We start from the raw sequence: 60,948 nt of genomic DNA, 5'->3' as shown, positions 1-60,948 counted from the left end.
ATTGTGTAAATACCTCTGCATCAATGACAATTACTACATTTTATGTATTTGTTGCTAGTGACTTGCGGACTTACGGCCATGGTAGTAAGGTATATAGATAGAATTGAAAGTAGGTTTGATGTCCATTGGACCTACTTTGGTTTGATGGGTTCAATCACTGGTTGATCTGCTTTAAGATGTGTCCGCACCACTTTAAAATTTATGTGTGTCTACTTCAATTTTTGTGTGTACATATCTTAAAACGGATCGGACAATCTTGGAGTTCATTGGATCCAAAAACAAATCGGATGGATATCGGACCTATTCCATTCTCATATAAATAAGCAATATAAATTCATGTTTCCTATAGCTCTTAAAATTGGAGTTCATAGATACTCAGCGAGTTAGCGAGTTAACAGAGAAAGATGTATAGCTAAATCATAGAGGTACTATCACTTTTAGAATTTTAAAATATTTCATTTTCAAAAAGAATTTAAAGTTTCAATTATTATATATGTTAAAATTTAATTGAATTTTATTTTATGTTTAAATTATATAATTCAACTCTCTTCATAAAATACTAAATATATACTTAGATTTAACACCTATCATATATTATAATATTATACTTTTCACGTTTCAATTTTCTAATTAAAAATTTAAAATCATTTAATTCCGCTCTAGCTAGCAAGTTCGACCCAGTGGCACATCTGGTCAAGTGCAGTAGATTGTTATCAGATTCATATCAACACACTCCGAATTCTTAATGGATAAATGATTTAGTTCGCATAACAAAATTAATCTTAAGTTAGTGTTCGGCGTATCTCTTAAGAGCTCCTTAGAGCTCTTTAAAGGACTAAGGAGTCTTAAATTTATCAAATACTTATTTCTTAATTTGCAAAGCTTAAAATTATTTTCTTAAACCACCTTTTGCCCACTTTTTTTTAACTTATCCTAATTTTTAGACCACTATTCTACATGGCTTAAGTAATTAAGTTTCTTAAGAAAGCTAAAGACTCACTTTTTTGAATTTCTCTTATCAAACCTTAGTGGATCTTAAAATTTAAAATTATTTGGATTGGTGATCCAAAGAACAAGTGAATTTTCTCGGAGAGTAAGTACCAAGAGGCATCTTACAGTATAACGCTCGCACATTAAGTTCGTTGGTTCACCAACTGTACTGTACCTTTGATTCTGATGCTTAACTGTTACAGAGAACTAAAATAGAAAATCAAAATATTTTGAGCTATTTCTCATTAATTACCATCAAACTGTACTGTACCACCTTGATATGACAGTCTTTCAAAAAAGAAAAAACAATGAAAATGCACTAACATATTTTACACCAAACACTGTAGCCAACTTCAAACTTCACAAAGAAAAATATTTAAGAAAAAATAAGACGGTGAAACTCTATAAATGATATATGCACTATATATAGCCTTGCTCATAAAATGCAGCTCCAATAAATGGAATCAATCAATTAAAGGTGCTAGAAGAATCCGTCCTAAGATTGTCAACATCTACAAAAACTACAGTTGTGTTGTCTTTGGTGCACTCTTTCTCAGCTTCCTTTACTAAAGACTTGGCTATTGTCTCGGCATAATTTCCCTGGCCTCTCATTCTCTCCTTAATCTGTGGACAATTGAGGTATAGGCATGGACAATTAGAAGAGTATCGCAATTCTCAATGTTCTTCTTTTCATAGTATCTCCTTGAACACAAATGTTTCTGATGTAATTTACTATATTAGAAATGTATAAAAATAATACATATATACCTCGAGAGCAGTCTTGACTACCTGATTTGGCCCAAGCACATCCCACAGACCATCACTACATTGTTTAAAATAGAATAAAACTCAACACAAGTCAATGGGTGAATAGTTGCAGCATTTTAGCTTCAACAATTTTTCAAACCACATTAAGATTACGACAAATCTAAATTACGGCCACGTACTTCCTCAAGAGCAAAGACTACAAATGTTCTCGGCCTCATCTGAACTGGCATGCATGGGTTTCAGATTTTCATATTGTACAGTGATTTTAACTGTCGAAGTGAGGCTTAACCAAAGCTATTTGAAGGGCTGAATTGATTTCAACCATCATAATATACCCCTTACATGTACTTACATTTTCACAAATACAACCAATTAAAGCACTTCACACAATAAAACTGCACATAATTTACATTAGCAAATTAAATTAGCATGGTTGGGAGGTTATATTCAAATTAAATGTCTACAATTGCCCCTACCTCTGAGGGGTCCTCCTTTACACTGATCACTAAGCATGAGATTAACTAAAATGAAGCCCAGTAAACTTCCATTTGGACATCCAAACCTCCATAATTAACGAGCATTAATTTGAGTTGTATCATGTTTTGATTCAACTGTTGGGTGTTTCTTGATATCACCCAATAAATGCCATTTTTAGGCGAAAACATGGAGAATAATTAAATCCCCAACAAAACTTGGCTCTTAGTCACTAAGATGAAGATTTTGTGTTTTTATTACCGTGGCAAATATGATTTGCAAAAAGAGACCTTTATTATTTGAAATCCACATAAATTACCTAGCAACTGCAGCAAAGGTTGTTGATTCTTTGGTTACATGGAGTGCTTTGCTCACAAACGGCTCCGAGATAAAGTGTTTATCTTTTGCTTTAAGAAAACTGGCTCCCAGCACTGCACAAGTTTAACCCTGCATAAAATAAAATAAAATTAAATTAAATTAAGATATAATTTGAGAGGAGCTCATGGATACTGACTAACAAAAGAAGTACAATAGATACACCCTACAAAACAAGACTAGTGCGTTAACAGTTTCTTCTTAATTTGCTCAAATAATCCTCCATCCTGACGGTTTTACTCAGTAGATTGAGGAGCGAGGATTGATGTAGGTCATCATTAAATTAAATCAGCAAAGGCCTTGAGGTTTTGTGGGGACAAACATCATCCAAAAATATAAGAAGCACAACTTTGGTGGGGGCACAATTAGTAGACTCTTTTTTTTTTTTTTGAAGGTTAATTAATAGACTTTTCCAATCTGATGTCAACTTATGAAAATAAAATACCAAATATTGCTGGGTATATAACTTCCAAATTGGCATATAATGTACACCATAAGGTAGGCTGCAACTTGCTTCATTTAAGTGAAGCTGGTGTAGATGGTGTTATATGTTAAAATATTGCATAAGATCTGTAAAATGGTGATATAAAATTGGCCTATCTAAGATATGGGAAAATTTTGGGCAACAATTTCGTTGAAGATCATATCAGGTTGCATCGCAATATGCCTTCATTACATTATGAAATGCAAACATACCATGAATACGTGATTGGCCATCTTTTAAAGGATTTCCTGTTTGGGATATGCGGTTCCTCTCTCCTACACTATCCACCCTATGTACCTCTGTCATGACTATTTGGTTCCCATTGAGGCTACAATTATCACATTAGTTATGTAAAAACTCAGTTACTACCACACAATAATAATTTCCTGACAGTAGAAAATGGTACAGGAACATACTACCTAACACATTCCGAATCGCCAAGATTTGCACATTGGGCAAAGAGATCCCCGTTTGAACCTAACCAAATCAATAGTAATGTTGCAGTACAACCCTGAAAACAAGGAAATTTAGAAAACAATAGAGATTATATATTATTCGGCATTATCTCTTGGAAATACAGAATTATCAATACTAAGCAAGTCTTGTTCATCAGAGCTGAAGTGTAAGAATCTCAAGACATCATGCGACCAAATACACTAGGATCTTTCAAACTTTAACACTTATGGTAGTAACAACAGACACTTGATTTTTTGTTTATTTAATAGATCAATCAGACTAAAAGAACTCACACCCAGAACCATTTAATTGAAAAATAAACTCACCTAGAACCACTAGATCAATACCATACCAGTACTAGACCACTGGCAGACTTGCACTGCCAGTGGTATAAACTTCAATCTAATTAAAAATAAAAATGGGCTAAGCAGAGATCACCAGGCAAAAACCTCATCCTCGTGGTGTTTCATGTGATCTTCTGTCAAAGCAAAGGCTTGCCGAAGAATACTAGTAGCGTCACAGCTTGAGAGAACATTTTCCTTCTCTCGAGATTGAGATAGGAGCTTAACAACATTTTCAGGAAGAATCCCATATTTAAAATAGAGTAAGAAGAAGAGGAATGAGGAGAATCACAGTTGCTGGAGGTATAAATAGTTAAATACAACATAAACCAATACAAAAAAAAAGGAAATTTCTTTGCTAAAAGTTACTTGTTGGTTAACATATTTTTGTTTGATGCATTGCAATTCACTATACAATTGGAGTTCAACACTGGCACATCCACCAATGGGTAAGCAAGGACTAATACCAGGCAGTAGTCAGTTGTATTTTAAGAAAATATTAATTAAAAAACATGAGCAAATAAATAATATTGAATAAACTTTACTTTGATGCAATCTTGGCAGCTCCACTTCCTCCAACTCCATCAAAAACCCCGACAAGTCTAAATTGCACATAAATATAAACCAAGAATTGTGAAATGTCGGCCTCAGATTGCTTGCTAATTACTTCTTGTTAACTAAGTACTTTCTCTGAAAGCTTTTATTGATAGAAAAATGTTTGTAATTATTTTGGACTCAGCACGACTTCACCCATTCGTTATTAAAACTGATAAGGGTTTATTAATTCAAAAGCAAGACCTTCTCAACACCAGGAAGGGGTACTGGGAAAGACTGACATCCTCCGTATCAAGCGGCTTCCCACCTCGGTGCCGGGCCAATGGATCTTGCTATGAGAATCTCTCTCAGAAGCAATAGATCTCAATCGAAATCGAAAGATCGATAATTGAAACAGAATGGAGGAAGATAGGGAAATATGGAAACGCAACTGATAACAAAAAAAAGAACTCAAATTTGTCCAATCCGTAGTTACATTAGCCTTTTATAGGCGATTACAACGCAACTGAAGTTATTAAAATTGGTTGAGTAAATTGCTGTAAACACTCTCAGCACGACACATCAGCAAGCTCAGCCTTTATGGCATCTGACGTGTCATAATGACCTCTCTAGGCGGACCTGGGATTTCATTTGAACTATTGGGCGTTGGGCCCACTGGCAGTCTCTTCCTGCCCGAGTTCTCTGACCACCCTGCCCTTTAATTCATCGCCTTCTATTTTCTCCTGGGTTCCAACTGTTGCCCCCAAATCAGCGACATTTCGTTGCAGATCTGATGCCATACCAATTCCAGGACTTGGAAGATTAAATATCAAATTCAGAGGTTTGCCCCCAACTCTTCCACTCGGGGTGTTTGCTAGGTCGTTTTTTTTTATGTTGACCTGAGAAATATCACAACATTCAAGGATTGCAAGTGTTAAAATATATATTAAAATTGCAAACTAGGTCGTTAGGTGCCATACAGCACTTGACATACAGTACACACTAGCACCTAAATTTAAGATTGAACTAGCACTTAACATACAGCACGTACTAGCAACTAATAAGCAAAGAGTGGACAATTTATACTGGTATGGCATGAGGAAAAAGAGAAACTCATGACCAGTAATTCAAACTGTAGAAAGAATACCATATCATAAAACACCAGGAAGAAGAGTTATATTCTTTCTTTTTTTTTTCATTTCTTAAACGTTATTTTTCTAATTTATTTTTCTTTTCTTTTTTAATCAGGAGAATCTGCAAAAGACATCCAGTATTTCAAGATTTGTAAAATTAACAAGGGTAAAATTGTCAATATTTACTAAATGTCTGTTTCTTGACATGTCTTGACAAGATCAAGCTAATTTGCAAACCTCTTAATGCTGAGTACCAGTTATGAATATATCAGGAGGGTAATTTGGATGTTCTATCAAAATACTGTGCTTTTGAAAAAGATTCTAAAATTACTCAAACAACTTGACAGAAGCATCGGCGCATGTTCTTACCAAGACCTTTGAGTTACCAAAAGTTATGACATCTCCACTAGAGAGTGCATTTGCAGAGCCATGGTTCCTCGACCCCACATCTGGATGGTGAATTGCTTTGGAGTTCAGATATGTTCCATTTAGACTGCCTAAGTCAGTGATTTCCCATTTCTGAGTCTGAAAAAGCAACCATCAAGCATGTTATTAGTTCTTTTGTTTTTTTGGCTGTGTGTTATTAAAGGAGCCAACATAACTGGCTAAATAGAAATTACTAAAAAGTAACAGATATGAAAAACAGACATAAAGCTTTTGTTTAGTTAAGTTACAGTATCTGTACTGGTATCCTGACCTGACATAAAAAGTTTAAGTTATTTGTTCGAAGTTGTTTGCTTCTCTTACATACAATCAATTTACTCCTTTCCATACTAAAACCAAAAGAAACAACACAGAGATTACCTCCTTGTTAAATATCACAACTGCTTGTTTTCCAGAAACCTCTGAATCATTTAATATGAAACCAGCTGGTGGGGCCCGCCCAATGGTGAGAATCGCAGGAGAAAAGGCAGATGTAATTGACATGCAGAGCCCGCTCGAGGGACCAGATATCACCTTCAAAGTCAAAGTGCTAATATCTACACAACCAGATGAACAATTAGAAACAAGAAAAATCAAAGAAAATGTGAGCGTGAAGAATTCATTTCGGAAAACTGCATATTCATCAGTGAACACTTCTTGTATCAAACAGACCCCCTAAGATATATATGGTTACGCAAAATGCTTGTGTGTAAAGGCAGTATGGATCAATGGCACCCACTTCTTTTGTTCTTCAAGACGTTATTGAAAACCTTCTTGCCAGCATCTCCTGGAGTCCACTCTGGCTCTGTCTCCATCAAAGAACTCTGCTCATGGTTATCTTCAGTCACTTGGTTGCCTTCTTTAATTGCCTCTGCCATTACGGGATTCAAATCTCTCTCTCTCCCTCTCTCTCTCTACAGAGTAAAAGTTTATTGATTCTTGAAATTAAAAAAAGAGAGGAATTAAGGGGCCTGTGTCATGTAGAACTGAATAAGAGGCAGATACGAGATATATAATTGGTTTCAAAATGACAGAGGAGTGATGGACAGATAAGTGGAACTCAAATCTCTCTCAACAGAGTAATCTTTATTGATTCTTGAAATTGGGAAAGGAGAGGGATTAGGGGCTTAGACGCTTAGTCCATTGAACTGAATAAGAGACAGGAAATTAAGGGATATATAAATGACGGGCAGAAGGCAGTTGATTACAAACATATATAGGTTGAGCCCCGTTTTGCCTACAATGTGCAATGAGAAAAAGTTTAGCACCTACGAAGGATTTGACTGACACACACTAGCAGATTCCTGGCTAGTTTTAAATATATATACATATATAATATAAACTAATATACTAAGTTGAACAACACATATACATCATGAACCAAGAGGGTATCTGCTCCAACCATGAATGATAAGGATTACAGAGTAATTACAACATGATCAAGATCATATTAACTCAACCAATGAACTCGGAAAAACAATTTTGATCAACTGAAAACCTGAAACAAAATTACAATTTGATTCTCATTAATTTTATTTGGGTTCATTGTTTCATTTATGTTTTGCTCAATTTCAAATTGCACCTCCACCCCACCCCCACCCCAAATTTTGTTTGAGCACGCACACATGCAAGTCTGAGAGGAAGTGCAAAGAGTTGGGAGGTTTACGTGGAAACTTGGCATCCTTGAAAGGAGGTTTACGTGCAAAACCACTCCTGTGCTGTTTTACGTGTTTTGAATCAGGAGTGCACCAGCTGGTGACATCAGTTCTCTTGAGTGTGTTCCCAACTTCATGCACATCATTTTCATAGTCAAGTAAAGTGCTCTCTTCTGTCTCAAGAGAACAAAAATAATAATAAGCAAAAAACAAAACAGTTTTATAAATATAAAAATAAAAAAATCTCAACACCGGTACATATGTTTACCCAGGTAAATTAAGCCTTACTTGAGATACTAAATCCATGTGCATCACATCAAGAAAAGTTAGATTAAGAAACAAAAATCTAAACTCGTGAATATGAACTCTAGCAGTAAGCAAGTAGTATAATGCAAGCATAAGATATATAACATCACAAAAACTCACAAGAATTCTAGGTTTGTGTAGCTGAAATGAATTCAATTAATTCTTCATCACCTGGCCAATAATCCTCAGGTTTCAATTAAATGGCCACTTTGCCCTCAATATAGCTCCTATTTTTACACAGTGCTGAGCAAACTAGTGTTCTTGCTGACTCACGTGTACAAAGCGCAGAGAGGGGAAGTGTGTATGTGTGAACTTCGGAAGGCTCTCTAAGCTAAATTTTACACTGTTAATTGTGTAGCTCGTACTCCATTTATAAGAGTCGTCAGTGTTCCAAATAGCGCTCTATAGCGACGCAATAGCAGCGCTATAGCGTTTTCAGAATTTAAACGTTAAGTTATAATATTATAAAGTCCACTATTTCAGCTACGACCACTATAACGGTAATAGAAGTCCGCTATAGCGTGTAGCACAAATAGCGCACACTATGGTACATAGAATTTTTTTTTAAAGGCTAAAACTGAAAATTTATTTTTGAAGGATCTTTTTTTTTTCAAGGCCCATATTGCTTCTGTTTTTAATTAAAAATATATATATAATTTATGTCATGATGCTTGGATTATTCTAAATAAAAAAATAGATATTTTATGTCATAATTCTTATGTTATTTGAATGGAAAAAGACAGTCTATGATATTATTAGGAATATTTTGAATAACAATTTGAATTTTTTATTGGTTTAATATGAATATTTTAATTCCTTAATCAATTTTGTGTTACTTATTTCTCTATGAGACTTATACATTGTTGATAATTAGTAGAAATATAAAATATAATTATTGAGACAAAAAAACGTGTAGGATAGTTATGTTATTCGCGATAGTTTTTTTTTGGTATTTTCGTAATGACACAATAATCGCTATTTAGAACCTTGAGTGTCGTTACTCATTTTTATGATCAAATTATACAAAAAAAAAAAAGCAAAGGGTTAAATAGTGTTTATCGCGTCATAGCGGAACAGCTAAAAGAACAATGTTATGTCCATATTGCACCACTATAGCGCGCTATAGCACCATAGCTTTTATGATCCGAAAACACTATAGCGGCATTATAGCACGCTATTTAGAACGATGAAAAAAAGGTTATAAAAATATTTACAAACCGAATCGACTGACTACATCGAGGCACAAACGATAATGATAGATTATAGATGATTTTAGATAGATATTATTAAATTGAAATTTTTTATCTTTTATTTCATACTAAAAACTTGTTTAAAATATCTATGCATAAAAGACAATTAGTGCGTACATTTTATGTACTAGTACTAATGACTTACAGGCATACGGCATCGAGGCAAAAAGATAATGAATAACAATATATGATTTCAATCTTTTATTTTATACTAAAAAACACTTGTGTGATATCTCTGCATCAATGACAATTACTGCTGTTTATGCATTTGTTGCTAATGACTTACAGGCTTACCGGCTTACGGTCATGGTGGTAAGGTATATACCGGCTTACAGCTATGGTGGTAAGGTATGAATTGAGGAAGAGGGGGCTGTCCGATGGCCATCGGATCACTTTTGTGTTCGATGGGTTCTCTCACCGTCAGATCTGCTTTAGGATTCGTGTGTACAGATTTTAAAACAGACGTGAAATTGCGGGCGCGAATCCTAAAGTAGATTCGACGGTGAAGGGAACACATCGAACACAAAAGTGGTCCGATGAGCGTCGGACGCCCCCCTCTCCCATGAATTGAAATCTGTTGCAATCCCTGGTTCGTGAACACTCTGAAATTCTAAATCTGGCCGTTCAATTTTTCCTATGCACATATCTCAAAACAGCTGAATTTTATGTGCACGCATCTCGAAACAGTTTAACGACTGGATTCGAAAAGGCAGATATTTCAATAACACTGTTCACAGATGAGAATTTCAGCAGATTCGTTTCCGGTAAGGTATATAGATAAGCAATATAAATCAATGTATCCTACCTATTAGGATAGGTTTAGAACTCGGAAACGGGGAGTGTCCGATGGGATCCAACTCAGATCGGCCCAATGTCTGCTCGGAACCATTCGATTTGCTACCCATTACAGATCAAAGGTACAGTACATTCGATTCCAACTGTATAGCACTCACACGTTAAGTCGTTAAGTTCGTTGGTTCACCAACTGTAGTACCGAACCTTTGATTCTAATGCTTATCCTCAAAATTAAGCCATATAAGTAACAGAGAAATAAAATAGAAAATCAAAATATATATAGATGGGGTCAAAACTTTGATCACCTTGCAACCGCAAATTTTGAGCTATTTCTCATTAATTACCATCAAACTGTCTCACTGACAATGAAAATGCGCTAACATAATTTACACCAAACACTAGCCAACTTCAAACTTCACAAAGAAAAATATTTAAGAAAAAAGAAGATGGTGAAACTCTACAAACGATATATGCACATAAAATGCAGCTCCAATGGAATCAATCAATTAATTGGGTGCTAGATACGTCCTCAGATTGTCAAAATCTATGAAAACTACAGTTGTGTTGTCTTTGGTGCGCTTTTTCTCAGCTTCCTTGACTAAAGACTTGGCTATTGTCTCGGCATAATTTTCCTGGCCTTTCATTCTCTCCTTGATCTGTAGACAATTGAGGTATAGGCATGGACAATTAGAAGAGTATCGCAATTCTCAATGTTCTTCTCATAGTATCCTTGAACAATTGTCTGACAAATGTTTCTGATGTAATTTGCTAAATTAGAAATGTATAAAATAATAATTATGTACCTCGAGAACAGTCTTGACTGCCTGATTTGGCCCAAGGACATCCCACAGACCATCACTGCATTGTTTAAAATAAATTAAAACTCAACACAGAGTCACTGGGGGAATAGTTGCAGCATTTTAGTTTCAACAATTTCACAAACCATGTTAAGATTAAGACAACTCTAAATTATGGCCAGGTACTTCCTAAAGAGCAAAGACTACAAATGTTCTCAGCCTCATCTGAACTGGTATGCATGGGTTTCAGATATTCATATTTTCCAGTGGTTTTAACTGTTGAACTGAGGATTAACCAAAGCTATTTGAGGGTCTGAATTGATTCTTCAAACATCAAAATATATCCCTGACATACTTACATTTTCACAAATACAACCAATAAAAGCACTTCACTATATAAAACTGAACATAATTTACATTAGCACATTATATTGGCATGGTTGGGAGGTTACTTATATCGATTAAATGTCTACAGTTGGCCCCTCCTCTGAGGGGTCCTCCTTTTCACTGACCACCAAGCATGAGATTAACTAAAATTAAGCCCAGTAAACTTTCATTCGGACATCCAAACCTCCATAATTAACAAGCAGTAATTTGAGCTGTATCATGCTTTGATTCGACAGTTGGGTGTTTCTTGATACCACCCAATACATGCCAGTTTTAGGTGCAAACATGGAGAATAATTCTTGTTATCCACAATTATCCCCCAACAAAACTTGGCTCTTGGTCACAAAGACGGAGATTTTTGTGTTTTATTACAGGATTAAGTATGATTTGCAAAACTTGACTATTATTGTTGAAAAATCCACATAATTACCTAGCAACTACAGCAAAGGCTGTGGATTCTTTGGTTACATGGAGTGCTTCACTCACAAACGGCTCTGAGATAAAGCGTGGATCTTGTGCTTTAAGAAAACTGTCTCCTAGCATCCTGCACAAGTTCAACCCTGCATAAAATTAAAATATAATTTGAGAGAAGCACATGGATACTGACTAATAAAAGAAGTACAATAGATACACCCTACAAAACAAGACTAGTGCGTTAACAGTTTCTCCATAATTTGCTCAAACAATCCTCCATCCTCAGGGTTTTACACTTTAAATTGAGGAGAAAGGATTGATTTAGGTCATCATTAAATTAAATCTGAGAAGACTTTGAGGTTTTGAGGGGACAAAGTATACAAGGAAAAATCGGAATCTGAATCGGAAATCGGATGAATCGGCCAAATCAGATCGGAAACTTGGATATTTTTGCCAGACGTTTATTTTGTCATAAAAAATAGAAATAAAATTGAAACAAAAATAATTTAAGTCAAAACTAATATTAAGACCACTTGTTAAGCCCTAGAAAAAGAAAAATAGGAAAAGAAAAAAGAAAAAAAAGAGAGAGAAAAAGAAAACAGTTAAAGCAAAAAAAATTAAAAAAATGGAAATTCCGATTAACACATGAAATGGAGAGGAAGAAAGATGGGGAAAAAAATTATAATCGAGGCTCTGCCATTTAATCAGACAAGTGGAGCCCACGCCAAGCAGCCCATCATTTCCGATTGAAGGGTCCATGGTTCAAGTAGGGTGTTCAAATGGTTCGGTTTTCAATCAAATCGAAAAATTTCGGTTTAAATGGTTCAGTTTTTTCAGTTCAAATGAATCGGTTCGGTTAAATTTTAGAATTATTTTGGTTTAAATGGATCGGTTCTGTTTAGACTTTTCAAAACCGACTAAACCGAACCAACCGAATTATATTGTTCAAGTATGGTTTATATTATGTTTGGTTCAATCATTGCTTCCCATCTTTTATTTTAGTTTTAAATATTTTGAAATATCTACATATTTTGTATGGAATTGAACAATTTGTGTATGAACATGTGTAATTTTCATTAATAATAGCATTAATAGATTTATTTCGGTTTAAACCGAATAAACCGAAATTTACTTCGGTTTGTTCAGTTCGGTTCTTAATCGGTTTGGTTCGGTTCTAATTTTGAAAACTGAAAAAAAAATTGGTTTGGTAATTTTAGTTTGGTTTTAACTGAATTGACCGTTTGAACACCCCTGAACGTTCAAGAGTCTATGTGCGCCATGTTCATTTCCGATTATACTCTTTCTTCATCCTCAGGAAATAACTCCAAAATCAGAAGAAAAATAAATTGGAGAATTAAGATCCAACGGAAGAATTGGTCTAGACTCAGACAACTCAGCCGATTCAACACTGTTCAACCCGGTTTTTCCCCTAAAACTCACTCTTTACGTAAATCGGTCCAAAATCGGCTCGGTCTGGTCCGATTCCGGTCTGACTCGGCTGATTCTGGTCCGACTCGGCCGAGTTTTCCTTCTATGGGACAAATATAATCCAATAATATAAGAAGCACAACTTCAAAGTGGACACTATAGTAGAACAACATTTTTTAATCTGATGTCAACCTGTGTAAGTAAAGTGCCAATTCATTGCCTGGTATATTAGCTTCCAAACTGGCATATAATGTACACAATAAGGTAGGCTGCACCTTACTACATTAAAGTGAAGTTGGTGTAGATGATGTTATGTTAAAATATTGCATAAGATAGGTAAAATGGTAATATAAAATTGGCCTGTCTAAGATATGGGCAAATTTTGGGCAACAATTTCATGGAGATCATATCAGGATGCATCACAATATACCTTCATTACATTATCAAAAGTAAACATACCATTAATACGTGATTCGCCATCTTTTAAAGGATTTCCTGTTTGGGCTATGCGGCTCCTCTCTCCTACGCTATCCACCTTATGTACCTCCGTCATGACTATTTGGTTCCCATTGATGCTGCGATTATCACATTATGTATGAAAAAACTCAATTACTACCACCCAATAATTTTCTGACAGTAGAAAAAGGTACAGGAACATACTACATAACACATTCCGAATCGCCAAGATTTGCACATTGGGCAAAGAAATCCCCATTTGAACCTGACCAAATCAAAAGTGCTGTTGCAGTACAACCCTGAAAACAAGGTAATTTACAAAATAATAGAGATTAAATATTATTCAACAATAATCTCTTGGAAATACAGAAATATCAATAGTAAGCAAATGTTGTTCATTGGAGCTAAAATGTAAGAATCTTAGGACATCATGGGACCAAATAGACTAGGATCTTTGGCACTTTAACAGTTATGGTGGTACCAACAGACTTAATTTTGTATTTATTTAATAGATCAATCAGACTAGAAGAGAAAGAACAAACTCACACTCAGAACCATTTGATTGAAAATAAACTCGTACCAGTGCTAGACTACTGGCAGATTTGCCCTGCCAGTGTTATAAACTTCAATCTAATTAAAAATAAAAATGAGATAAGCAGAGATGACGAGGCAAAAACCTCATACTCATGATGTTTCATTTGAGCCTCTGTCAAAGCAAAAGCTTGCCGAAGAATACCAGAAGCATCACAGCTTGAGAGAACCTTTTCCTTCTCTCCAGATTGAGATAGGATCTTAACAACATTTTCAGGAAAAGTCCTAAATTTAAAAATAGAGGAAGAAGAAGAAGGAGAATCACAGTTGTTAGAGGCACAAATACAACATAAACCAATACAAAAAAAGGAAGGTTCTTAGCTAAAAGTTACTTATTACCTTTTAGAAAAAATATTAATTACAAAAATGAGTAAATAAATAATATTGAATAAATTTTACTTGGATGCAGTCTCGGCAGCTCCACTTCCTCCATGCCCATCAAAAACCCCAACAAGTCCAAACTGCACATATAATATATATAAACAAAGAAATGAGAAATGTCGGCCTAAGATTGCTTGCTGGTTACTTCTTGTTAACTAACTACTTGCTCTGAAAGCTTATGTTGATAGAGAAAAGCTTGTAATTATTTTGGACTCTGCACCCATTCATTAACTATATATAACTTTATTAAAACTGATAAAGGTTTATTAATTCAAAAGCAAGACCTTCTCAAAACCAGGAAGAGGGTACTGGGAAAGACTGACATCCTCCATAGGAAGCATCTTCCCACCTCGGCGCCAGGCCATTGGATCTGATGCTATGCCAATGCCAGGACTTGGAAGATTAAGTAACATCTCATTCAAAGCTTTGCCCCCAATTCTTCCACTTGGCCAGTTTTTGTTTTGTTCAATGTTAACCTGAGAAATATCACAACAGTCAAGATTGCAAGTGTTAAAATATATATCAATATTGCAAACTAGGTCATTAGCTGCCACAAAATTGGGCCATAACAGCCAGTATTTCAAGATTTGTCAAATTAACAGGGCAAAATTGTCAATATTAACTAAATGTTTGTTTCTTGACATATCTTGACAAGATCAAGTTAATTTGCAAACCTCTTAATGCTGAGTATCAGTTACAAATATATCAGGAGGGTAATTTGGATGTCCAATCAAAATACTGCTCTTTGAAAAAAGATTCTACAATTACTCGAACAACTCAACAGAAGCATCGGCACAGTCCTTACCGACACATTTGAAGCGGTACCAAAAGTTATGACATCTCCACTGGAGAGTGCATTTGCAGAGCCATGGTTCCTCGACCCCACATCTGGGTGGTGAATCGCTATGGAGTTCAGAGACGTACCATTTAGACTGCCTAAATCAGTGATTTCCCATTCCTGAGTCTGAAAAGCAACCATCAAGCATGTTATTAGTAGTTGTTCTAGGGTAGAATGCAAGTGAAATAAGGAAAATTTTGAATTTCAGATCAGTTTTAGTTTTGAGCTTTTCTTTTTCCTTTACCATCGAGAACAACAACGTTCACGTAAACAGGGAGAACATAAATTGAGGATTACTATAGAAATTTGAGATTTGTTATTGTTTTTTGTCTGTGGGTAATTGCAAGAGCCAATCTAACTGACTAAGCAGAAATAACTAAGTAACAGATATGCAAAACAGACATAAAAAGCGCTTCTGTTCAGTTAGGTTACAGTAACTGTACTGGTATCCTGACCTGACCTAAAAAGGTTAAGTAATTTGTTTGAAGTTGTTTGCTTCTCTTACATACAATAACTCCTTACCATACTTAAACCAAAAGAAAAAATGCAGAGCTTACCTCCTTGTTAAATTTCACAACTGCATGTTTTCCAGAAACCTCTGAATCATTTAATATGAATCTGCTTGGTGGGACCCGGCCAATGGTGAGAATCGCAGGAGAGGAGACAGATGTGATGGACATGCAGAGCCCACTCGAGGGACCAGATGTCACCTTCAAAGTCAAAGTGCTAATCTCTGCACAGCCAGATGAACAATTAAAAACAAGAAAAATCAAAGAATATGTAAGCGTAACTGCGTAACCAAAAATTCATTTAGGAAACTGCATATTCATCAGTGAACGCTTCTTTTATCAAACAGACCCCCTAAAATACATGGTCAGGCTACTATATTCAATGAACTGTCGGGCTACTATATTTCTTCCTCAATTATTTGGCATCTTTTAAAAGCATACGAGTACTTCTAACTTTCACATCTCTGTGCCATTCTACTTTGGGGGTATCTGCTGATATCCAACCATGAATGGTAAAGATTACAGTAATAACAACATGACCAAGATCATATAAACTCGACCAATGAACTCTTGGGCTACTTTCGTTATTCCTCATTTATTTGGCATTTTACAAGAATGCAAATATTTCTAACACTTCTCTATATCATTGTACACTGGGGTCATCTGCTACTACCCAACTACGAAAAATAAAGATTATGTCGATCAAAACATGACGAGCATCATATTTGCTCAACCAAAATAAGAATATCTTAAAAAAATTAAGAGGAAAAAACAATTTTGGTCAACTGAAAACTATTAATGAAAATTACAATTTGATTATCATTGATTTATTTTGAGTTCATTGTTTAATTTATGTTTTGCTTAAACTTAAAATGCACCTCTCCCCACACACCCCAACCCCCATTTTTGTTAGAGCACGCACACTGCAAGTCTGAAAGGAAGTGCAAAGAGTTGGGAGGCTTACGTGGAAACTTGGCATCCTTGAAAGGAAGGGGAAAAACGCTCCCATGCTGTTTTAGGTGTTTTGAATCAGGAGTGCTCCAGCTGGTGACAGAAGTTCTCTTGAGTGTGTTCCCAACTTCATGCACATCCCTCTCTTCTGTCTCAAGAGAACAAATAAATAATAAGCAAAAAATAAAACAGTTGTATAAATACAACAACAACAACCAAGCCTTTAGTCCCAAACAAGTTGGGGTAGGCTAGAAATGAAACCCGTAGTAAGAAAAATAATAATAGTAGTAGTAGTAGTAGTAGTAGTAGTAGTAGTAGTAGTAGTAGTAGTAACAATACTAATACTAACTATATTATGCCTAAACTATAGATCATAGGGGTCAAAATCCTAAGCTCTACGTCCTTGACCCCGAATCCTAAGGCCTATAATACTACCCCTAAACAATATTTCCTAGGTCATGGTTCTGGTCCACGCCTTCATGTATGAAGCCAACTCCTTGGATACATTCCATTCCTTAAAGTCCCTTTTCACCACTTCGTCCCATGTCAATCGTGGTCAAAACAGTTGTATAAATATATATTAAGAAAAAAAAAATTAAAAATTCTCAACACCGGTACATATGTTTAACCAGGTAAATTAAGCCTTAGTTGAGATACTAAATCCATGTGCATCTCATGAAGAAAAGTTAGATTAAGAAACAAACTCTAAACTCGTGAATATGAACTCTACCAGCAAGCAAGTAGTAGCAAAATATGAGCATAAGATATATAACATCACAAAAGCTCGCAAGAATCCTAGGTTTGTGTAGCTGAAATGAGATACAACAAATATTCAATTATTTATCACTTGGCCAATTATCCTCATGTTTCAATTAAATTGCCTACTTTGCCCTCAAGATAGCCCCTATTTTTACACAGTGCTGAGAAAACTAGTGTTCTTGCTGATTCACGTATGCAAAGTGCAGAGAAGGGAAGGTGTGCATTTGTGAGCTTCAGAAATACTAAAATAGAATTTACCTGAAATATAAACAGGTACCTTGAATAATGGCAGGTTCAAGGGAATTCCTGCCGACAAAGCAGTGATTTCTAATTGAAGATCCATTCTCATCTATTTGTATTACTTGTCTCTGTTCACCTATGCTTCTAGCCAGACAATTGCTCTGGCTTGAAAAACCATCTAAGGTCTCAGAAATAAGAGGCCTGGTAATGTCATGTGTCTAGAAGAGAAAAAAAAAAGCATATAAATTAGAAATGCCGTGCAACTTGGAGAAATTGAATTGATGATTTTCTTTTCTCTTGCAAAAAAAAATAAAAATACATTTTTAAATTACCAGTAGCCACTAATAATTATAATTTGAGGTGCATTTAGGTGTTGGAAAATAAGAATTAATGTGCACAAAAACACATGATGAGATGGTGATCTGTTAGAGACCTAAACCAGTAGGGAGTTTGGTCCTACATTACCAAAGTGGTACTATTTGCATCACAAACCAAACCACAGTGCATAACTACAAAATTCTGTGCCTATTTTTTCAAGATTGAAAGCAATAGTGCACAACTGATATCCAATGATCTGCAACATGGCATGTTCCTTCCACCCTCCCGAGCTGATGGTAGTATATAAGCAACAATGATAGGAAAATTAGAACTGTCGTGGTCAACAGACTAGACTTGGATATTGGAATCAATAACAAGAAGAAACCATGGTTTAGCTGATCGGACTTCCAAAAAATACAAGCTTCATCTAAAGGGGCATTGCATTTCCTAATTCATAATTTGTGAGCCACAGAGACCCCTACAATATTGCAATTTGGAAGTCCGATTAACTAACCACCCATTTCAACAAAAAAAAGAGAATAAATTCCCTTTAACTCAGCTCAAGAAAAGAATAGCTCAGTTCCTTCCCATTCGGTTCAGATACAGGACCTGTGCCTTTTCCTTGAACACCATCTTTCCAACTCGGTGATGTGAAAGAAACAAAGATCAAGGGGCATGTCCAGTTTCTGCACGGAATAAGAGATGATCGGAGCTGGAAACCAAGATGCATTATGGATTGTATTGTACCTCGATGGACCTGGAGAATCGTCCGAAGAATCGCCAGGGCCTACAAAAGAAGATGAATAACAGCAAAAGGAGAAAGAGTAGGAGGAGTAGGAAGAAGAGAGAGCCAGCCATGAGAGGCGCCATGGATAACAATACATCACGAGAATTTTCGAGGAGAGAGAAAGGATGCCAAGGGGACGACAGTGGAATCTCAGGCGATGCGCTTTCAAATCGACGCATCGCCTCTTTCTCTATCTATCTCTTCTTTGTTTAAGTTCAGGTGCTTCGCGTTCTTTCTCTCTCTTCTCCGTTTTCTTCTCTCGCGGCTTCCGGCTCACCGTCCCTTTTACATGTTTTTCAGTTCTCTTTTGGTGTTGTTTTGTCTTTGGTTTGGTTTGATTTCCCTTTTCTTCCCGTGTTCATTTCCTCTTTCTTCTCGATGCAACTCCTCTGAAATTTTACCCTACAATACAATCAAATCATTCTACGTGTCCATGAAATAAATTTTATTTGACAGCTCCTTAATAATTGTCAATTGATATATCACACTAACATTAGACTTCAGTTATATGTATATTGGCATAATGAACGTTTCCTTGTATTAATAAGGAGTCTTGCTATACTAACAATGTCATTTAAGTCTATATAACACTAACTCAAAAACCTATCGAATCGACTTTAAATGGTGAATCCAAACCGTTCCAACTGATCTAATTCATCAGTTGTGCGTTTACATGTAAATTTATAAATTTTCAAATTTATTTAGTATCAAGTCAAACGGTCAAATGAGTGAATTTTAAGTTAATTTTAATACATTCATTTTTCAACATTTTTATCACTTGATTTGATACTAAAATAACTTGAAAATATAAAAAAAAAAAAAAAAAAAAAAAATACATGTAAACGCATTACTCATAAAGTAAATCGGTTTGAACGGTTTGGATTAATCGTTTGAAGTCTATTCAATCAATTTTGAAGTTAGTGTCAAATGACACCAATATCATACTAGCCGGGCTCATTAATAATAATGAATTCCTAATATATATATAGACTATATATTACAAAAATAATTTTCTGCATGGTTTGTCCATATTATATTGAAAATTAGATGTATAGTTTAATGAAATAAAATAAATAGAGGCCATCATGTATTGTTTGTTGTTCATATATTTTAAGAGTACATACAAATGCGGAAATTATTAGAACTAATCTTTTGTCACAAAAAAAAAAATCAGAATCAAATTAATATAAACGTTTTTTTACTCGATTTTTCTTTTCAAATGAGATACATGAAAAAATATTTTTGAGTTTTTTTTCAAGTTGTTTTTTTAAAGTAAAGCCTACGAACATTATTTAAATATTTGATGCAACTACTTTTATCGATTGTATATAGAGGTTTAAATGTGTGATACTATATGATCGACATCAGAGATTTAAACGCTTGAACATAGTAGTTTAAATGATAACATCATAGGTTTAAATGGTTGTAAATTGAGGTTTTAAAGTTGAAAAATTTTAAATGCTCATGGACTTTACTTGAAAAAATGAGGTTTTGGCAAGGACTATTGGCTCACAACATGGGCTACCTGACGGGGTGATCGAATTGGAGATGCTTGGGATTTGACACAACCAAATGTCTCCATCGCAACGCTAACTCGGGACAGGTTCAATGCGACATGGGCGGCGGGGTGTGGACACTGTGGAGGGAGAGGAATAGAATCCAATCAGACCAAACAGGTAAAAATAGTTTTAAATGATACAATTCTTAATGTTTCTTTTTGGCTTAGAGTCGGTTGAGCGGGGATTGGGGTGACATGGAGGGTCCTATTGCGCCCTAATGGCGGCAATTGCGGCGAGCTGGCCTTCTACGCGTGGCTTACCTTCCATTTCCTTTTCAAATTTGTGTACTATTTGTGCTTTCGCATTTGGGGTCGCCACTTGGTAACCACAACTTTTGTAAATTATCTTTTTTATATATATCAATTCAAATGTTGACGGCACTTGGCCGTCAACCCTAAAAAAACTTACTTTAAAAATAACTCACAAGTATTTTTTTCATGGATCTCATTTGAAAGAGAAAATCAAGTAGAAAACGCTCATACTTTTAGATTCGTAAAATTCATCACGGATTGTCAAAAAATGAACAAGAATGATCAGAAAAAACTTTAAAAAGAGTGGAGAAAAATAATCTCTTTTTTTTGTTGTTCTAGCAATAATATTTTTTGTCTATTTGACTAATTTGCAAAAACATACAATTATTGAATTTTACGATTTCTTCTATTTTTGAAAGATATGCAGGTTTCAGTCAAATGAAATTGCAATATGGACTGAAGAAATCATGAAGACACTTATCAAGAATACAAATTGTAAAATCATAAACTTGGTAAAGTAAGTTTGAGGCTGTTTAAACTGAGAACAAACGTTGGTAATGTTTGTAAAACATTTTCAGCCTGTCAGAAGCGCTGAAGTAACAGCTTGATCAAACTCAGAAGGATCATAAAACGTTGGTAACGTTTATAAAACGTTAAAACGTTTTAAGAATGTCAAAAATGCTGAAGTACAGCTATATCAAATTCAAATTTAATCACAAACGTTGGTAACGTTTGTTAATCGTTACAAAGATTTAATTAAATCAGCGTTGTAACGTTTGACAAAAGTTGTAACGTTTTAATTAAATCTAAGCTTCAGAAATTTCTGTTTTTGATCAAGATTTTACAGTAACAAACATTGCATAACGTTTTACAATCGTTGGTAACGTTTTACTAAGCTGTCAGAAAATTGAAACCCTAAATCGCATTTTGAACTAAAACATTGATAACGTTTTATGTCAATTAGCTCATTTTTGAGTTGTCTATATAAATAGGGCTTTGGGCTTCTTTCCCAAAGGATCTCAGCTGATCCTAAACTTCTAAAACGTAATTTTCTGAGAGTTTTGCTTACTCCATTGTTGTGAGAGCTTAAAACTTCAAAATCCCTCAAACAACCTCGAACCCACTTCACTAATCTTGAGTTATATTAGGTTAGACTGATCTTTTGAGTGTTTCTCTTGAGTAGCTTAAACTTTGAGACTTCGTTCTCATCTCTAATTGGCCGATTGACTTCCCACTTAGTTTGTAAGGGCTCAACGGTTCACAAGTTATAATCATTTCGTATTGGGTAATAGAAAGGCGCACGTAGAAGAGGTTGCGAAACCCTGGAGACGTAGGCCTTTGTTTTGCCTAACTCCGTTAACATTTCGCGTGTCAAATTTCTCTAAACTCATCTATTTACTTTCAATCGCATTTATTTTCAGTTTTTGTAGTGAATAACAGTGCATTTAGTATAACATTTTTGACTTAAGGACAAAAGTAGTTAGGAGTTAAAACTATACAGATTTAGAATTGAGTTGCTTATAATAAAGGTTTAAATGCTTGCAAGTAGCATTTTAAAATGTTATAAATAAAACTTTAATAACTTGAATATGAGTACTGGAAATGAAAGTTAGACAAAATTAGAATGTTTTTTTCTGTTAAATTAGTTGGGGGACACGCTCAGGTATGATGGTTTGGGGGACGAGAACATTTCTCTAAAATAAATAGTAAAAAGTTTGCAAAGTATATTAAATTTGATCTCTAAGCACATTTTAATATGAATATTATATTGAGCGGTTCAAATCGATTGTTTGAACTTTAAAAACGGAGAAAGAGATATGAAGTATGGCTGGAGTACAAAATTAATGGTGTATTTTAACTCTACTCCCTAGAAAAATGCATAAATATTTTATTTTTTATACAATACGAGAACAATAAAAATATTTACCAGTAATACAAGACTAGTTTTTGGGTTCAATTAAAAAAAATAAAAAGATTGTCACAACAGTCATAGAATAAATCTAAGAGTGGGGCTATGGTAGTACTAACATGTATAGCATATGTTGGTATGTAATGTGAATCTATATATCAAGCAAAGTTAGGATGTGATGTACTAATCAAGAGAGTTTGATGAGTACAACTTTAAAAGTATATCGGATCGATTTCAAACGTCGAATCCAAGCTTGAAATCCATGTACTTCATTAGTGATGTACATATAAAATTTTGAAAGTTTCGAGTTTATTTGCTACAAGGTCAATCGGTCAAAGAAATGATAAAAAATGAATATATGAAACAACATATAAATTAACTTATAAAATGTTCATTTCTTTGACCGCTTAACCTTGTAGCAAATAAACTCAAAACTTTCAAAAAATTGCATGTACATGCATCACTCATGAAGTACATAAATTTCAATGGTTTGAATTTGACATTTGAGATTGATCCGATATATTTTTGAAGTTGTGCTCACCAAACTCTTTTAGTGAGTACATCACACCTTAGCTTTGCTCCTATATATATTCATTATCAAAAGTCTAAACATTATATTTGAACCGTTCAACATTATTTCATATTAATATTTATTTGTGAATTAAATTTTAGATTTTTTTCTAATTTTTTTACTATTTTTTTATACAAGTAGAAAGATCTAAAGTTTCTAAACTATTAAAAAATAGTGATTTTCTACCTATCTAAAAGATAGTAAATTTTTTTCTAAAAACAAACTAAAAATGTAATCTGCAAGTATATTTTCACATAGAGTTCAATCAAATTGTATAGAATTTGAAAATGAAGTTATATAGATTAATCAATATGCGCAATACATATTGCTATAGCCTCACTCTATATTTAATATTAAATTTATTTTTGTTAAGAAAAACAAGGCCAGTACTATGACAGCAAATTTAGTCAACTTAAAATTTATAGCAAACTTTTTCATAATTAAATAGCAAACTATATATAAATTCCAATATAAATAACAATTCAAGTTTTAAACTCTGTGATGCAGAAAAAAAGGAGTTTTGAAAAAAAAAAAAAAAAAAAAAAGCAATATGCTAAGCAAAATCTATGGCTACTGAGTCAGAATCATGAAGAAATCTTTACCGTTCAATTTTTTTTTTTTGAAAGAAGTGGGCCAAGCCACCGATTTCCATTGCAAGAAACCATTACAAAGTTCAGTGGTACCAGTGGTACCAAATACAAATGATAAGCAAAAATAACAAAACCAAGTATGCCATTACAGAACATAGAGAACCCTATTACAACCTGCAGAACACACTCATAAAACTAAGGAATTAAGCATAACGACTCCTGAAAAACCATCATATCTCCAATGGACCAACATAAGCATAATGACCCCTGCAAGCTAAGAATCTCAAAACAGTTCATCAAAACAAGCATAAACCATACAAACCTAACAAACAAGTATATAACACCACAAAATAGAAATTTAGCGGAAAAGACCCTAAAAAAATTAGGTCACTGCTAGTGATAAGTTGCTACCCCTAACTTCTGCACTATTTGAGTATCCTTCTTCATCACTTGAATTGATCTCTACTCCAAGCATAGGGGTTGAAACCTGTGTATCCCCCATGGAAATGACCAAAGTACACCCGCTCAGGTCCTTCAAATCACAAGGTAGAATTAGATTCAAGTTACCTGTCAGATCTGTTTTTTGATTTAAAGCCCAAAATCTAGCAATAGTTAAAATTTTGGCCCCCAATATTTGGACATCCTGTACCTTACCCTCTTTAAAGATAATCCTATTCCTATCCAACCAAATATTCCATAAAACTGATCCTCTAATAATTTCGATTAAATCTGGTTCCTTTAAAGGAATACAGTAGTCCATTTCCCACAAAGCACCTATAGTAGCATAATCAAAAGTAAAATTATTATACTTAGCAATCCAATTCCAAATTGATCTTGCATAGGTGCAATTCACAAACAAATGATCCACACTTTCCATGTGTGAACAGTACACACATTTGGTATCACCTGTCCAGCCCTGTTTACTTAATCGATCTTTAGTTAAAATGCGTTTTTGCCGAACTAACCATAAGAAAATCTTAATTTTTAATGGGATTCTAGCCTTCCAAATACTATTATAAGTATTGACAGGAACTCCACCAAATTCTAAGAATTTATAGAGGGAATTAACAGTAAAGTTACCATGAGGAGTCCATCTCCAAGATATTTGGTCAACAGTATTGGTTAGTCTAACAAGTGATAAACGATTGACCAATGCTATCCATTCCGTAAGGTAAATTTCAGTTAACTGTCTAGCTAATTGGATATTTAATCTACTGTTATGAAAAACATCAACTACCAGAATATTCTTATCATAAGCAATGTCATAAAGATTAGGAAAGTCGACACACAACAATGTATCCCCACACCAAGTATCTAACCAGAACCTGACCAATTCTCCATTACCAATCTGCCATACTGAACTTACTTGGATACAATTTCTAAGTTTCAAAATATCAGCCCAGAAAGCAGATTTCACTCTTCTATCCCCTGTATAAGAATATTTCTCAATAATGAGCTGTTTCCATGTACCTGTTACTTTGGTGTCATAAAATCTAAACAACCATTTAGCCAATAAGGAGATATTCATATGTTGGAGATCTAATACTCCAAGCCCTCCTTGATTCTTACTTTTACAAACCCTGTCCCAAGCAATTGGGGAAGATTTTTTCCTAACTGTATTTCCCCCAAACCACAAAAATTTACGTCTTAATCTATCGATTTTATACCTGATTTTACTTGGCATTTTATAAAGAGAAAGCCAATATAATGGGATAGATGAAATAACTGAATTTAACAAAGTAACTTTCCCTCCCATAGACATCAATCTACCTTTCCAAGTTTGTAATCGTTTTTCTATTTTTTCGATTAATGGCAACCATTCAGCCTCACATAATTTTCTCCAATGTAAAGGTACACCTAAGTACATAATAGGTAATTGCATTACTTTGCATCCTAATAGGCTAGAAAGTTCTTGACCTACATCATCACTAATATTTAAAGGAACCATCTCACTCTTGTCAAAATTAATTTTCATACCCGAAAGGTTTTCAAAGCATAACAATAGCCACCTAAGTACAATAATCATTTTCCTATCAGCTTTCAAAAAAAGCAAAGTATCATCCGCAAAATGTAAGTTTAGGATATTTCCACAAGTTGCAAAATTGCCTACTCCTTGTATCAACCCTGCTCGTTGTGCTCTCAAAAGTATTTTATTTAAAACATCAGCTATAAGGTTAAATAATAAAGGAGATAAAGGATCCCCTTGACGTAACCCTCTCTTACAATGAAAATAAGTACCTAATTCCCCATTTAAATTAATGCAAGATCGTCCACTATGTAAGAACAAGGAAATCCAAGAAATAAACCTATCACCAAAACCTCTCAAATGTAAAACCTCCAACAAGAAATCCCAATGAACTCGATCATAGGCCTTTTCAAAATCCAATTTAAATAACACACATTTTTCCTTTTGCAATCTAACTTTATGTAAAACCTCATTAGCCACTACAATATTATCCATTATCAATCTACCTTTAATAAATGCTGTTTGAGATGCATCAATCAGATCATCCATACACAAAGAAAGTCTATCCGTTAAACATTTTGTAATAATTTTCATGCTACAATTCATTAAACTAATTGGTCTAAAGTTCCTAACATCATTTGCATTATCCTTTTTTGGTATTAAACAAATAGAAGCCAAATTAATTTTTTCTAAATCCAATTGATTATTATAAAAAGCTACAACCAATTGCATAAAATCATGTTTGATATCTTCCCAAAAAGTTTGATAGAATAAGAAAGAAAAACCATCAGGGCCTGGTGCCTTAGATGGGTTGCATGAAAACACTGTTTTAGTAATCTCATCAAGTGTAAAAGGTGCTTCTAAACCCTGTTGTTGTTCTAAAGTCAATTTTTCTGTGTCAGCCCACAATGGCTGAATTGTAACTTTCCTCTCTGTAGTTGTCCCTAATAAATCCTTATAAAAATCTGTGATGTGATTTCTAATTAAGTGAATGTCCTGCACTAACACACCATCAATCCTAAGTGCGAAAATAGAATTTTTCTTTTTTCTAATAGATGCTTGAATATGGAAAAACTTAGTATTAGCATCTCCTTCTAGAAACCATTTAGTCTTAGCCCTACTTTGCCAATAAATTTCCTCATCCCTAAATATTTGCTTCAACTCTAATTGGCATTCCTGCCACTGTTGTTGATCTACCATATCCAAAGAGTCTAAATCAGCTAGAAGTTCATATCTATCCATTTTATGTAACAATTGGGATTTATTTTTTCGTTGGGCAGCCCTAAGGTTATTATTCCAGCCACGTAATTTCTGACGCATAAACTGAAGTTTTAAACGCCAACTATTAGCTAAATCATGAGTTAATGTATAAGAATTCCACCATTTACTAAGTAAATCAACAAAGCCTTCTTGCTGTAACCAATCCTTTTCAAAACGAATATTTTTATTCCCAACAAACGAAACAGCTTGAGTACTAACTATGATAGGATTATGATCAGACTGAATCCTAGGTAACGAATAGGCTCCTGAATTTTGAAAATGAGAATTCCAGCTCATAGAACAGAAAAACCTATCTAAAAGAGCTTTAGAATTAGAAAAAACAGATCTTGCCCATGTAAAACTTCTATCATTCAAACCTAGTTCCATTAATTCAAGGTCAGCAATGCAGTTATTAAACCTGTTACTCAACACATAATTATATGTCTTCCCCACTTTTTCACTCCGTCTCCTAATTAGATTGAAATCCCCACAAATCATTACAGCATCAGGTCCTAAAGTACAAATCTCTCTAATTTCATTTAAAAAATGCCCCCTTAAATGAGAAACAGTAGGTCCATAGACAACAGAAAAAATCCACTCAAAAGAATCAGTTTTATTTTTTAAAAGTACTGAGATAGAAAAATCTTTTATCCAGATCGACTGAACTTCAAATATATCATCATTAACCCCTAATAATATGCCACCTGAGCTACCTACCGATGGTTTATAATGCCAATTATTAATTTTTGTACTTAAATTACTAAAAAAACGAGTGGGATATCCTTCTAATTTAGTCTCTTGAATCCCAACGATATCTATTTTATTTTGAATTAATATATCTTTTAAAATACTCTTAGTTAACGGATTACCAAGTCCTCTAATATTCCAACTTAAAATTCTACTCATTTGGCAAACTAGATAAACCCTCAGAATTTTCTAACATAACTCTAGAGCTAATATCAACTGCTGCATCTCCTACAACCTGTTTTTGCGCTAATAAATCAGACATAACTGTTGCAAACCGTTCTTTCTGAAACCCTCGTAGATAGTTAACAACAATTAATTTAGCATCATAACAATCCCCCAATTTAAATCCCGCAATCTCATAAAGCTGAATCAGCTCATCATCTGTAAACTCCACAAATGGAAAGTCATCTAAAAAACTAAAAGTACCTGGTCCAGCTGAAGGTTGTCGACCCCCTCTACCTCGGCGACCGCCTCTACCACGGCCTCTGCGGTTGACAGCCTGCTGAACGTATCCACCGCGCAGACGTGTACTATGGCGGGTCTCCTCTGGAATAGCCATCTGTACTACAGAGACATCTGGAATTGGTCCCACGTTCTGAGGTGCTGTATCTGCTGGGGCCTCAGTCACTGCTTTAGAATTCACCAGAACTAGATCAAGTGAAGATTCACGTGACTTTTGGTCCGAACATTTCCCATCATCAGTCCACTTATCCCATTTTTTCTCAGAGATTATTGGATTTTTACCCTGCTCATCGACAGTAGCCAAACAAACAAAACGGTTAGCACTGATTTGACCCTTATCCTTCTGAGATCCATCATCAAGTGAATGTGTAGAAACTCGACGAGGAGACAAAGACTTGCTCCTCTCAGGCGGCTCTGGTAGAGAACTAGAACCCTGAGCTTTTGCCTTCTCAACTTCTTGCCAATACAGCTTGCCTTGAGCCCCTTCAGTTGTGGGAATCAAAGGAGGCTCAATCGAAATGGTCAATGGATAAAACCTATTTCTGCCAAACTCATCCTGAAAAGACATCTCTCGAGAAGTACTAATCAGCTTCTTATTTGGCACGCCTAAACACATCCTAACTGTCCCTAAATCATCTTTCGCCCTTGGATCAACATCAATAACTATACCTCCTAACTCATCTGCTAGTCTTTTGAATTCATAATCTGTTCGAAGACGAGGTGGAATCCCATCAATAAGAATCCACACTGGAATCGGATCCATACCCCCGTCATGAAGATAGGGATCATATGGCTCCACCACAAAACTAACATCTCCCAGCCAGATTTCGCCCTTAGACAGAACCATTGCTCGCCATTCAAGATCAGGGGGTTCCACCAGCAACCTCTTACTTGGCATGGTTTTCACAACCCACGGAATAGTCACCTCATCAAAAATCCGAGCGAGTTGCGACTTGACATAGGGAGCACCAAAACCAAAAGTGTCATGAAATAGCAAACATCTCATCAGTTTTTCCTGTAATCGCTGATTCTCCCTATTAGGAAAGACACGAATAAGCGGGGCAGGAACGGGATCTGCCATTTGAGGAGGAACAACAGGTGAGATATGGGAAGGAAGAGAAAGAATAGAGCGACAATTGGCCGATCGATGACCTAACCGACCACAGGTGAAGCAAACCACAGCGTTACGGCAGTCTTTCGCCCAGTGACCTCTATCGCCGCAGCGGTAGCAAGAAATAGATCTAGGTTTTATGAAAGAAGAAGGGCGTCGAGGAGGGTTAAAACGCCTGAAACCTCTATGTTGCTGTTCTTGAACTGTAGCCCGCTGTGTCTCGGGTCGCTGAGAGGAAGACGAATGGGTAACATTAGACAAATTGGATTTGAGAACGTCGACATGAGATCTGAACAACTCAGTGGACGCCTTAGGAATCGGATTTGTTGAAACCCCCATCTGTGTCGAAACCCCACCTTCGCCACTGAGAACTAAAGAGGAGGATAGGGTAGGCGGCATAAGAGATCCTCCTGCAATATCATCGCCTCTAATAGATGGAGGAAGACCAGACCCACTGGCAGTGAGCGGAGGGGGCCCCAGCGGCAGTGCAGGATGCGCTGGAACAGAAAAAGGTGAAGAACAGCTCAGCATCTGCGGATTGGCTATAGCTGGAGGGAAGAGCCCCGAAGCACCCTGACTCAGCTGTAAGAGATGTTGCGTGCACTGCAACATTCGTTGTACCGAGCCCGCAAAAACTCCCAATGCTTCTGTGAAATCTAAATTCGCCATATGGGCCGAATAGAAGAGAATAGAGAAGGCTAGAAAGAAACGGGAAAAGGAAATCTTGATTTCTCGGTGGGTGTCTTGAATCGCAGCCCAAGAGAGAAAAGAACTCTAAATTTCTCCGCCCACAATCTATGCTTGTCTACGTACAGTACTGTATGTTGCCTTAGGTATTGTGAAGTACAAATTAGCTTCAAAAATTTAGTTCAAAAATTTTGCAATCTCATTTCTATTCCTATTCCTATCCGTCTGCCGAACACGCCCTTAGACTGAATTTTTTTTCCACGTAAACAACAATTTTTAGTTCAAACTTTTTCTGTTTCTGTTCCTAGTCCCATTCCATCGATTCCGCCGAACAGAGCCTTAGCTAAAGAGAAAAATAAAGTAACATCTCGACATCTCGTAGGACTACGAGTAATCCTGTGGCCTCACAATAATCCAAAGGGTCAGAAACTGTCCATTTTGGACTGGCACGAGTCACGCTGTTAGCGGATGGAAGCAGTATGATCCCATTGTGATATAGACGCAATATCAACAATTATTACTTAATAATTTTTAAATCTCTTTTAAACTCCTTAGAATTTAATTCGTCCGAATTACATATTTCTCGTGAAGTTTAACTTTTATTCGAATTTCTAAACTTAATCCCCACTAGGGCTGGGCAAAAAAGCTCGAACTCGTAACTCGCTCATTTACAGCTCGTTTAACTCGGCTCATTTACAGCTCAGCTCAGCTCATTTACAACTCGAGTTGGCCAACTCGTTTAATAAATGAGCCGAGTTCGAGTTGGCCCCAACTCGCTCATTTATAACTTGAGTTGCAAATTATTGGTCACAATAAATTCCAAAATAATCAAACCCGAATCTCTAGACTGTTATTTGTGCTTTGAGATTCGTGCAAAATATGTTTGAACTTGTGTTGTAATACTTTCACGGGTTAAACGAGTTATAAACGAGTTGTGAGCCAACTCGAGTTTTTAACGAGCTGAGTTTGAACTTGTGTTGTAATACTATCACTGGTTAAACGAGTTATAAACGAGTTGTGAGCCAACTCGAGTTGATAACTAGCCGAGTTCGAGTTGGCTCTACAACTCGTTATTACCATCTCAACTCGAGTTGGCTCGCTCGTTTATTAAACGAGCCGAGTTTGAGTTGGGGGTAACTCGCTCAAACTCGGCTCATTTACAGCCCTAATCCCCACTTGTTCTAATTTCTAAACTTAAGCCCCTCATTTCCCTCCTTAATCTTCAAAGGAGCTATTTTTCTTAATATGGTTCTACCAAATATCACTTCCTGAAGCCTATTTCAAATTTAATCCCATGTCCATGTTGATTGTCAAACACCCTTAACATGAAGAGCAAGATGGTTTATCCATATTTTATTATTTGAGATTTGAGAATTTTTTTTAATCATCCAATTTCTCAATAAAACATCATAATATTCAATATCTTCACTGAAATTAACATTTTATCTAATGTCCTCTTTTATTTTATTTATTTAATATTTCATTTAAGTATCTTAAAAATTAAATTCACAAATATATTATTCATTTCAAACTATTGTCTCTCTCCTTTGTTGTATTTAGCAGAAAAATGAGTAAAGCCACAAAATATAAACTAAACTTGCAGCTCTAAAAATAATTAAATTTTTTTTTACTTTTGCGCTCATCATTTCACAAAAAGATTGAGAAACTTCCTTCTCAGTTCTCTCTTATCGCGCGTGTCAAAAGTAACAATACAAAAAAAGTAAAGCGATAATTACTGAGAATATTGCAAAGAAGAGATGAGAGATTAAAATAAAGATTATAATTGTTAATTTAATTTTTAAAACAACTAAATAAAATATTAAATAATAAAAATAAATATTGGATAAAATGTTACCTTTTTTGTTGAAAAAATTAGCTATTTTTTGAAATTTACATGGACACATTGAAAATTCTCCTTTATTATTTCTCACCCGTTGCATGATTTACCTTATAAAATTCGCTACAAAAATTGGTCTAAACTCCAAACGAACCAAACTACAGTCGGCTGATTTAACCGTCTGTTTCTCATCCAAACGGATCTCAATAAAATCCAACGGTTGAGACACATCTCACAGGAAGATAGATGGCTTCCCTGACTGAGTTATTTGCTCAGAAATCATAACGCATTTCATTGGCATCTCATTACAGCGGATTCGGAACGGATAACCCGGCTCCGTTTCCAGCCCTACCTGTGACGCATTTTTCTTGATTTATTGCGAAATTTTCTCTTGTTTGAAGGTATTGCCGATTTTTTTAAAAATATCCATTAAAAAAATTAATTTAATAAAAATAACTAGATCTGAACTGAAATTTTAAAAATACCCAAATTGCGGATTTTTTTCACGACCCAGAATTTTTATTCCGTGCTGCAGAAAAAATTCGCGCCCCGAAAAAGAAAATTTTTTTTTTTTTTTATTTCTTTATTCCGGACGCAGATATTTTCCGCGGCCCGGAATTTTTTTTTTTTTTTTAGAGAAAGAAAATATCGTTTTTTTGGCCCAACTTTGCACCTCTGGTTAACATATCAAAACACCTTCAAAAATCATGAAAATTTACCGACATGTATTCTTGACTTCATAGAATAACACTGTGAAGTTTCATACAAAATATCAAAACAGATCGTGAGATATTGGCTCTCAAAAATTGCCCGAACTGCTGAAGGAGTGCTTCTGAGCCCAACTTTGCACCTCTGATTAACATATCAAAACACCTTCAAAAATCATAAAAATTTACCGACATGCATTCTTGACTTCATAAAACAAGACTGTGAAGTTTCATACAAAATCTCAAAACAGATCGTGAGATATCGGCTCTCAAAAATTGCCCGAACTGTTGAAGGAGTGCTTCATAATTTTTTAAGGTGTTTTGATATGTTAATCAGAGCTACAAATTTGGGCTCAAAAGCACTCCTTTAGAGATAATTCAGTTTTGTAATGTTTGAGTTTTAATTTGTTATGTTCAGTTTTATTATCTTCTTAGTATATGTTTTATTATGTTTGAGTTTTCAGTTTTGTTATGTTTCATTATTTTACGATCTGTTTTGAGATTTTGTATGAAACTTCACAGTTTTGTTTTATGAAGTCAAGAATGCATGTCGGTAAATTTTCATGATTTTTGAAGGTGTTTTGATATGTTAATCAGAGGTGCAAAGTTGGGCTCAGAAGTACTCCTTCAGCAGTTCGGGCAATTTTTGAGAGCCGATATCTCACGATCTGTTTTGAGATTTGTATGAAACTTCACAGTGTTATTCTATGAAGTCAAGAATGCATGTCGGTAAATTTTCATGATTTTTGAAGGTGTTTTGATATGTTAACCAGAGGTGCAAAGTTGGGCAAAAAAATCGATATTTTCTTTCTCCAAAGTCTAAAAAAACAAAAAAAAAACAAAATTCGGGCCGCGGAAAATATCCGCGCCCGGAGTAAAAAAATAAAAAAAAAATTTTGGGGCGCGAATTTTTTCCGCGGCCCGGAATAAAAATTCTGGGTCGCGGAAAAAAACCGCGATTTGAATATTTTTAAAATTTCAGTTCAGATCTGGTTATTTTTATTAATTTAATTTTTTTAATGGGTATTTTTAAAAAAATCGGAAGGTATTGTATGCAATTATGACCCATCGAAAAATTATTTTTTGAGTCGTCGGAGTTCACATGGACGCCGCACTGGAGAATTAAAGAAACAACATAAAATAAAGATCGGAATGGATTCTTCGGCTGTTTCTTAGAAGGATACATACATGGGTTTTCTGTAGACCTGTATGTAGAGCGAACATTACTCTCATAATAACCCGTTACACATAAAGATACGTGGAAATAAACACGGAATTGTTGTTGTTGATATCAGAAATGAATACACTAGAATTAATTTATCATAGTAAATTGAATTTATTTAATTTCCTATTACTTGATTTACAATAAAATAATTTTTAGAAAATCACAAAAATTTACATAGATACATCTTGTATGAAAATGAAGAAGGTCAATGAATTGGAATGCCATCTCAACTGTTTAGATATCAAAATTCGAGGTTGACACGTTGTGACATTTTATAGCACTAAAAACAGGTGGCACTTGAATCCTCATTTTATTATACAAAATCATGGAATTTAATATACCTAAATTAAAATTAGTATCATTGTCAATTAAATTCACAGTTTTTATTTCATACTGCCAGGTGGCATGTTCGTCTTAAAATATTTAATTGATAAAGTTTAAAAATAAATTATGAGTATCGCTAACATGATTTTCAGTTCATCTCATTGTATTTTACATTCAATCCTGTCTAACAAGTTCAATAATCCATCTCAACATGACATTAGTTATCCTTTATTTCAATATATTCTTCTTTACAACTTAGAAAGATTTGTTGATGATTCTAACTAAATTTCAAATTTATATTACTAACATGTTATTTATATAGTTGGATTTGTATCTAGTAATTCAGATTCAATATTCATCTAAATCCACTAACTTTTTGTTTTACTGTTTCAAATTGGATTTCCATAAATCTGTTAGTCTTCGCTGAATTCATTTTAATCCAGGTCGTCCCATTTCTGTGTTTGAATTTACAAATAATTAGTACTGTTGCTCAATTAGAATTTTTTTAGACCCGTTTCACATAAAACACATTTGACACAAAATCAATGGTAATTTTTTGGTTCAAGAAGAACTAATATGTCTTATTGGAAAATTTGTAATTTTTAACATGTCATAATTTAATGCAATAAAAGACAAAATCTTTGTTGTAATCAAAACAAATATAGTGACTAGTATTAAGAAAATTAAACTCTTCTCCTTTATTTCGTGAAGATAAATATATATGAAAGTGATGCAATTTGCTATTGTTTCCGATTTTAGAGAGTCCCATCACGTGCTTTGAGCAAAATTTAGTAACCTTCTTTTTTTAATTTTACGGGTTAATTTTTCATTATAAAAAATATTAAAGTCATTTCTTCATTTAAAGGTTACAGTCTTATAGATGACAGAATATTAACCTTAAAATTCAACATTATATTCCTTTCTTGTGTCTTTGAAGCAAAGGATACGGTGTTATATATTTATCAAAATCTAGTTAATTAATCCAGATATCAAACTGTAGTTGATCCGGACTCGGTCTTTATTGTGTCAAATGGACTCTGGCTGGAATTTCCCCCCAGGTACCTGAGGTACAATTTAAAAGAATGAACGGTTCAGATTAATTCAGCTGGGCCAAACTCAATCCGGATTCAGGTGAGACTTTAGGGGGTATGCGTTAAGATTCGTGCTACATGAAAAGAACGGTCCAGATTTATAGGCTGCACCTCAGGTACCTGGGGTGATACGGATTCCTCTTAAAATGTCATAATTCAGCTGCTGCTGGTTAGATATTGAAATCTGAATACTTGGGGGCTTATATGAAAAAATGTCGACCCTCCTCACTCAGACCTTATCATATCATTTTATCCGAGGGTGCACAGGGACGCGAAGTCCGGCCGAGGAAATATTACCTTTGCTACTCTGCGTTTGAGAACGACTTCAAGACGGCTCCTAACACCTCCGATCCCTCTCTCACTATACGCCTCCCTCCATCAAGCACTGAAGCACCCATTTGAAGTTTGTATATGACAGCGCTGGAAGAATGGCGGCCTCCTCTTCTCTAATGGCTGCGCCTCCCAATTTTTGCTGCCCCAGGCGGCCTGGCGTTACCCCATTGCGGTATGAATCTCTCTTATAGATACAGCTGGGAACAAGCATTTCAAATGTGAGAACTGTTGCTCCTTTTCCATCTCCGTGCTATTAAAGTTTGGTGGGTTTTTGCTTGAGTTTTTTTACCATGGCTATATCTGGATGGTACTTCCAGGGAGCATTTGTTTTTGGCTGGAATAGTAATTTAAATCCGATTTCATGATAGAGGCTAAGCTTTGCTGTAGCAGCATTGGAGTAAAGAATTAACTGATTTTGGCTGGAATAGTAATTTAAATACAAGTTCATGATAGGGGCTAAGCTCTGCTCTAGCAGCATTGGAGTAAAGAATTAACTGACTTTGTTGGCATCTCAATATTAATTTAGGGATGACTTGGTGCCAGAGTTGTGATCTTGAGAGAATTTTTATTTCCTCTTGTTTGTATTCCGTTTTGTTTCATTGAAGTTTGAAATTTGACAATTGCCTAGATGACTGTGATGGGTAGGGCTATGCAAATAAGTCTAATTGGCTACCCTTGCGCTTGTTTGGTAGAGTATTGTTTATCTCAGTTTTTCCAAATTTGTAATTCAGCTTGATTTCAAAGAAATTCACCGTAGGCAACATTTCTGTTTATAGAACAGAAAATTATTTTGGAACTTTCTAAATTAGTTTTTTTTTTTATCTGCTGCTTATTGTTTTCATATCTTTAATTAAATAACTTTACTTTTTTCATTTTTTTCTGCCTTTTGAAACTAATAGCCCGATCTAAAGTTTCTATTATATCAAACGGATACACCTTATTGGGCCTATTCTATCCTCCCCCCCCCCCCCCCCCCCCCCCCCCCCCCAATCAAAACCCAAGCAAAGCGTAAATGAGATGAACTATCAAGAGTCTCAGTGTAAAGAGTTTTAGAAGACGTAAAGCACAAGCATGACAGACCCCCAGCCTATTAAAACTCCGGCAACTCTATTCTATTTTGCCTAGTGCAATTCTGTGGCACTAAATTTTCCTTTTTTTGATGTAATTCAGGTCGTATAATTTAAAGGAAACAAGAAAATATAGAGCTTCCTCTAAAAGATATTTTCAAAGGGTTGACCAAAAGGCTTCTCTCTCAATTATCTACCAGACAGCTCAATTCAGATGCAAAGCTGTAAGTCTGATGCTGCATTAAATATTAACATGTTCACCTCTTATATTCTTTGTAAAAATGGGGGGAAAAGGATAATGGCTTCTTATTTGTAACTTCCCTTCTTTAATAAAGCTGTAACCAAAATGTCCAAACTGATCCCACATAATCTCACTGTGCTCACTAATCCTAACTACTCTGGTATTTCATATTAAAAAATCTTCAACTTCATTTTGATGTCAAGTGTAATTTTAATGTTAAAATTGTTATTTGTTTTTTCTTGGCTTTCAATCTAATTGATTTTAGATATATTCAAGGCTTACATATTCTAATATCTGGATGAAAAACCCTAATATTGATACCAGATGATAGATCTTTATTTTGAAAAACATCTCAGGCTACAATGGAAATCACTCTAGCAAATGAAACTCTTCTCACTGGGGAAGAGGCTGTCATAACCGCTGCCGCAGCTGAGGCAGTTGCCCTTGCCAGGGCAGCACTGGAGGCCGCCAAAGAAGCTGTTCAACTCAGCGAGATAACTGATTTCTCCATCAAACCAGCACCCCAAACCCTTGCATTGGAATCCGTGCTACCACTTACCGAGAAATCCTTCCAAAACCCATTTGATGAAAGCACGGTCCAGATTGAAGAAAAACTAACAAGCTTAGACGACAATGTAGAGGTGACAGTGAGATCTATACGGCAGGATGAGAGGAGAGCCAGGAGGCAGAGGGCGGCCGAGAAAATGACAGGGACAGTTATCCCAGTAGGGTCAGGGGCTCGCAAGAAAAAGAGCAAGCGTTCCGGTGTAAAGGGTTCCAAGGATGATCCTTTGAAGTTGTATAAGAGGATAGCTGGGGCCTATAAACCGCTTACAATGGCTGAAGAGAAATTGCTCTCAGAAGGAGTGCAGGTAGTGCTTGCTTCAGTGGATCCTTTCCACTATTTTTTTATTAGACATCATGCGTGTTGTGCAGGCAGCTAAAATTTGTCTTCTGCTGCTACTTATTTCATTTACAGTTTGTGCCAAGGGGATGTGTATGGATCTGTTTAATATTTTTATTAATTGCGTGTTGAGCAAGGGGGCAGGAGATGGATTGAAAAAAAAAAAAAAATACTTATACAAGTGTTACGAACAATAAGAACTGACCCACATACTGCTATTCTGCCAGTACTGGTTTGATCCACATATTCTACTATTGTGTCTGTACTGATTTATTTTTGTGGTCGAAAATGCCCTGGTCCTGCTCTCATAACCTAACAGTTCCAATTAAAACAAGTCACGATCTACAAATTCATTCACATATAGGACCTCTTGAGACTTGAAGAAGTTCAGAAAGAGTTGAGAGAGCAGAATGGAGAGGACCCAAGCTTTGCTATGTGGGCTGAGGCAGCTCATATTGACCAACGCACGCTGCAGCGGCGACTGGAATATGGCACCCGCTGCAAAGAGAAGATGATCCGCTGCAACACCCGCCTTGTCGTATCCATTGCCAAGAACTATATGGGTGCCGGCCTTGCATTCGAGGATCTTGTTCAGGTTTGTGTCATACAAAATTATTATACTTATACTAGCTTTTTCTTCACCTGTCTATGACCCTTTTTTTACAAAATGGTATATCTGTATGTGGTGGGTCTTAATCAGTAGTATATTTCTGTTGTTTTTCTTGTGTATTATGCTTATTTTGTTGCCATCTTTCTTTTTCAGTTGGCTTGTGGGGGGTGGGGGGGTGGGATGATTTGATTGCTTCATCTCATAACAAGGGGTTTTCTTAATGATTTTCTGTGATGATTTGATTGCTTCATCTCATAACAAGGGGTTTTCTTAATGATTTTCCATGATGATTTGATTGCTTCATCGTATAACATTTCTGTTATCGAGCAAATGCTTGAATGCTTGACCAAAGAAATCTAGTATTGTAGTCTCAATGTGTTTTAAATTTTTCTTCTGTCAAATTGCTCATTTCAGGAAGGGTGTCGGGGCTTGGTAAAAGGTGTGGAAAAGTTTGACGCCTCTAAGGGATTCAAGTTCTCAACTTATGCACATTGGTGGATCAAACAAGCTATCCGAAAGTCTCTTACGGATTCATCACGGCTTATCCACTTGCCTGTATGTTCTTCCTGTACATTTATAAACCACAAATTATCATGCATACGGTGAAATGTTTTAGTAAATTCAATAGGGCTATTCAAGATATGGGAAGGGTATTTAGGGCTTAAAAATGGAGGAAATTCAATACACTAAAATTCATTATACTTTCAGATTTTGCTTAGACATAGGGCTGCTATGTTGTTTTATATGTCACTTTTGTGAATGGTTTCTTGGCCATGTTCGTAAGTTGTCCAAGTTCAAGTCAACCAGGTTTGCTATGTCAGTTTGTTTCTATATATCAGTCCAAGCACAGTTCACTGTTTTTATTATCTATTGAGGCTTAACATTTTTATTAGCAAGAAATTAATAAAACAATATTCATATCCCAATCAAAGTAATAATTTCCCATGCTCTTAAAAGTTCCTTATTTTGGTTCATTTGCTTTGTTAGCTTTCCTTGGTTAATGCGAGCTATCGAGTGAAGGACGCGATGAAGGAACTGAAAATAAGTGGAAGGAAGATGAAGGAACAACGTACAGAGGAGATTGCAAGTGTTGCTGGAGTTTCAAAGCAGATGGTTAAGAAAGTATTGATGATCCCTAAGACTCCCCAATCTTTCGAGTCAAAGATCGGTGCTGACAAAAATATGAAACTTTCGGTATTTTTTTTTTCTTAATTATATATACTTGGGGTAGTTTTATTGATACTACTGCAAACCATAAACATTTATCCCTGCTAAAGAAATGTCCAGCAAATTCAAATTATGTGCATCCATCATTCTCTTGGAAATATTACGAACTTTATTTCTTACTGTTCTATCTAGACAAATGAGAGATCAAGTAGGTTAATTTGGCTGTTTCAAATGTAGAACCTAATGTTTTTAAGCATTTGACAGGACGTAATCCAATGCCGGGAGCAGGATAGTCTTGAGTTTATCATCAACAGGGAGTTCAACATATCGGGTATTAACATGGTTCTAGACACGCTATCTGCAAGAGAGAAGACGGTGGTGAGGGGGCGTTTTGGTTTAGACAACGGTCGTGCCAAGACCCTACAAGAAATTGGGGATATTATAGGCATCAGTCGGGAACGGGTGCGGCAGATAGAATTGTGTGCCTTACGAAAGCTTAAGGGCAAGAAGCGAATGGACATGCTACTAGAGTACACTAAGCATTTTGGATCCTGATCTAGAATATTTCTTCATATTTTATACCACAATAATTGTAAATTTATAACTTTTTTACATGCAAATAGTGGATTTTAATTTCATTTTTTCCTAGAAAGTAGAACCCAATTTGCCACTTTGGGACTTTTTCTCTGTTGCCTGCTGTATGTGATGTCCCACAAAGAATGCACAAAAGCAAAATCTTCCGATTGGAAACACCGAGGAAAAATAAATAGTAAAATGTTAGGCACTGTTATCAGTGAAATTTTTATTAATAGGAAATTAATTAATTAAATATCAATAATAGAGAACAAATTTGAGTTTTTTTGAGATACAGGGAAAACGTGATAGTTTGTAACGTTCTCTAGACGTTATGGACTATTACAGTGCCAGTTCCTATCAAAACATGGTCCGTTTCTGACAGAAACAAAAGTCGAAATAGGTTGTTTCTGGCTGTGATGTTCTATAACGTACAGAGGACGTTATAAATTATCACGTTTTTTCTATATCTTGAAAAAACAGTCCTCCATTATCAATATTTATTTAAATAATTTCCTATTAATAAAATTTTGGGCTGTTATCACCTATGTGACTATGTCCCAGAGGGAAAACAATGAGGTTGATGTCGGACAGTCGGAGTCATCTAGAAAAGTTTGTTTGGGCCCAAATATGAGTAATTTCTACTTCATTGGTACTACAACTGGCTTCAATGGTCTAAGTCAGAAGACAAATCTTGAGCCCAGTTAACCGATAAAATGTTGGAGTTCGCATAATAGACACGTCGTTTTCGTCACGAGTCAATCACTGCATATGTATGTGTAAAATCGCATATATCTCCTATGCGGACATTTTAAAACAAATAATAATACTAATGTCGCAGGGATAGCAAAAGAGGTAATAGTAGTAATTAGGGGTGAGTAAATTGCTCATAACTCGTGAGCCGCTCATAACTCGCTCACTAAATCCTCACTTGAACTCGCTTATTTATCCGCTCACTTAAACTCGCTCATTAACAACTCGCTCATTTATTAAATGAACGAGCATGAGCATGCCCCAACTCGCTCATTTAAAATTTGTCACATCTAATCCCGCTGCCACATTCAATCCCAAATATTCATAGTTTATACATTTATTTATTTTTTTAAATAGATGTCTCATATCTAATCTCGCCGCCACATTCAATCCCAAATATTCATAGTTTATACATTTATTTATTTTTTTAAACAGATGCCTCATAGTTTATACATTCATTTTTTGTAATACCATTGATTTTTTGTTATTATTTTATTTAATTGAATTATGATAATTTATTAAATTTTAGTACTCACAACTCGCTCATTTAAAACTCGCTCATTTCCGACTGGCTCATTTATTCGCTCGCTTGAACTCGCTCATTTAACAACTCAATCATTTATTAAATGAGCGAACACGAGCATACCCTAACTCGCTCATGCTCGCTCATTACTCACCCCTAGTAGTAATACTAATGTTTACTAATAATGTCGGCTGTTTATATTGGTAGTTTAGTGGTGAGAGCATACGGGCGTCCCTTTTAGCAAAGATGGAGAATAAGAGATATAATTCTTGAAGATATTGCTTTATTTTATAGGACCACACCACTATTTTTGGACCACCCATCACATCATTTTGATCAACATCAACATTCATCTAATTAACTGCCGAACGAAAAAGAAAAAAAAAAGGAATTTTTTTTTTGACGAACATTTGCCTAGGATTGGTGACAATGACTACTACCTGGGTCGCCGAATTGTTTTTCTTTTTTCCTTTTTTTTTTTGATAAAATGGGGTCGTCAACAATATGATTTTGTGAGCTATTTTACTAAATTTCAAATCCGCTCCTATTCTCTTTTCTCTAGCTCTCTCTAAAAACAGAATCCATTTTACCATGGATCTTATTTTTAAATTGAGTGTCCTTCTGCACCAAAAAAAAAAAATAAAGAAAGAAAGATTTCTCCTGCTGGAAATAAGGGCAGTTCATATAATATATGGCTCAAGATTAAGTCTCTGAGACCGAAATTTTTATTTATACCATATTCCAAAAAAAAAAAAAAAAATCATTTTTTTTATAATTTCAAAAATATCCGAGCTGCCAATTCAATATGTGGCCCTATTCTTTTTTTCTTTTCTTTTTTTTTTTTGGGGGGGGGGGAATTGAATTAGAGACCTTAAAAAAAATCCAAAAATGTGCTGTAATATACTGATATTTAGGTTTTTGGGAAGCTCCAATTCAATCTGTGGCTCTCTAAGAATGGGGCTGTAGATTGAATTGGCGGCCCGGATATTTTTGGAATTCTCCAATTTTAGAGTTGTTTTGGTTTTGATATGGCCTATGTCCTAGTTCGACACAGGGTCCATGAATGTTTTGTAAATGGTTGTGCGCGTGTGTGTATAACGTCCCGCCTCGATAAGGCGGTCCAGGAAAAGAACTCGGGATCAGTGACCCGAGGGTAATTGTGAGACACTATTACTCTATCCTATATCGTGTCTTAGGTAAAAGTGTCAGCCCCTGTTCTATGGAGCTGTTTACCTTAAATAGTCCTCTCCAATTCTGACATCCCGCGTTGTCAGAGCTGTCAGAGGGGATCGCACCAGAGCGACCGAGCTTACGTGTAACGCGGCAACATCCGCATATTCATAAGGCGGGAGTCGCATAATGGGCGGTATGGTCTGCACAGGGGGCGGTGACTAAATCGCACCCGACTTGTACGGAAGATCACTGGAGGTGATCTTAATCCTATTCCGGACTGGGCTTTATGCCGATTTCTTTCCGCCCCGGGTTCGGTCATGGACCACTTATATTACTTCATCTGGGGCTTTTTATTTATTCTTGGGCTGATTTCATCCAAGTAGCTGTCAGCCCAAGTTGTTTCAAGGCCCCCTATTGTTTTATAAGGGCCTTGGGCACATGGCCCTATCAGATTTATTATTATTATTATTTTTTAAATGGTATTAATAAAAATTTCGGTGTTTTAGAACTATAGCTTAGCTGATAAAAATGGTTCTTTAATATAAAAGGTATTATTTAAATAAATTATATTTAATATGATTCTGGCTCAAACGTCTATAATATGTATATTCTTGCAATTAATTTTGAAAAAAAAAATCTCTCATCAGCAAATTAAGGGAAGGCCTAAACTTTTATTTAATGAGTACAAGTTGTTCCTCAGGATTAAGCTGAATTAAAAATAAAATTTATGAAACCGTTGCCAAATTGCGTACAAAGTGTTTATCTACATTAACAGAAACATTTTTTTATTTATGTAATTTTTATTTTAAAAAGAAAGAAATAATTTGGTTTGGTTGCATTGCACATGCTGGTCCAAAACACAACAATAAAAATATTTAATAGTGGATGTCGCGGACAAAATTTTTATTAGCGTAATTATCAAAAAAATTGTTTGACAGAGAAATGATAGTAAGAAAGTGTGGACTTTTGATGAAACACTTCCCGAATAAAAATAATTGTGATGAATTTATATAATCAAAATTTGTTTTTTACACTAGCTATAAACCCTTTCTATTTCTGCTCCAGTATTTCTTGAGAGTGGTAAAATAGTAAAAAAAAAATCATAAATTGGAATAAATTTAATTTAATTTTTTTACTATTTTGGATTATTAAACACGATTGACATGAACAAAATAGTACATATATAGTAGAAACTTGTGATCTTTTCAACTGTTTCGCTGTTTCGTCAAACAATCCCAATAAATGGAAATAGCACAACAGTCTCAAACATGTTTAGAAAATTTTCAATTAAAACACAGCGATCGTCCTAAAATAAGTGGCATATCTTAAATTCTTAACAAAATTAACAGAAACGAAGTTTATCATATCATGAAATCTTGTATCAGTGAGATGACAGAAGAGATTCCCCCAATTTCTATTTTACTTTTGATAGAATAATCATACAGAATTTTAGATGTATGCCTATTAATTATTAAATACGCAATACGAATGTTATTCTTTCCTGCATTCGTAGATTGTTTCAAAATGTGAACATAATACTGTCGCTAATAATTATTTGATTGCTACAAAAATTGTCTCTGCTCTCTACAGTAGTTGTCCTCTCTCTGTTTCTTTTTCCAAATTAAATTTACAGATACTTTACTTGTGATGCTATCTTCAATAATTCCTATTAAAAAAATGATTCGTCTGGTTTCACTTTCCAATAGCAGAGGAAAATCCACAGCTCAGAGCAGCAGCTGCAAAATTGATACGGGAGTTAACATTTTTCCTGTTGCATGTAGTCTCAAGCACTTCAAATAAAATATTCGGGGCAAAGATTTGAAACGCATAAATTTAAATGGTCGCGTATGTCTAAGCATCCGCACAAATTTTAACGCAAATTGAACGATTTAGATCTGACTTTAGATAAGATTTTGTACAATATTCATTGGATAAAAACCCCCATCCAAAAGAAACGCAATGCTGTGCCATGCTATCGTTTAAAGGAACCCAGCATGTTACAGAGACAAAGATATATGATACCATTCTCTCCATTTCCTTAGAGAAATGGAGAGATCCATCACGAAGCAATTCATCTACAAAATTAAGGTGGGTTCCATCTTGTTAATCTCTCCTGTTTTCATGGAGCGCATTACGGTTCTCTCTGTTTGACCGTAATGGAGTAGATGAGCGCTCAAATCGCAAGGGTTTAATTCCTCTTGATCATGATCAGGAAATATCTTAATTCCCCTAGTTAAGTCATGGTTGTATCCACCGAAACCAAAGTCTTGTTTATATTTAACCATTCCTCTGGCATTTTGCTTCTCTTACAAAAGACATACAGCGAGCATATTTATGGGAATAAGAGAGACTTTGAGGTATGTGCTTCTCAATTATTTTTAAAAATATAAGTTACATTTTATTCATAATCAATTATATTGTTTTTTTTTAAGATTTTTTTAATGTTCCTCCATATATTAGTCAAACCAGTTATTTCTTCCACTTTTCTGTTCTTTTTTCATTTAAGAACATAAATTTTTATTGGATGGATTTGTTAATCTTTTTTATAATTAAATTATTGCAAGGTTAGTTTCATTTTAGGTTTTTTTCGAGTGTTTTGAAGGTACATAGAAATTGGTAATCACGCTGCCTACAAAAGCTCTCATTTTTTTTTTTTCAAATGAAAATATACTTAATATTCAAAATTACGCCTCACCCAAAATTTTTGCTCCGCACTACTAATTATCTCCGTTTTAAACCTTAAAACATATAAAACAGACTTTAATTATAAGATCCGCAACATACAACCTAACAAATTAAAATACATGATCATCATATCATAACAAAACACATATCGCAATCATGGTCTGATACTATAAAAGATGAGCACGCAATCTCTAGCCTCAAACTTTCAAATCATCCATCAAGTAAATCCTCACCATGTTATCAACCAACCTCTCCTCATTTATATTTAAATGAATTATATCATCTTGATTCTTGGATGTTAACTGCTAACTTATATCAATAAAAAATAGAATAAATAATATAAATCATCAAAGCTCCATCAAAAATGTCATAAACTCATGAAAAATCTTTTAAAATATCCAGCACTAAGTTTGATAGAATTTTACCAACATCGATCTCTAAAATAGTATCCTCAAATAGATACAGCTATCTAACTTAAGTGTCTAATTAGATACTTCATTAATCAAATGAATATTCAAAGTTAGCATTAGATTTCTTTAGAATAAGATTTTTTTTTTTTTTAAAGGAACTTGAGCAAACATTTTTTGTTTGTAGTCAATTTTGTTAGCCTTCGATTAAAAATAGTTTTAGGATGAATTTACATTAAAAAGAACGCGAAATAAGTAATTATGTGTTTATTTTAGAATAGTATTTCTTTAGGTCATAATTTTGACACTATTGCAGTTCAAGTAAAACTATGTTTTGAAGGATTATTTCCAAAGTTTAAGGAAGATTATATGGAAATAATCCTCCAAAATGACTCTATCAAGATATCAAATTGTTGTTCAAATTAGCTAATATTTAATTCCAATGCTTTCTTATATAAAAAATTATAAGTCAGTTTCTCAAAATGCTACTATTCATTTGCAGCATATGACGCCAGCATGCTTTGAGGCACTAATTAATGGAAGTACCAACACATATATTAAAGTCAAGTCATTCACAGTGAAATTGATTTGTCCCATTTAATTTGGTACATAACTAGAAGAGGCTCTGATTTATGGTGGTTGTTTTAAATTGATGTCTGCCTTTGTATTTATAGAAATTATTTGTCATCAAATTTTTTTTTTTTTTTTTTGCTTGGGAGATGTAATAAACTTACCAATATTATTTTTATATTATTAATAAGCCACTAAAAAGTATATTCATAGTGAAGAATAAATAAAATAAATATAAAGTCATTTCCAATTATATAAAGATCTGCTACAACTAGAATAATCAATTTTTTTAATGACAAAGCCCGTGGGCTTTCATAATATATATTTTTTAAATTAAATTTATTACTAGTTTAAACACCACACACCGTAGATATAATAATGACGTGAATACTAATGAGAATTTCATCTAATTTTTTTATTGGTGATATAGGTGGGTTCAATTAGACACAAATTAAAAATATTAAAAACTAAAATGATATTATTTTCAATTTTAAGTATATTTTAAAGATGTTAAGAATTAAAGAAGATGATAGAAATTTTCTTAATTTTATATTAAATTAAAATAAACAGTTCGAATCTCATTCTGCCAGATCAGTTTAACTGACTTTATCTAAATTCCAATCATTTGGTAATCTTTACTCGGAAAAAAAAAAGTAAAATATTCACAAGCACCGTTTAAATTATTATAAAATTAAAACTTGGGCTTCGTGAATGTTAATTCCGATTAGACCTGGTGTACCTTTTTTTTTTTTTTTGAGGGGAAACGCCCGTAGGCTTTAGACCTGGTGTATTAAACTTGATGCTGCTCCTATGTGAGCCTGTGCAGTTGTGGCCCATTTTCTTGGATTCAGTTTTACTTCTTGCATTATTAATCGGATCTAAATTGTACGGGTCTTCTGTTTATTTGATATGAAATTTATTTGATGTCTGAGTAGATTGTCCTTTCCAAAATGTACTATTTTGCTTGGATTCCATAAACAAAATTATATAAAAATATATTGGGGGAATTTCACGTATACCCCTCCAAAACTTCAAAATTGCATATTTTCCCCTTTAAAGTTTGAAATTACATATGCCGTCCACTAAACTTCAAATACTCACAAATTTACCCATTTTATTGTCTTTTATATTAAATCTCATTCTAAATTTATAAAATACACATTTTACCCTTTATTAAAAGCATATAAAGCCCATCAATCTCAAATTTGAATCTCAACAGTTTTTCTACCGTCCAAACTGCTTTTAAATATGTGTGCACAAGATCAGCACAAATCTTGATGCGAACATGCAGTATATTGAAGCAACGTGCACAGATCTTAATGTGATGAGCACCCATCAATATTGCTTTAAGATCCGTGCATGCTAGATCAACACGAATATTGAAGCACTATGAACATATATTAATGTGATGCACGCGGATCGAACGGTAGAGGAACCCTTAAGATTTAAATTTGAGTTTGATAGGCTTTATATGCTTTTAATAAAGGGTAAAATGGGTATTTTAAAATTTTAGAATGAGTTTTAATATAAAATACAATGAAATGGGTACATTTGTGACTTTTTGAAGTTTAGAGGGGAAAATATGTAATTTCAAACTTTAGAGGGAGAAATTCATAATTTTGAAGTTTTTGAGGGGTATACGTGAAATTCCCCCAAAGAGCAGTAAGCAGTTCAATGAATTTGTGATATTTTTCTGTCTCAAATTGTGTAAGATTTTTTGAACGATTAAGATTGATTTGGACAGTTTTAGTGGATCTGAAAATTCAGTTGCAGTACATCCGAACAGTATCTACTGTCTGATCAAGCTACTGCTGTCCTCCGTTGATGACAAAACAGTAAAATTTAATCTACACAGTTCAATTTAAAATTAACGGTATAGTTTGCGTACAATAATTTAATGAATTCCGTACAATTGGAGAGTAGCTGAACCGGGTCTACAAAGATCTCCGGCACCGTTTGGCATTGATCTGGTCACCAGCTGGTCCCCTCGGTATAAAATATCATCCGTTTTACTCTTTGGCTCTTTCCAGAGGAGCTTATGCAAATATACCCTTATATTAATTTAAATATCTTTTTCCACATTGTTGGGCAGAAAAATTAATAATTAGATTTATCCTTGTGACCCTTTTAATATCTCTCCCCAATGTTTGGTACAAATATTAATAAATAAAATGCAATGCCGAATTAATTTTTATTGCTTTAAAGTTTAAATAGGTATTATTTATGCGTAAATGATGAGCAATCAAATTTTAAAAACTAGTTTATAAACAAGTACAAATAAGCTGAAATTATGAGAGAAATTTAGCGATTTTGTTATCCTCTCTTCCTCTTTATCTCTCTCCTCTCTCTCTTATAAATTTTGAGGAGAGAGAAGGACAGAGGATAACAGGGTCGCTGAATTCTACGAGGATTTCAACCGATCCGAATTTGTTATAGACTGTTAGAGTATTTGCAAAATTTCTCCTATAAACAATCTACTGAATTAGTGTAAAAGAAATGTAAAATCTCAAGACATTAATTAGACCATTTGCTATTTTAGTGCATTTTAAGTGTATAAAGGAAAATATATTCGGTCTTTGTTTTAATGATAATGAAAGCTTCTCAAACATGTATTTAATGCGAAAAATTTAAGTGTATTGCTTCTCTTTATTTCTGATGTCGATGAAAAAAAAGTCAAATTATTGACAATTTTCTTTTTCTACTACGTCGAAGAAAGTGATATAGATCACGTATAACGGTTTTTATTTCTTGACTTGAATTTTGAATTCTTTTTTAATAATTAGTTCCTAAAAAAAAAAAAAGATACAGTAATGCCACAAAAAAGATTAGGTACATGATGAGAGCATTCATCGTATCTTATACATCAATTTTGGGAAAGTATATAAAACCCAAATTTCAAAGTAAGAAGGTTTAAAATAGAAAATTATAAGTACGATGAAACTAATTAATGATTTTTGTAACCCTAAGACTAGGTCCATTATATAATCGTGGAATAGTAGCACATTGATTTGACGCCAAGGCAGTTTTTCCTGAGAACAGTGAAAAGGAGAGGAGAAGGAAGAAATCTTCTTGGAGCTTATTTGAGGTACGAATTGCTATAAGATTCTCGTTCCTTATATTCATTTTAATTTTCTTTGCATTTTTTGTTTTGTTTCCTTCGTTGGTTAAATATCTTATTGTTAGCTTTTTCTTTATGAAAATTTGTTATATAAAATACGAGAATCAAACTCTCAATTTTTATTAGCCGTTTTTTTTTTTTGATAAAAGTGGATAAAACCACCAATTTCTTATATAAAGAAACCTACAATGTCATAGGAGTCGGTACCAAACCTCTGGTACCAGATCATGTAAGAAACAAGCTACAAATGTAAAACATACATCCAAAACAATACCAAATGCAACATAGCATCTAACCTAGAAAAACAAAGATCTCCAACTAAACACACAAAAACTAAAATATTGCAAAACAACCCTTTATAAGCAGAAATCGCCAAAAACAAAACCAAACTGAGGCTACTCTTCTATTACTTCACTTTGATGCATGTGTTGGTCGGATCCAGCGATAGGCAGCAACCCCCTGATTACCTCTTCCTGCCCATGCTGCCCCATCTGCAATGATGAATTCACATAATATACCACAAGTTGGTCAACATTAGTAGGAAGCAATAAAGATAACTTCAATAGTGAACCCGAACACTTATTATTCACCCAAAAATACGCTAAAGCTATAATTTGAGTCCCTACTAATTTGGAATTTGTTGTAATCCCTTGGAAACATAACGTTACTAATTTGGAATTTATTAGCCGTTTTTATAGCAAAAATTAAGTATAACGTTACTAAAGTTGGTGTTCTCTATTTGTATAAATTTTACTGGAATTTTGAATAGATCTGAAATTTCTTGGCCGTGTAACTTAGTCAAACAGTCTCAATTAAATTTGAAATTATAATTTTATTTTATATATAATATATTTGATTTATTAATAAAATTCTATACGTTATTTTGACCGTTTACTTTTAAGTTTAAAAACTGTCTATATCTACTATGACACTTTGACAAGGAGGAGACAAATCCAAGTTAGCCCGTTTCCACTACAACAAATCCGACTATTTGCGACCAATTTTTCGGTCGCAGAAAGTCCAATCGCCGGTTGTAGATAGTTACAACGATAGCTGAATTTGAATTCCGATCGCTAATAATTCAGTCGTTGTAAGCTTTTTCGTAGATACTCGTCTGATGACGTCACCGGTCGCTAAATGATGTCAGCCGGTCACTGATAATGTTTCTGTGACCATTTTTTTTTTGTCGTTGTTTTTTTGCTGACGTTAGAAAAACAGTTATCAGCGATCAAAATAATAGTCGCTGATAGTAAAATAATGGTTTCTGATAGTTTTTTCATGAGATAAAAAATCAGAGCATATTTTGTTAGCGACCTAGAATATTTTGTTTGAAACCTTATATGAAATTTAATAACTTGAAATAAATTTCGGTTGAAGCTGAATTTAGAACCTACATATCTCATATTGTAAACAACGTTATCAATCAATTATACTAGAAGTAGTTTTTAGTAAAATATTTTTTTAACATGAACATATTTCAATTTCTTCCCAAGGTCACCCCAGCTACTTGTATAAAACATATTTTATTCACATATCACAAAATAAAAACACATTTTTTACTAACGAGGCGAGGTGTCCCAAAAAAAAAAAATGGTTTAAAATATATTTTCTCTGGTAGTTGTGGAATAATCATACTATAATATTTTTAACTATTTCTCTATGACTCTGCCCTATGTATCAGTGAAAATAAACCAATATATTTGCTAATGATATAGTAGTCACATAATCAGGCAATATACACAATATGTTGCAAGAATCATCACGTGAATATCTAAGCATGGATTGTTAAGAAAACAAAAATCAGAGACCAAATTTTTTCCAAATAGTTTTTTTATTAAGGTGGGTTTGGATGAATCAAGGAATAGCTCAGAATAGCAGCTATTCCTGGGTTCGGAAGAACCGCTAATCCAACATTTTATAGGAATAGTGGAATAGCAGCTAACCCGAGCTATTCCTTTGTTGAGAATAGCGTTTTATTTCACCCAAACGTGTTGTGTTGAGAATAGCTCGCCAGAAATAGCAGCTATTCCTGTGTTGGTTTAAAATATATTTTCGAATGGCCTATGTTCTTAGCCTTCATTTATTAAAGTTCTCATTTTTTTTTCAAATAAATCTATAAACTTTGGAAATATTAATATTATTTACACATGTTCTAAGTTAGCCTTCTTTTTAAATTCTCAATATTTATCAAATAAACAAAAATCTTGGAAATAATTAATATTATTTACCCGTGTTCTAAATAGCCTTCATTTATTAAGATTCTCAACTTTTGTCAAATAAATTATAACCTTTGGAAATAATTAATATTATTTACCCATGTTCTAAGTTAGCCTTCCTGTAGGATTCTCAATATTTGTCAAATAATTATGAACTTTGGAAATAATTAATATTTTTTACCCATGTTCTAAATTTAGCCTTCATTTATTAAGATTTTCAACATTCGTCATTAATTTATAACTTTGGAAATAGTCAATATTATAACATTGGAAATCATTAATATTATTTACCTATGTTTTTAATTTAGCCTTCATGTATCAAGATACTCAATATTTGTCAAATAAATTTACAATATTGGAAATAATTAATATTATTACATATGTTCTAATTTAGCCTCATTTATTGAGATTCTCAATATTTGTAAATAATATAATAAACTTTGGAAATAATTAATATTATTTACCTATGTTCTAAATGTAGCCTTTATTTATCAAACTTTTCAATCTCCATCAAATAAATTTAAAACTTCAAAATAATTCACAATGAATATTATTTACCATTAAAATAATATATAAATGTAAATTATAAATAATATATAATAAAATGTTAAATTTCAGACGTATTAAAAATGAAAATTTTACTACTGTTATTCTAGAGGAATAATAGAACCTGTTATTTCGATCTTAACCGTTCACATTTTTATGTGCAAATCTTAACAGAAAAACTTCTCAGGACGTGAATTTCAACAAAATCAATAGCTAGAATTGAAATAACATGTTCCTGTTACTTTTTGAGAATAACAGTAGATTCATTTCTATTAAAAATATAATAATTCGTTAGATTCAAATCCGCTGCATTTCTTTATAAAAAAAAATCAGTATCCTACTTTAGAGAGAAAACGATAGAAATTTTTTAAAAAAAAAACAGCAAATTTGAATTCCAAGTATATATAGATGAGTCGGTTGTCTGATTATAAACGAAGTTCATCTGGTCCTCATCTAAAATATATGAGTCTTCAATATTAATGCGGATTTAATTTACACGTATTTTAAAACTGATCAGATGATCTAAATATATTAACTAAAAATATTTCTTTTCGAGTTAATGCAGAGAATACGAACTCTATATAGACACGTGAAGTAAAAACTTCACGTGCTCTATTAAATATACCCTGATTGGACACATTCTATATATATATTAAAAGCGTAAAATAAGAACTCACGTGAGCAAATTATTGCAACTGTTTGACAAGTAAAAATATATTATTGTTATTATATGTCTAGTCCATGCCACGTTTGACTTGCGGATAGAATCTAGACGACTGCAAATTTACCTCTCCAGTTCCGCATAATGCCCTTTCTCCATTCTCCTTTACTTTAATAAAGAAACATTTTAGTCGAATATAATATTGTTATTGTGTAGTGTGTACCCTTATTCGTCGTATATCAGTCGACCATACATATACATAAATATAAATATTAATATAAATCTGCTTTAATAATCTTCAGCATGCGTAAGAGAATAGAATTGAAAACAAATATCAAAGTTTTAACTAGGTTGCCGTTGCATGACGAATAAAAAGAGAGCTCATTTTATTAAATTACTGGAGAGGATAACAAAAAGGCCCCCCCTTGGACTCGTGTAGCTCACACACATATTACCTAGTTCTCAAAATGACACCTGTTTGTGAAAACCGTTTAAAAACATAAAAAATATATTTCGATCCAAAATGATATCGAAAAGAAGCGTGCGCGCACACAAGAAGTAGCGCACCAGGTCGGTGGTCTATGACTATGGATTATGGAATGAATCTCTTTCGTTTGGGAAAAGGTGCTCAGTGGGCCCACTTAGGCAGACGTGTCTTTATTTCACTGTTTTATTTATTATTTTATTAGTTGGTTTTGTTTTCTTCTTTCAGATAAAAATGAATTCAGCTTCTAGTGATCCCTTCCCTTTCCGGTCTACAGAAATCTCAACTTGGTTAATTATTATTATTATTACTCGTATTTTTGTGACCAAACAATGTGCTTGTTCTCCAGTTGTCGTCCATTCTGTATAAGATCTGATCCTGTAACATGAATTTCTAGGATGAATTTATTTAGGTACTTAATTTTTAGACAAAAATTTAACCCTTTTTTTATAACTAAATCTGTGTGCCAATGAGAACATCGACTTGTTGCATGCATTGCTGTAGTTCTCGTGTCATAGAAGTTCGAATAAGGTTTTGTGAAATAATTTCCTAAGAAAAGGACATTGATTGAATGCAGATATGTCATTATATACATGTCCTTTTTAATCCAGAATTCAAGACTTGTTTGGAGTGTCGGCTATGATTTTGTGTTATTTTTTTTAAATCAAATACAATTATCTAATAGAGCTGTAGTACGAGTCACTGACAAGTGGACCCCAAATTTTTTGCGGGGATTTTGACACAATCCCGTGTGCTTTTTGCAGAACTAAACAAAATACTGGTATATCTAGCGCTAAAAAACTTTTGCATTAATTAAGAACACCTGTACCAATGGGAACGCTATCCTCTGCGGAGTTTTTCCGTGCGGAACTGTGCGAAGCTTTTAATCTGGTCTGTTCGTTTCGGATCGGACGGACTGGATTAAGAGTTCACCAAATTTTGAGTTTTTTTAAAATTCGGGCAAGATCTGATCTGATCCGTCCGATTCGAAACGAACGGACCAGATTAAAAGCTCCGCACGGAAAAACTCCGCAGATGATACTTTCCCTGTACCAATGTTACTAGTCATACAGGTCAAGCGAACATGTGTTGTTCGTGTCGAAATTCAAATCCAGGGCAACAGAAACGCAGCTAAAATTTTGAATGCATATCAAATTAATTATATAAGATTTTCTTACAGTAAATAGAGTTGAATTTTATAGTATTATAATATTTTAGTCTAAATTATACAGAAAATTATTTTTTAAAATAGCCATCAAATTAATTTTGATATGACCATGAATATTCTATGTGATCAAGTACCTTAAGAAATATTTATCGGTTTCTAATAATTTTCTATATATAACAACGAAGATGGCACGAGCAAATTTAGCTTTTGACATTTTCATAAAAAAAATGCTATTATGCGGCTGGTTAATTATCAAATCTTTTTACTTCATTACGGATCAATCCTGTGTAATCCTATGTTTAGAACGATTTAAGATAAGAAAATGTAGGTTAATGTACAAACTTAAATAGGCTATTGGATTAAAATTGAAAGCAGATATTATGTGAGGTTTCGTGGTCATATATTTAGTAAATATATTGTTATTTTGCTTTTCATAGCTACCACCGTTTTTGCCATTCATTTTTGAAATCGACATTATATATATGTTCTAATTATTCTGGAATTTAATAATAATTGGGAGTGTGAGGTATGAATTTAATATTACTTTTCTTCAAATTAAATATATATATATATATATTTTTTGAAAGAGACCGAATTATGAAGTACTAACAAGTGGATCTCATATTGTTAGAACTACGACCGTCCATATGCTACACTTTGAAAATAATAACATCCATCTTAGATAAAATTACATAATTAATAATAATTTATATAATTAATATTACAGTTGAGTAAATTAACCTTTTTTTAAAATATTTTTAGTTTTCAAAAGCTACAAATAGCATATATAATGATCGGAAAAAATGATCAAACGTATGATTTGATAGTTACTTCAGAAAAATAATAACTTTTAGTCAACATAATATATATTTTTTTTATTAAAGAGTTCCGGTAAACCTTCAATATTTTCTAGATGCTATTCTCAAGAATTAAATTTGCATTCTCTTGAAAGAGAGATGAGGATTTGTACTAATACACTAAGTTTGCAGTTATTATTAACATGATATTAGAAAGAAACAATAAAATATTCTGCAAGTTTTTAAAATAAATAACATCTTATTATTTTTATTATTTAAAGTAAAAACATTTACATGTTAGATTTTAGTTGTACTTACACAATTACGGAAAGAGTATAACTAGGGCGTTTCTAAGTTCACCAAGTCTTTTTGTGAACTCAACTCTAAAACATATCGGATTAGTTTCAAACAACAAATTCAAACCGTTGAAATCCTTCTATCTTACGAGTAATGCGTTTACATGTGAAAAATTTAAACTTTTGAATTAATTTAATATGAAGTTAAGTGGTCAAAATTAGAAAATTTATAAATTAATTTTAATGCATTCATTTTTTGGACACCTTTTGATTACTTACCTATATACAAAATTAATTTCAAATTTTATAATTTTCGCATGTAGATGCATCACTTGTAAGGCAGAAGAATTTTAACAGTTTGAATTTGCCGTTTAAAACCAATCCGATAGATTTTAAAATTGAGTTCACAAATAAGTTTGGTGAACTTAGAAACACCCTAGTTGTACTCTTACATAAATATAAATCAATACTACGATATACTAGTAGCTAAGAACAGACTTAAGTAATAAAATGAAGTTAATGTATCTTTATAATTTTTATAATTTAAAATAAAATGTTATATTACTGTAAAATTAATTGTAAAAAAAATTATAATTAAATTTTATAGTTTGAAAGTCTAACTCTACGCGCTTGATAGCCGTTACAAAATTTTAGGGCAGGATCCAAAAAATAAAAGGTAAAAAGTGTTGTAATAATGAAAATACACCTGGTTTATCGACACGTGGCAAAAAGAAAGTATTGTAATATTTTTCTGTGCCCAACGACTTCAGAAGTCACGCGAGGCTATTCTTTTCGTATATGTATCACTGGACCCGGTCTGTCAAACTTCCTTAGACCAGCACAAGCCCAACAACCACCAAACCCACCGTTTTGGAGAAACTGATGGCACGATTTTTACATTAATAACCTCTAAATACCCTATTATTATGTCCTGAAACGTCAATTTTTCTTTACCCTTTTCCAGTTCAATTTGTTGTTTTTTCTTATCATTCTTAGTTACATAGCAATAATTTTTTCACAAAACAATATTATAACATTTAACCAGCATCAAATAATAATTAATAAAAATTCTATGTACATTATATATACAGTTTGAACCAAAATAAAAATTGTAATTGTTGTTTTCTAATAGTTAACAAAACAATAAGAAACTTTTTGAGAATACAAATGGAAAAATGACACAGTTTACCAGAAGGAATAGACCAAATGCAAACAGGTAACTCTGGACCCTCAACGCTTCTCGCGCGAAGTCGTCAGCATCCAACCGCGAGTGGTCGGGATCTTAAAATGACAAGTAGACCCCACAGTCATTCACACACCCAAATTAGATATACTGCGATTTGGTTTTGTCACTGAAAAAATTAACTATATGCTCTAAATTTCTCTCTTTTTTCTCTTTTCTTTCTTTGTCTCGGTCCACTCCTTCCTCCTCGCCTACCACCTCTCTCTCTCTCTCTCTCTCCGCTCTTCTATCTTCTCTCTCTTCTTTGTCTCTCTACAATCACGAATTGGAGGTGCGGATGGTGTGTCTGTGTGGAACTTTTACTGTCTACCTCTCCCTTTTGTAATGATTACTGCCGTTATTACCTCCCCTCTGTCTACCTATTTTCCTCTCGTTCTTCCTTCATCTCTTGCTTGTTCATTCAAAAGGGGAAACTTTCGAGGCTACTGGTTCATAAGAGGTTGAATTTGAGCTCTGGATTTGTAATTGACTCATTGGCTTTGGACATATCGACCAGATCTGCTGTAGCTCGTACTGATTGTCCAAATTTGTGCGTGTTTGCGACCGGTGAGGTTCCATTGCTGTGCGGGAGCAAGAGATGTTACTTGTAATTGTTTGGAATTTTTTTTTTTACCGATTTGAATTAACTTTTCGTAATTGCACGTGATCAAGGGGAAAGCTCCTTTGTTGAGATCTGTAAAATTTGCTGGGCACATTAGTTCTGATTGCTATTGCGAGTGTAGTTATTTTTTTTCCGTGCGTTATTAGGAGATGAACTTATTTTTAATCCTATTATTAGTATTAACATGACACACACATATATATTTTGAGTATGGGTTTTACCGTGGGGTTTGGGGTGTTGGGGTGTTGGGGAGTTTGGGTTTAGAATATCTATTTTTATCTAAAATGCACAATTTCACTTTTTCTTGTCCCGTTAATTGTTCACTGGCTTTTTCAATTTTTTTTTTATTATTATTTTTTTTTATTTCAGGAGGCATTGGCATTACATAAAAAGAGTATAGAATCTTTGATTTTTGGGGCAAAGGTATTCAATCCACATTTTTTCAATTGGATGATTACTAGTCTTCAAGTTTTTAGGATACCTACTTATGTTCGTTTAAATTTGATTTAGTATCTTGATTTTTTTTTATAGGTTTTAAGTTGCTACATGGTAGTTTGGTATGGTTTTTTGGTACTGAGAGTGTGATAACTAGAGCTGCTTTTCACTTTGTCCAATGACCACAACAAAAGGTTAGTTATTTGATTGTACCTTGTAACTTTATTTCAGTTTGTGTCAGTCCAAAATTTTGCATTGCGACCTCATTGGCATTACTTATTTAAATTTAGTTTAGTTGTGGGTAACTTGCTGCAACTTACCTAACCTTACATTGTGATAAGTACACTTTTTTTTGTTTAAATCCAACACTTTATTAATTTCAAATAAATGCTTAAGTACGAAATTGATTTATGTATGAAAAAGGTTTGGAGCTTACTATTTTTCTATGTAATTAAATGCATTTTATTTGAAGAATAATAACTAAGAGCAACATTTCAATTTTGAGTGGGAATTGTCATAACTTATGTTAATGAAAATTCCAGTGGCTAATTAATACTTGATGGTTCCATGACTTCTCCTTTTTGTAATGTCTCGTGAAGACTTCATATAAGCTGACCTCTTTTACATTAACTAATCTATTGCAGGTGGCTTTAATTTTAGTTTTCAAAATTATAATACTGCACAAGATAATAATGTAAGCAAAGGCATTAGTGAGCCTGCCCCATCACCACCTACTCCTTTGCTCAGTGAAAAGAACAATTTTACAAGTCACACTCTGCCAACTGAAACTATCGAGTTAGGAAATGATGGAGTACAAGACCCTAGAGTTCAACATCAGCATCCGCCAACTGGCAGACTGCATCAGACTCCATTAATAAACCAACTCAACCCGAGTTTTACTACCCATTTAATGCCAACTTTGAATGGACAACGGAATGTGAGAATAAACCTACCTGATGGGAGTTCTTTGAATTCGAACATGCTGACCCAGCTGAGGTCATACCAGCCTGAACCTATGCCTGGTCGAATCAACCAATCAGGCTTGGTTTTTTCAAACATGTCTGGTACGGGTTTCTCAAATGAGAATGCATCTCATACTGGCTCTCCCTTCATTAATGACCTAATGGGGATTGGAAGAAGCAGGTCCGAGATGGGTGTCTCAAATCTTATGATGACACCTCAGACAGGCTCTTATCAGGCCATGCAACAGCATATAGCTAATGACTCAAATATCCATCTCTCTGCCTACTCGATGCCTCCTCATACTAGACAGTTGGACTGCACATCAATTCCATTGGACTCGGATTTGTCAAGCATTAATTTTGGGATGATCCCTCAGCCGGTTCCTCTTCTGACCCGACCACATATTGGATACCCACCTGTTACAACATCCTCTCAAATTGGTTCTTTTCAAATAGAGAAACCGGAATATAGAATAACTCGACCTGATATGGGTTTCCCCAGCTTGGTAATGTCACAGCCAACATGCTCTTTATACAGTGAACACCCAAGTGGTTCAACAAATGCATCGTATATGGGGTCCTTGAATACGGTAATGCCACAGCTGACAAATGCTGCTCATACCGAGTACCAAAAGAGTTCAACAACTGAGTCAGGTACAGATACCGGCTTTCAAAATTTGGTGGCAATGCAACCTCAGGTGAATTCATCTCAGAATTCAGCTATTCTAACAACACCTAATACAGAACCAAGTTCAATGCGCAACATGCCACCTCAGGGATCAGAACTGGAGGGGAGACCATACCAGGAGATGGTGCCTACTGAAGAGGTGGCAACTAACCAGGTAACCACGGAGAACCAAGGTATAGACTTGAACAAGACCCCACAACAAAAGCCTAGGAGAAGAAAGTACGTGCCAAAGGTTGTAACAGGGAAGAAACCACGTGCCCCAAGAAAGATCACACCGAAGAAGGCCTCAGAAGATCAACCCAAGAGAAAGTATGTTAGAAAGAAAGGTGTGGAGCCACCTCCAGTAGAAACACCTGGTAACGCAAATGGGGCTGGTAAGCCAGTAGGGAACTCCAATTCGGTCACCCAGGATGCTGCAAATCCACAGAGTAATCCTTTAGAGAGCCCCCCTTCTCACACAAGCAATGCTGCAAATTGGCTGCATAAGATGAATGATTTGCCCAATTCAAGCACTCTAAATGCTGAAACTATGCAGGATAAGCCGATAGAAGCTTCTCAGTCATGCACCCCAAATTCTGTGAATGGGCACAACAAGGTGGCAGAGACATCCATGCCATGCATGCCAAATATTATCACTGGTCTCAATAAGCCTATTGATATCTCCAGTTCATCTACTAATACAGTGGTGCAATTCCCCAATTGCCGCACTGTCAGTGGCATGAATGGGCCATACAAGTCAGTAAGGCGTTGTTTGAATTTTGATTCTGAAGAAATAAGATCAGATGGATACAAACATGCTCAGTCTCAACCTGATTTAAATGCTGTTTCAGCTTGCTCTGCTAGAAGGGATGTCTCTACTCTGCCAATCACAACCTCATCAGTTTCGGTGGGTCCCAGTCTCTCAAAAGGGATTGCACTGGACCTGAACAGCTCAGCAATTCCGTGGCTAGAAGAGTTCGATCAGTTCGTGGCACAAATGGGCGATACAAACCAGGTACTTGGCACAAATCAAACTCCAGGGAGAAACATGAGCAACACTAATTCCATGCCTACTGAGTTGGGTAGTTTAATGGGTGATCCATATCCACCACGGCCTTGGGGTCTAATGGGCACATATGAAGAGAAGGTGGCTGCACTTGCAAAGAATAATGCAAACCTAATTTCAGATAGAATAAATGCCGGTATCATGTCAAACTCCTATTCCAATGCACCAGGTCTAATGTCTGATGGGAGGAAAAGAGACCACAGTGCCCTTGTTAATGACACTGGTTTGACAGGTCAGGACAGAGCAGAGCTTTCACCTCGTATAATACAGACTAGTAAGAAAATGAGAATACGGAATGGAAATAACACTAGGCAGAATGGAACAAAAAACAATGCATCTCCAACCATACCACTTGTTAGACCTGATGACAGGGTTTTGTCTTTAGCTGATGCACAGAGATTGGTTGAATTGAAGAAGAGGAACAACCCAAATATGCTTTCTTTCAGAAACCCGGGATGGAACACAGGGAAGGCCCCGGTTATGCCATCTGGGCCTGCTTGTACCAGTACTGCTGTTACTCCTAGTACACCTGTAAAACTGGCACA

At 34.4% G+C, this 60,948-nt stretch overlaps 3 protein-coding genes and 1 long non-coding RNA gene across 4 annotated transcripts in view; 2 read left to right on the top strand and 2 right to left on the bottom strand.

The window, feature by feature from the left end:
* Positions 1-1,218: 1,218 nt before the first annotated feature.
* Positions 1,219-19,217, bottom strand: KAPP (kinase associated protein phosphatase). The gene is made up of 14 exons (XM_078293301.1): positions 18,801-19,217; positions 17,773-17,953; positions 16,750-16,884; positions 15,834-16,009; positions 15,244-15,402; positions 14,723-14,914; positions 14,457-14,518; positions 14,144-14,282; positions 13,671-13,765; positions 13,470-13,585; positions 11,599-11,728; positions 10,788-10,842; positions 10,508-10,640; positions 1,219-1,481 (listed from the first exon to the last, which is right to left on the bottom strand). Exons 1-14 carry the CDS (start codon positions 19,017-19,019, stop codon positions 1,459-1,461), a joined length of 1,815 nt encoding a protein of 604 aa, XP_078149427.1. The 5' UTR covers positions 19,020-19,217; the 3' UTR covers positions 1,219-1,458.
* Positions 3,309-4,141, bottom strand: LOC144567055 (uncharacterized). Its single transcript, XR_013515349.1, has 3 exons — positions 3,997-4,141; positions 3,508-3,602; positions 3,309-3,419 (listed from the first exon to the last, which is right to left on the bottom strand). It is a non-coding gene; the product is annotated as an uncharacterized LOC144567055 (long non-coding RNA).
* Positions 19,218-35,354: 16,137 nt separating the features above from the next.
* SIG2 (RNApolymerase sigma subunit 2) lies at positions 35,355-40,111 on the top strand. The gene is made up of 7 exons (XM_078293246.1): positions 35,355-35,642; positions 36,641-36,761; positions 37,135-37,650; positions 38,047-38,277; positions 38,707-38,847; positions 39,280-39,486; positions 39,724-40,111. Exons 1-7 carry the CDS (start codon positions 35,566-35,568, stop codon positions 40,012-40,014), a joined length of 1,584 nt encoding a protein of 527 aa, XP_078149372.1. The 5' UTR covers positions 35,355-35,565; the 3' UTR covers positions 40,015-40,111.
* A 16,722-nt stretch (positions 40,112-56,833) lies between these two features.
* LOC144544681 (uncharacterized) overlaps positions 56,834-60,948 on the top strand; it is an 11,249-nt gene continuing 7,134 nt past the window's right edge. The window contains exons 1-4 of the mRNA XM_078293237.1: positions 56,834-57,258; positions 57,643-57,696; positions 57,805-57,902; positions 58,353-60,948. The exon at positions 58,353-60,948 is cut by the window's right edge and continues 884 nt beyond it. Of these exons, the coding sequence (XP_078149363.1) occupies positions 57,887-57,902; positions 58,353-60,948 (2,612 nt within the window). The 5' untranslated portion in view covers positions 56,834-57,258; positions 57,643-57,696; positions 57,805-57,886. The remainder of the gene's footprint in view (positions 57,259-57,642; positions 57,697-57,804; positions 57,903-58,352) is intronic.

The sequence above is a fragment of the Carex rostrata genome, chromosome 2, assembly GCF_964058835.1.
Source record: "Carex rostrata chromosome 2, lpCarRost1.2, whole genome shotgun sequence".
NCBI classification, from domain to species: domain Eukaryota; kingdom Viridiplantae; phylum Streptophyta; class Magnoliopsida; order Poales; family Cyperaceae; genus Carex; species Carex rostrata.
The sequence above is the reverse complement of the archived record's forward strand: the minus strand, read 5'-3'. Positions and strand labels throughout refer to the sequence as shown.

Excerpts from the sequence above, each read along its gene's own strand:
- KAPP (XM_078293301.1), bottom strand. The coding sequence starts at position 19,019 with ATGCGTCGATTTGAAAGCGCATCGCCTGAGATTCCACTGTCGTCCCCT. Across the intron at positions 16,885-17,772 it reads TGAACCTGCCATTATTCAAG|AAGAGAGGGATGTGCATGAA; the intron begins GTACCTGTTTAT and ends CTCTTGAGACAG. Across the intron at positions 14,283-14,456 it reads GCTGCCGAGACTGCATCCAA|GACTTTTCCTGAAAATGTTG; the intron begins GTAAAATTTATT and ends TTTTAAATTTAG.
- SIG2 (XM_078293246.1), top strand. The coding sequence starts at position 35,566 with ATGGCGGCCTCCTCTTCTCTAATGGCTGCGCCTCCCAATTTTTGCTGC. Across the intron at positions 36,762-37,134 it reads CTCAATTCAGATGCAAAGCT|GCTACAATGGAAATCACTCT; the intron begins GTAAGTCTGATG and ends AAAACATCTCAG. Across the intron at positions 38,848-39,279 it reads CACGGCTTATCCACTTGCCT|CTTTCCTTGGTTAATGCGAG; the intron begins GTATGTTCTTCC and ends TTGCTTTGTTAG.